The sequence below is a fragment of the Dendropsophus ebraccatus genome, chromosome 14 (genome assembly GCF_027789765.1).
Source record: "Dendropsophus ebraccatus isolate aDenEbr1 chromosome 14, aDenEbr1.pat, whole genome shotgun sequence".
Lineage (NCBI taxonomy): Eukaryota > Metazoa > Chordata > Amphibia > Anura > Hylidae > Dendropsophus > Dendropsophus ebraccatus.
In genome coordinates, this window is record NC_091467.1 from 61,435,580 (window position 1) to 61,496,292 (window position 60,713).

The 60,713-nt window shown below is 43.5% G+C and overlaps 2 protein-coding genes and 1 long non-coding RNA gene across 7 annotated transcripts; 1 reads left to right on the plus strand and 2 right to left on the minus strand.

Moving 5' to 3' along the window:
- Window positions 1-12,107: 12,107 nt before the first annotated feature.
- On the minus strand, window positions 12,108-15,909 carry SCO1 (synthesis of cytochrome C oxidase 1). 2 transcript variants are annotated; one of them, XM_069952247.1, is made up of 7 exons: window positions 15,783-15,909; window positions 14,472-14,582; window positions 14,215-14,305; window positions 12,946-13,143; window positions 12,683-12,775; window positions 12,499-12,614; window positions 12,108-12,412 (listed from the first exon to the last, which is right to left on the minus strand). In XM_069952247.1, the coding sequence occupies exons 1-7, from the start codon at window positions 15,858-15,860 to the stop codon at window positions 12,278-12,280; spliced, it is 822 nt and encodes a 273-aa protein (XP_069808348.1). In that variant the 5' UTR covers window positions 15,861-15,909; the 3' UTR covers window positions 12,108-12,277. The 2 variants fall into 2 exon arrangements, with proteins under 2 accessions (XP_069808348.1, XP_069808349.1); XM_069952248.1 differs by lacking the exon at window positions 15,783-15,909 and having other exon boundaries at window positions 14,215-14,308; window positions 14,472-14,563.
- Window positions 15,886-47,638, plus strand: LOC138772106 (uncharacterized). 2 transcript variants are annotated; one of them, XR_011359712.1, is made up of 5 exons: window positions 15,886-16,076; window positions 19,237-19,337; window positions 40,818-40,892; window positions 43,124-43,232; window positions 46,602-47,638. It is a non-coding gene; the product is annotated as an uncharacterized lncRNA (long non-coding RNA). The 2 variants fall into 2 exon arrangements; XR_011359711.1 differs by lacking the exon at window positions 46,602-47,638 and having other exon boundaries at window positions 15,887-16,076; window positions 43,124-43,651.
- LOC138772104 (ATP-binding cassette sub-family A member 9-like) lies at window positions 18,783-55,805 on the minus strand. Of its 3 annotated transcripts, XM_069952244.1 has the most exons (40): window positions 55,597-55,789; window positions 53,792-53,896; window positions 53,496-53,703; window positions 51,493-51,639; window positions 51,225-51,322; window positions 50,470-50,693; window positions 49,774-49,912; window positions 48,993-49,178; window positions 47,183-47,330; window positions 46,617-46,782; window positions 46,302-46,357; window positions 44,779-44,889; window positions 44,209-44,384; window positions 43,982-44,101; window positions 43,527-43,665; window positions 43,089-43,179; window positions 41,185-41,324; window positions 40,787-40,906; window positions 37,670-37,868; window positions 37,413-37,573; window positions 37,119-37,246; window positions 36,395-36,532; window positions 35,196-35,306; window positions 31,391-31,561; window positions 31,174-31,290; window positions 30,228-30,341; window positions 29,883-29,945; window positions 28,393-28,484; window positions 27,722-27,842; window positions 27,053-27,173; window positions 25,811-25,902; window positions 25,571-25,725; window positions 24,161-24,236; window positions 23,493-23,587; window positions 23,057-23,176; window positions 22,617-22,757; window positions 22,463-22,542; window positions 21,685-21,740; window positions 20,927-21,023; window positions 18,783-19,313 (listed from the first exon to the last, which is right to left on the minus strand). In XM_069952244.1, the coding sequence occupies exons 2-39, from the start codon at window positions 53,894-53,896 to the stop codon at window positions 20,934-20,936; spliced, it is 4,815 nt and encodes a 1,604-aa protein (XP_069808345.1). In that variant the 5' UTR covers window positions 55,597-55,789; the 3' UTR covers window positions 18,783-19,313; window positions 20,927-20,933. The 3 variants fall into 3 exon arrangements, with proteins under 3 accessions (XP_069808345.1, XP_069808346.1, XP_069808347.1); XM_069952245.1 differs by lacking the exons at window positions 53,792-53,896; window positions 55,597-55,789 and having other exon boundaries at window positions 53,422-53,507; XM_069952246.1 differs by lacking the exons at window positions 18,783-19,313; window positions 20,927-21,023; window positions 21,685-21,740; ... (2 more) ...; window positions 23,057-23,176; window positions 23,493-23,587 and adding an exon at window positions 23,686-23,890 and having other exon boundaries at window positions 55,597-55,805.
- Between the last annotated feature and the right edge of the window lie 4,908 nt (window positions 55,806-60,713).

Here is a 60,713-nt window from a genome sequence, read left to right on the forward strand (position 1 = left end):
CCCACTAGATTTGGCCGAACCATGCTAGAGTATGACACAGGCCCCAGAACTTGTTACCTGGGATGAGAGGAATGCTGAGGGTTCCCTGCTGACAGCCGCACTGCGAGATAGAGTTCCTAGGCTTTGCACAACTTTGCTCTATCTGGATAAGTTCCTAGCTTTTATGGCTTTTGTGGATACTGCCCTGCTTTGTGACTCCCAGTCCACAGAGTGGGTTGAGGTTGTCTCTGACTTTTCCCTTTCTTGAAAGGGGTCTAACACTGCATAGTGTTGTGCAGCGTTACTGAGAAGAAAAACTGTGTGTTGTCTTGCCTCCTATCCATACGAGGTTCTGACTGAGACTGACTTAGGTAGGGGACCTGGCAGAGGGTCAGGGCCCAGAAAGGACCACTGTAGAGAGCTGTCTAGCTTGTGTCCTTCCTCTACAATGTTCAACACGAAAAGCATGCACACTTCCTGTACCCATGTGACTTCCTTCCCCAGAGCATCTAAAATGCGCTGTGAGTGGGTGAAGAGTGCAAATAGAAGAAGTAAAGAGAGAGGTGATAGGAGAGAAGAACAGATTCCCATTGGTTTGCAGATCCATGTGACATACAAAGAAACAATAACCCTTTACACACTTCAGCCATGCAGCATCTGAACACTCATATCTAACACAGCGACATCTAGTGACGAAACTTTATCACTACTTTCATCACCACTTCTATACAATAAGTACAGACTTTTCTGAAGGGTGTATATAATAGCAATACCCGTGGTAGGATACCACACAGCCAGAAGACCCCCATAACAGCAACTGCTGGGGGTCCCCCTCAACAGCTCTAGCCAGAGGACCACCATAACAGCTCCTGCCAGAGAATCCCCATAGCAGCTACAGATATAGGACCTCAATAAGTGCTACAGACAGGAGATCCGCATAACAGCTCCAGCCAGAGGACCCCCATAACATCTAAAGCCAGAGGGTCCCCATAACAGCTATAGGCAGAGGACCCTCATAACAGCTACAACTAGAGGACTACCATAGCAGCTCAAGCTAGAGGACCCCATTGCAGGTCAGAGAGTCCCCATAGCAGCTAAAGGCAAAGGCTCCCATAGCAGCTCCAGGCAGAGAACTCCCATAGAAGCTACAGACAGAGGACCCCTATAACAACTACAGGCAAATGACGACCATAACAACTACAACCAGGACCCCTATAACAGCTCCAGTCACAGGACCACTATAACAGCTACAGACAGGGGAATCCCGTGTCAGCTACAGCTGGAGGCCCCCATAACAGCTAGAGGCAGAGCACCCCATAGCAACTCCCATAGAAGCTACAGACAGAGGACTCCTGTAACAACTACAGTCAAATGACGACCATAACAACTACAACCATAGGACCCCCATAACAGCTCCAGCCTCAGGACCCCCATGACAGCTTCAGGCAGAGGACCCCCATGACAGCTTCAGGCAGAGGACCCCCATAACAGCTCCAGCCAGATAATCCCCATAACAGGCCAGAAAAGCCCTATGACAGCTACTGCTGGAGGACCCCCTTAACAGCTACAGCCATAGAACCCACATAACAGCTAGAGACGAAAGACCCCCATAAAAGCTCCAGCCAAAGGACCCCCAAAACAGCTACAGGCAGAGGCTTCGAATAGCAGCTACAAACAGAAGACCACCATAACAGCTACGGCCAGAGGACCCAAGAGGATGGATACAGCAGTATCAGGAACAGTATTTGGAACTGTGAAGGACTTCAGAGGCGGTCAGTATGGGGGAGCCCTACACGGACCTGGAGGATTGACATGAGTGGGGCCCATCAGCAATGAGCTGACCACAGGGCCCGAATGCGTTCTGTACAGCCACGCACTAAAAGCACGTGTACAAATACAGGAGGGTGGAGATGCCCTTGAAGCAGTATCAGAGTATGGAGGATTATCATACAGGTCTCTGGCGAGGGGAGTGCAGCTACCTGGCATCTCCAATATGGAGGAACATTAGGATTTTCTGTCTGTACTGACTGCGGCATCAGAAGAAGCTGCCCGGGATAATATGTGACATCATATCGGAAAAATCACAATCCTTCAGCTATATGTGGCGCCCCCCCTCCTCCCCACCGCGTGCCGCCCTGATATAGACCTGTCTAACCCCTGCATACACTTCCTTGACATTTCTGCTTAAACCTCTTCCATCTGGTCCAAAGGCCACATGCCATCTCCATGAGGGGAGAGCGTTCCTTGTGGAGCAGATAAGAAGCCTGGAGACAATGGGTAGATGCCAGTTGCCGGCACCGGCTAAACCCTGGAAACATTATACAGGAGGCTCAGAGCCGACACAAGGAGCAAGACGATCAGCCCAGATTCTGCTGCTCCAGCTATGACAGAGGTGGGGACTGCACTGTGAGCGATCACTCTCACTAGGTCTACTCATACTCAGCTATCACTCATGTCACCAGCTCTCCACCATGTCAGCAGCTGTCCCCTGTATCCTGTCACCGCACTGTACTGCAATGGTCGTGTCCAGTCCTGTCTGATATCCAGCAGTAAATAGCTGAGGATAAGCGGGTCATAGTAACAGTGCAGCGGCTGCCAGGGGGTCAGGGGTTAACTAAGCGGCAACTAGGTGATAGGGGAAGCTGTAATCCCATACCCCCCATTACTTTTTTTTTAAATGAACTGGTGTTAGAAAGTTATACAGCTCCGTATATAGTTAATACAGTTGAAAAAAGACACATGTCCATCAAGTTCATCTAAGGAGGAGATGGATACAGGCAAGGGGGATATTTACTTCTATTTAAAAACAAAAGTTTTTCAGTGCTTATCAGCTGCTGTATGTCCTGCAGGAAGTGGTGTATTGTTTCCAGTATGACACAGTGCTCTCTGCTGCCACCTCTGTCCCTGACAGGAAGAGAGGTTTTTTTTTAAAATAGGGATTTACTATTGCACTGGACAGTTCATGTCATAGACAGAGGGGGCAGCAGAGGGCACTGTGTCATACTGGAAATAATACACCACTTCCTGCACGACATACAGCAGTTTAAAGTACTGGAGGACTTGAGATTTTTACATAAAAGTAATTTATAAGTTTATGTAACATTTTGACACCAGTTGATTTAAAAGAACTCCTTAAAACTCTTGCTTGGAGTGGTAGTATCGCAACAGCTGGAGAGCCAAAGGCTGGGAGACACCACCTTGCAGTAATGGGATCATTCACAGTCCCATTATTGTACACAGCAGGGCAGGGGCGGATTAACTTTACCATGGGCCCCAGGCTGTTCACCAATTTTGGGCCCCCCAACCCACTGTAACTATGGCGGCAGTCTGTATAGGACCTGGGGTGACATCATTGTCACCTCATAAGGTACTTCAGTATGTTCTCTAATGTTACTTTATTGTCTCCTGGCTGCAGTTTTGCCCTGATTTGTTCAAAATTGCGATAAAAAACAGCAATTTTTATGCAAATCATGGCAGAACTGTAGCCTGAAGATAATACACCACTAAAAGTATAACTCTCTGAGTAAAGGCACCCATAGACCAATACTGACATCCAGATGGTCCCACACATAATAAATTGAGGAAAGGTCTGGGAATAGGGGGCAGGTACTACTGGAAGGTTGTGGCCCTTCTCTTACAACCAGTGTTGGGCATTTCTAACCACGTGACAAGTCGCATTGTATTGCTGGAAGATACATCCCCCCAGGAGAGACAATCAGCATGTATAGGTGTACGTGATCTGCAGACATGGATTTATACCCAAATACCTATTACCCATGACAGCAGTGAGGAATATATGTACAGACTATCACACCTCCTATACATAACCACCTGTGCTAACACTCAATGCTTTGCACCATGAACAATTGATTAACATTCCCGGCCAGGAAGTGTCCGTGAAATCCATCGGCCTCCTGCGAGCAGGAACAGTGCAGCACATAATAATAAAAGTTTATATAATCTGCCATTACTATAACATTATATATGGTAATTGCTCAAAATACAATTCCCAATACAAGTATAGGGTGGGGTGTAATGGCGTGACCACCGCTACCCTCAGAGTGGCGCCAAAATACCCAAACATGGACACCCGGGTTATAACCATCTTACATTCCGCACCAGCTCCACTTTATCAACCCAGATGTCTTTAATGGTGACACAGAAAATTAAATGGCGCAGACGGCGAGAATTAGCAGCTGCTGCTGTTAACAGTCTGAGGAAGCCGCAGGCCAGATCCATCCAAGACATCTTCCTGCTCCGATGAGTCATAAGCAGCAAATAAAGGAGATGTCTCCTTCACGTTGACTTTGACACAAGAGATTTGTGGGCCTTTTATAGAAGGAAGAATCACCGCCAGAAGAATCAGAGTCGTCTCCTAAGAATGCAGCAGATGTCTCACCAGTAAGAGGATCCCCTCGCCTCGGATCCTACAAAGAATGGGCTTCAAAGGGCAGAGGATTACGGCCACATGACATTGTGCAGGCACAAGACTGGACCAGTATGAGACCGCTACACCCACATGTCTGTCTATCAATAGGCGAGAGAAAGAACTAGATAATGTAATCATGGGAGAAAAGACTCCATGGGAAGAGGAAGGAGAATCACAACAACGAGACAGTATACAGTATCCTGCCAGCATCAACACATATGGAGGCCCACCTATGTACAAGAATACAACTACTATAATCGTCCGAAGAGTTAAATCTGGCACAAGTCCAACCAGCAGTCACATGTACATGGCAATGTAGCAGTTCGCTCAATGGAGACAATGATTAAGAGGAAGACTATTGTAGCCACACTGCTAGGGGTTGCAGACCCATTAGAGACCAATGCGATATTTCAAATAAAGACAGAAGTATGCACTCACTCTAAATCCGCTGCTAAACTTAGCTTTATTTCATAGTTTTATAGCTTTCAGGGGAGGTGTAAGGTACAGGTGTGTACCTGGAATGACTGTTTCAGACAAAATGCCCATCTTCCGGCCAGGGGCAAGTTGCACCTCTTAGTAAATCAGGCTGGGAAAATGGGGGCAGGTTTTATGTACAACTGGCGTACCAGTACATCAGTCTTCATAAATGTCACTCCTAGTGATAAAAAGGGCAGAGCTACTGTTATGTCTAAAGATTATTACACAATGGAATCAAGGGCACTTTAAAAATAAATAATTATAATACACCCAAGAAGCCCATTGTCAGTTAGACAGTAGATAGGTTTACACGCTACTAAAGATAGTCCCAGGGCCGATCCTAGCTTCTCTGCTGCCTGAGGCAAAAACTGAAATAGCGCCCCCCCCTTCCGAAAATCAAAGTATGGTGGTTTTACATGCAGAAAGTCACCATACATATTACCATACAGCTACAGAACAGAGCCCACTAAATACTATATATAAAAGAATATAACTAATATAATGTACAACTAAAGACAATTGGGACCGACACCACACTCGCAACTCAATCCCATGAACCAGCTGATTGGAACCACGTGGTAGAAAATGCAGATCCAGTACAGCTGTGGGGTGTGCCTTAGGATAAAGCAATTATGGAAATCGCAACATTAGAAATTGTAAAGCGCACTCACCGCACTGGCTGAAAAGGTGATCCTTTATTTCATGAAACTCCACGTACACATAGGGAGGGAGATGCAGGTCGGTGTCCAAACAGCGAACAACCGTTTTTGCCTCACATGACGCTTCATGTGACGCGAAAACAGTCGTTCACTGTTGGGATGCCGACCTGCATCTCCCTCCCTATGTGTACGTGGACTTTCATTAAATAAAGGATCACCTTTTCAGCCAGTGCGGTGAGTGCGCTTTACTATTTCTATTGCGGTTTCCATAACTACTATAATACTGCCCCCTATGTACAAGAATAGACCAACCCTAGATACAACTAAACAGCAGGATAATTAATGAGTATTTGGGGGCTACCCTATCCTCTTCAAGACGGTCAACTAACCAAACACAGTTCCTGCAGTATGGTGCCCACTGATTGTTATGATGTGACTGTGGCTGTATTTTATGTAGATGCTGTGAGCTTTTATGTCAAGGTCATGGCTGTAAGGATCATCAAATTTTTATTTTATTACTTGTCGAGGGTCACAGTTTGTCACAAATTAAACTCATGCTGGTAGGGGGTCCTGGTGATGGCTAGGGGCTGGTATATATCTGCCTTGTTACTGTGGTATAGTACTACTGGTGTGCACATGCTATGTTCGGCTAGTGTATTTGCTATGCCTTGCGGTGTAATCCCAGGTACATTTATTCACTATCACCTAGGTCCTACCAAGGATCCTCTATAGGCTGGAGCACTCGTTGTATTACAGAGTCAAGTAACTCACTCTGTAGGTTCCAGTATATGCATGGTCTTTGGGAAGATGACGCCGGGTACGCCATTTCTGGTTTGCAGTTCCAGTAGGTCACATCTTCCGATAATTTCCAGTTCTGGTGTTTTGACGTTTGGAGGTCCCGATGCAGAGGTATGCACTGCAATTTTATGCAAATATTTTTTAATTGTGCCAGACAGACAAATTTCTGGCCCTTTAAGGTACGGACAGAGGCTGTGTGTGCATCTTAAGATTATATCAAATGCAATGCCCGTCACTCACCATATAATTGTATTTGGTTCCATAACCATAACAGTGTGAACAGCAGTTTTAACGCGTTTCAGCCATATGCCTTTGTCAACTGCCTAATACATAGTGAAACTAACAGGTTTAAATAACAAACATAAGTCCGTATCTGCTTGCGGTTGAGGTGTGTTCCGGTGATGTCATCTCCACACCAGGAATAATTAAGTCCATTAACTCTCTCATTACTAGTCCATTCTCAAAACCGCAGCACATCATACTTAAATATGAACAGACACTATAACAAATGCAAAAATACAAAATTAAAAACAATACATATCCAATTTAGCTATAAATACTTATCAATAGTACTGGGGACCATGAATAGATGTAAAAAATATATACACAAGAGACCTATATACATGTAAACAAGCCTACCGTAACCAACTTTTTTTGGGAAGACTAAAAATGTGCTGTTCACACTGTTATGGTAATGGAACCAAATAAAATTATGAGATAAATATGGTGAGTGCCGGGAATTCCATTTGATATATTGCTTTGGGACTACGCTCCTTTCCTCGTGCACCATCAGCCTACACGGAGTGCCGCTCTGATCCTTCTCCATCTTAAGATTATGACATCACTTTAAATTTATGGTCCGTTTGCTCTTGTTTACTGATGTCGAGCCACTCAAGATCTAGAAAGAGGAAAAGCAAACAGATCAGGACGGCACAGTTTGTTCTACTTCCCTAAAAAGTATTCCAGAGCGTTACCAGGACACCATTATGGATATAGAATGTAAGAAGCCTGACAAGTGCCCAGATCTAGGTTCTAGATTCATAGCTGTTTTTAAACACTTTGAGAGGCTTGGTAAGGTCTTAAAGTCGATCCAGCTTCCCCTTGAGGCCGACCTATGAAAGGAAGTCCTGGGAATGACACCCCATTTATCTGTAGGGGAGCAGCACCGTTTATCCCAATTGTATCTTGTACACGCAGTATACAAAACCCCTGCGTTCTTATTTAAAGTGGGAATCCGTCCCAACGCCTTGTGTCCCAGGTGCCGGAGAGACGAGGGAGGGGTCCTGCATATGTTTTGGCTTTGCCCCAAACTGACAAGGTACTGGCAGGATGTCGCCTCCACTGTCCAGAAAGTGTTCCCCATTCAATTAGAGCAATCCCCTTAAGGCGGATTCAGACTACGTAATTCTCGCGGGTTCAGACTACGGAATTCCGTCGCCTGTACACGCTCACTGCCGCGCGCCTTTCCGCCGGCTTCATAAACACCATTCTATGGGTCGGCTGATTCCACATTCCTCCGAAAGAATTGTCACGTCAATTCTTTCGCCCTTAGTCTGTATTCTGGTTTATGTGGAGGACATAGACCTGACTAATCCTGAAGAACTTGCTTTTGCCCGGATTCTATATATGGCCAGGAAATTGATAGCACAATCCTGGCTTGACCAGAACCCCCCAACGCTCTCTGCCCTGATCACTAAAATTAACTTGCTTATAGCTAATGATAAAATATGCCTATGAGAAGCGGCAGACAATGAAAAAATTTGAACTCGTTGGCTGAACACTCCGGGCCTGGCACCTTTGTCACTTACAATTGGCAGGGCCGCTCCCTCCATGGTTACCTAAATTATGTGAAGGACACTGAGTTTAGTGGCTTTTCTTGTTGGTCGACCTTCCTATGTTTACTATATTCCCATGTTACAACAGAAGACACAGAGACTCTCCTTTTGATAAAGAATTTATTGTGATATGCTTTCCTTTCAAGTTGGACCTTCCATACAGTATACTGGACATTGCCAAAACTTTTTCATAGTTTGTTCTTGTTTTTTCTTTTCACGGGGATTGGACTTAAGTGTGTTGTCCTTCCCTGTTGTATATTTTTTATGAAAAATCTTAATAAAAATTACTTTGAATAAGAAAAGTTGATCCAGCTAAAGCAAAACTCTAAAAAATAATTTTCCCTGCTGACAATTCAGCCCTGCTTAAAGACCGTAAGATCGACACATTTCTAAAAAGGGTCTCATGTCAATATGGCTTCCCTGAGAAAAGCGTCCTTGTTGTCTGGTCCAGTTGCCGAAACACTATTCTGTGTCAAGACCTGGCTTAGCAGATGTCTACTCTCATTTATATTATTATGAGTATTTATGCGATTTCTGCCTAGACATTTTGAAAAGCGCATCCAAGAACATGGCAAATTCTACCAGATAATTTGGCTAAAACTCTGGTCCGGTGAAACTGCTTCAAAAACATCTGTGCCTTAAAGAGGATGTGCCATCTGGTACACTCTCTTTAAAATTACACATGAATCGAACGCCGCCAGCACGTGGAAGCCGGTTCCCGCGTACGGCGCCATTCTATTCATGGTTACCGGGAAGCACTAGAGGTGGCCCAGCCCACCGTCAGTGGGAGGACACTCCCACCCCTCTATGATTCTAATGGAGCTGCATCATGGAGGGGCGGATGTTTCCTCCCACTGGGGGGTGGGCCAGCCCGCCTTCAGTGTAAAAATATATGCAATCAGCTGAGGAGCTGAAAAACACTCGCTCGTTGGCGAATTGCATTTACAAAATTTATCGGCCTCAGATCTCCCTGTATAAACTACGTAAAACTGATCAGGTTAAGCCAAGGTTGGGGATCTCATCTGAACATAAGGTGAACACAAGGGCCCAATTGCTTGAATAGAAATTTGTGTAAATTTTCCCACCAGTTCAAAAATCTGGAGAACAAGAACTACAGCAATTGTCATAATACCATTGTGGCCCCAAAGGGCTTGGTTGCTAGCATTGTGTTATCTCTCGAGAGGCATCTACAGGAGGCTCCCCCTGTATCTGAATCTTTTTCAAAAGGGATTCTTGTATCTGAAACCGAACAGACTGCATGGTTTTTCTGACAAAGTTATTACAGTGGTACCTTGGTTAAAGAGTAACTTGGTTTAAGAGCATTTTGGTTTAAGAGTTCACAGTTTTTCAAAATTGTGACTTGGTTTAAGAGCTCCCTGTACTGGGTGGGAGCACGAGTGGAGGAGGGGCATGGTTATTCAGAATAATAAATCATTATTTTTGGGGTGTGGAACCAATTGTCTGCATTTCTATGATTTCTTATAGGAAAATTTGCTTTGGTTTAAGAGTGGATTTGGATTACAAGCACGGCCCCGGCACAAATTATGCTCGTAATCCAAGGCACCACTGTATTTCTCTAATCTCTTCCTTCAATCCCTTGACTAATTTTCTCTAAGGAAGAAATTCTCACCCTAGCTGCTTTACTCCAAGCAAGTGCTCAGTATCTTGTATTCTACAGCTTGTTGGGGAGGGATTCCTAAAAGGGTTGAAGTCAAATACCTTAAGGGTTCACATGCCAGCCATTAATGCTCTGACTGACGAAAAATTTGATAACCATCTTCTCATTACTAGATTCTTCAAGGCGTTAAAAAATCTTAGACCTCCAGTATGTCGATATGCTGCCTCTTGGGACATGCTATTAGTTTTGAATAGACTTCTTTCTCTTCTGCTTGAGCCTCTCGCAGAGGTTGATCTAAAGTGGCTCTCAATATTAGTTGCTGCTTTTGCTCGCAGTCACATCTAATAAATAAGTGGGAGAGATTTATGCCTGAAGTTCATGTCTGATGGTGTCCGTTTCAGAACAATGCCTTCTTTCATTCCAAAAGTACCTCCTCATCAGAATTCCTTCCTTATTTCAGTTCTATAAACAGCAATTTCACCTTCTGTATGTTAAGAGATTGCTTTGCGTAAGTGTTGCCTGGCTTGAGTTCACGACTTCCGCAAAGATAAGCACATATACTATGTATTGTTTGGAGGGCCCAGGAAAGGTCTAAAAACATCTAAGGACTCTTTAGCTCGTTAAATTAATGCCACCATCATGGAGGCCTATGCTTTGGAAGATAAAAAAGGCACATTCAACCTGTTCAGTTTTTACCTCCTGGGTTGAGAGAAAACAAGTTAGGCTTCTGGACACCTGCAATGCAGCCTCGTAGACGTCTTCTTCTACCTTAATCAGATATTACATGCTCGACACTTAGGCCAGTAACCTGGCTTTCGACACAGGAGTATTGTGTGCAGTCCAGAGAGCATATCTTTAGGCGGATAGCGGAATACGCCGGCCCATAGAATGGTATCTATGGTGCCGGCAGAAAGGCGCGCGCCCGTGCGCACGTACATACTGCGGAATTCCGCTGAGTTTATCCGCGAGATTTCCGTAGTGTGAACCCACCCTAATGGGGCAATTGTCATCTGCCTCATAGGGTTTTTTGGCCTTCCCCTGGATTAACACAGTAGGGTTTCTTCTTTCAACCTTATTAACCATGTTACTATGTTCATTCACTGACTGCAGAAATTCCTGTAGGGTTTGGAAGTGATCCACAAGCCGTGAAACTTATCTCCGGTCCCTCTCAGTTAGGATCCTTTTTAGACAACAATTCTGATGTTGTGTTTCATGGCCATGTGTATTACACCACTGCTTGGAATTACGTTGAACAGTCCACTGTAAAAAAAGTAACAAATCCAGCAACTTCACTCATCAAATGGCCATGGAAACGGTCAAACACAGTTGCACCTTTTTGCCACACTGTCACATCCTTACATTTACCCATGTTTACATACAATAATCGCTTAAAAAACCCAACTGCTCACATGGAGTCAGTGCGTGCGCAGTTGAGCAAACGACTTAACCGCTGCCCCATCTGCACAGGCTTAACGATTCATCTGTTCTTGCACACTAGGGTGACTAATTTTTTAAGAAGCAGGAGCTTATATTTAAATATAACTACCATAATACTGCCCCCTATGTATAACAATACAACTACTTGTGTTGCTTGGTGGTCGCTTTCTCCGCCGGCAGTGCCTGCAGGGTGAAGTGAAGTTGCAGGGCCATTCTGAGGCCCCCCCTCCCCTGTTGTCGCTTGCTTTGCGGGGTTGGCGGTCGCTGACCGACACAGTGTTAGTTTAGTGTAGGGACTCATGTGGGTCAGAAGACCTGCACGCGGTACATGAGGCAATATGGTTTGATCGAATTATATACCAACATTCTGGCGTTGGTCTTTAAATGTAGCCGAGAGGCATTAGTGTCAGCCATACAGGTGTGAGGTGCAGCAGCTCTTTTTCTCTAGTTTGGTATAACTAGTATAATACTGCCTGCTATGCTACCTGACCGGAAAAAGAATCCTGCACTCAACTTTTCCCCCCCTGATTTGGACTAAGAAATAAATGGCAACTTGTTGTAGAATACTATGAGTGCTTACTACTTTTCCCTTTGCACTTTATACTATAACTACTATATACAGGAATATAACTACTATAATACTGCCTCCTATATACAAGAATATAACTACTATAATACTGCTCCTATATACAAGAATATAACTACTATAATACGGCCTCCTATATACAAGAATATAACTACTATAATACTGCTCCTATATATAAGAATATAACTACTATAACACTGCTCCTATATACAAGAATATAACTACTATAATACTGGCCCCTATGCCCAGATTAGCAGTAATAATATAAAGTAATATACTACCCAGGATGTCATTTGTACAAAATGATCCTCTGGCTCATCCGCATTTATTCACTTATAATTTACAGTCACCACTAATAACAGTGGATAATATACATAATAAAAATCAATAACAACATTGTAAACAAGCAGCTGCCACTGTGGAAGTAGAAGACGTAGTTGGGAGTAAAAGATGGCAGAGCTATGTTCCCTGCAGGAACCGCTTCATATGAAGAGCTATAGATGCTGTGATTTCTGAACTCGTCTTATTCTGCCCATAATAGTCTACAAAACTGCCGTCTGGTCCCACCAGGTACATGACAATGGTATGGTCCACCTGCAGAGGAGGAGGAGGAGATCAAGTCACATGATAATTACAGCAGTAATGTTGGTATGAGCAGCAGACATGGCAGCCTCACTTACTATGTAGTCGCTGTCATCATCCTTGGGTCCGGGGCTGAAGTACACCCTGTAAGCCTTAGCCACTTCCTCGATCTGCTTTGAGGTGCCGGTCAGACCCACCAGTTTGGGGGAAAATTCTACACAGAGGACAAGGTGTTATTGGAGTCGGGTTTTGAGGTGTAAGACCCCATTAGCTCTATTGTACCTTTAATATACTTGGCGACTGCATCTTTATCATCCCGCTCAGGGTCCACGGTGATGAACACAGGAACGAGGTCGGGAACTTCCTTAAGGGCACCTGCAAAAATGACACGGGGCGTGACATTAAAAGTACTTGAGTATTATCCTGCTGTATGGAGAGACAATATGGCTGCTGGTAGAGCTTTCCCGTAATCCTGACTGGCATATATTATGCAGTCATACATCCCCTGCCATTCAGGAGTCCAGGAGAGCGGCGTGACGACTCACCGATCTGCTCCACAACTTGTATCATCTTCTCGATCTCTTCAGGGCAGATGTCGGGGCAGTGGGTGAAACCGAAGTACAGCAGGACCCACTGGCCTAGGAAATGCTGATCCGTCTTGGGGAGCCCATTGTGATCAATTAAGGAGAAGGGTCCGCCCAGTAATGGCTTCCCCAGTGATCGGGTCTTCTCCTTCTCAATCTCTGTGTGAGAAGAGTAAATAAAATATTAAAAGTGATTAAACATGGAAAGCCGACCCTTGGGACAAATCATCAACGTCAAATTGACGGGAGACGACATACGGCAGCCAGCGCCTCCTTCTGTCAAGACAAATGACAGCTAGGATTTACCTAAATGGGCAATGTCACGCCCACAGCAGGGGAGGTAAGACACTACATATTTGCAGTTTACTTCATTTATTTTTTTGCCTGTTTTCAATATAAAATACATTGCTATAAAGACAGGCACTAGGTGTCTAACTTACTGGAAAACTGCACTTCAGTCACTAATGTCATTTGGTCTTTAGTAACAGCAAAAGACGACCAAATGCAGGAAGTGATGTTAGTTGCTACAAGCAGTGCTTGAAAGGCTAAACGGCTGCCTTATGTCTTCTGTAGTGACTTTAGCTGCTGAAACCAAGCCTTTTATTTCAGCAGAAAGCCGGGAACTGGTCATCTGGGCTGTGAGTAGTCATGGCGCCTGTCCGTGCGCTCTGAAGGATGATTGACAGGAAAAGTGGCAAGTTAAAAGCCCACTGCCACAGTATATACCGTGGCAGTGCAGCAGGTCTATATACAGCACCAGGTCTGGCAGTGTACATGAACAAGACTGCCACGGTATATGCAGTCTCTGCATACACTATGGCAGTGCAACAAGGTTAGACACTGCACTACCCCAGTATATAATCTTTATATACTGGGGTCGCCTTCATGTAGACTGTGCCGGACCTGGTGCTGTATCTAGACCTGCCACAGTAAATGTAAAGGTATACCATAAGTACCCTGCAGGCTGGCAGCTGCTAATAGGGGTGCCAGCGGCCTGGAGAGTTGTACCCCGAATCCCGGCAGGCGGTGCCCCTGTGACCATAGGGAGACATGGCAGATGGAGAATGCCTGGTGAATGTCTCAGGAAGGGGTTAGGGGCCGGTTCATCTTCACTACAAGGGTGGAGACCTCCTCTGCACATTGATCAGGCAGTGCACCCCAAAATCCAGGAAAAAGAGTGGGCGACATTAGGACCCCCATTTCCTCAGGAACCCCCCACAGTAAACTTACTTTCCTCTTTTTCCTTCTTTACATATTTCATGCCCGCCATCAGAGCTCCGCCCACCGCCACAGTGACCGCCAAAGACTTCCAGGACACCGGCTACTGGGACGGGAGGAAGAGAGGGTTAGATTGCGGTGACACATTACCTATAGATACCATCAACAGCAGTGAAGAGGGGAGGAAGAAGACACGTCCTAAGAAGTAGCCGCGCTGCCTCATCTAAGGAACATGAGAGAACAAGATGTCCGCCCTGTTTTATTCTTACCCCTGGCTTAGACGCCTTCTGCCTGTATCCTGGTGGGGGCGGGGGAAGGGAGCTCAGGAACCGACCGGAAAACAGAGTGCCGCGCCATGTGTCACCCGGAACCTCAAGAACCTGCAGGAGGCAAAAAGTCATCAACCAGGGGGAGGGGCACATATGATGGGGGTTGTGGTGTCAGGTGTAGGATATACTGGGGGTGACAGATGATGGGGGTTGTAGTGTCAGGTGTAGGACATAGTGGGCGTGAGAGATGATGGGGTTGTAGTGTCAGGTATATCCTACACCTATAGGATATACTGGGGGTGTGGTGGCGGATGGTGCGGGTTGTATTGTCAGGTGTAGGATATACTGGGGGTGAGAGATGATTGGGGTTGTAGTGTCAGGTGTAGGATATACTGGGGGTGACTGATGATGGGGGTTGTAGTGTCAGGTGTAGGATATACTGTGGTGAAAGGTGATAGGGGTTGTAGTGTCAGGTGTAGGATGTACTGGGGGTGACTGATGATGGGGGTTGTGTGTCAGGTGTAGGATATACGGGGGGGGGGGGTGACTGATGATGGGGGTTGTAGTGTCAGGTGTAGGATATACTGTGGTGAGAGATGATGGGGGTTGTAGTGTCAGGTGTAGCATATACAGGGGGTGACTGATGATGGGGGTTGTAGTGTCAGGTGTAGGATATACTGGGGGTGACAGATGATGGGGGTTGTAGTGTCAGGTGTAGGATATACGGGGGGGTGACTTATGATGGGGTTGTAGTGTCAGGTGTAGGATGTACTGGGGGTGACAGATGATGGGGGTTGTAGTGTCAGGTGTAGGATATACTGGGGGTGACTGATGATGGTGTTGTAGTGTCAGGTGTAGGATATACTGTGGTGAGAGATGATAGGGGCTGTAGTGTCAGGTGTAGGATATACTGGGGGTGACAGATGATGGGGGTTGTAGTGTCAGGTGTAGGATATACTGGGGGTGACTGATGATGGTGTTGTAGTGTCAGGTGTAGGATATACTGTGGTGAGATGTGATAGGGGTTGTGGTGTCAGGTGTAGGATGTACTGGGGGTGACAGATGATGGGGGTTGTGGTGTCAGGTGTAGGATATACTGGGGGTGACAGATGATGGGGGTTGTGGTGTCAGGTGTAGGATATACGGGGGGGGGGTGACTGATGATGGGGGTTGTGGTGTCAGGTGTAGGATATACTGGGGGTGACAGATGATGGGGGTTGTGGTGTCAGATGTAGGATATACTGGGGGTGACAGATGATGGGGGTTGTAGCATATACAGAGAGTGTAGTGGCGGATAATGGTCGCACTCACCCCACAGTAATTTGTAGTCCTCCGGTATATTCCTCTCGGGATCACCCGGAGACAGAGCGTGACACACCGCGCGGCCATGACACTGACCTCCAGCCTCACATGACATACACTTCCGGTGTGCTCCGCTCACACCACCGCCGGAAACAGTTGAAGTCACTATGGTTCCGGGCACACAAGTGTCGGGAGGGACATGTTAGAGTGTAGTAACGGGAGCAGAACCCTCCTGATACCTCCATAGACTTGGGGTAGTAAGTGGAGTGCCCTTCATAGATGATGGGTCTTGGGTAATATGAGGTAAATACCCCTAATAGACAATGTATATATATGTACTAAGTGTACGTGAGGTATCTAGGGGTTCATGAGGTAAATACAAATCATAGTTCTGGTATCTGGGGGTAGTATGTGAGATAAATACCCCTTACAGATCAGGTATCTGTAGAACATGAGGTAAATACCCCTCATAGATCAGGTATCCGGAGGTATGTGGGGTAAATACCCTTCAAAGATCAAGTGTCCGGAGGGACATGGGGTAAATACCCCTCATAGATCAGGTGTCTGGGGGTTTGTGAGATAAACACCCCTCATGTATGATGTATGTGGAGGTACGTAAGGTAAATACCCCTCATAGATCGGGTATCTGGAAGTATGTGGGTAAATACCCCTCGAAGATCAGGTGTCCGGAGGGACATGGGGTAAATACCCCTCATAGATCAGGTGTCTGGGGGTTTGTGAGATAAACACCCCTCATGTATGATGTATGTGGAGGTACGTAAGGTAAATACCCCTCATAGATCGGGTATCTGGAAGTATGTGAGGTAAATACTCCTGATAGATAAGGTGTGTGGAGATACATGAGGTAAGTAATGCTTATAGATTAGGTATCTAGAGGTACATGAAGTTAATACCCCTCATAGGTCAGGTGTCTGGGGGTTTGTTAGATAAACACCCCTCATATACAGTGCTGGCCAAAAGTATTGGCACCCCTGCAATTCTGTCAGATAATACTCAATTTTTTCCAGAAAATGATTGCAATCACAAATGCTTTGGTATTAATCTCTTCATTTAATTTGTCTTCAACGGAATACCGCAAAAAATAATTGTCAAAAAGCCGAAGTGGATATAGTTCCACACCAAACATAAAAAGGGGGTGGACAAAAGTATTGGCACCCTTAGAAAAATCCTGTGATGCTTCTCTAATTTGTCTAATTAACAGCACCTGTTACTTACCTCTGACACATAACAGGTGGTGGCAATAACTAAATCACACTTGCAGCCAGTTGAAATGGAGTAAAGTTGACCTGTGTCCTTGTGTGACCACATTGAGCATGGAGAAAAGAAAGAAGACCAAAGAACTGTCTGAGCACTTTAGAAGCCAAATTGTAAGGAAGCATGAGCAATCTCCAGGCTACAAGTCCATCTCCAAAGACCTGAATGTTCCTGTGTCTACCATGCGCAGTGTCATCAAGAAGTGTAAAGCCCATAACACTGTGGCTAACCTCCCTAGATGTGGACGAAATAGAAAAATTGACGAGCGATTTCAACGAAAGATTGTGCGGATGGTGGCTAAAGAACCTCAACTAACATCCTAACAAGTTCTAGCTGCCCTGCAGTCTGAGGGTACAACAGTGTCAACCCGTACTATCCATCGGCGTCTGAATGAAAAGGGACTCTATGGTAGGATACCCAGGAAGACCCCACTTCTGTCTCAGAGACATAAAAAAGCCAGGCTGGAGTTTGCCAAAACGAACCTGAGAAAACGAAAAACTTTTTGAAAGAATGTTCTCTGGTCAGATGAGGCAAAAGTAGCGCTTTTTAGGAAAAGGCATCAACATAGGGGAAACATTTTACAGGGGGAAAAAAAGAGGCCTTCAAAGAAAAGAACACTATCCCTACAGTCAAACATGGCGGAGGTTCCCTGATTTTTTGGGGTTGCTTTGCTGCCTCTGGCACTGGACTGCTTGACCGTGTGCATGGCATTATGAAGTATGAAGACTACCAACAAATTTTGCAGCATTATGTAGGGCCCAGTGTGAGAAACCTGGGTCTCCCTCAGAGGTCATGGGTCTTCTAGCAGGACAATGACCCAAAACACACTTAAAAAAGCACTAGAAAATGGTTGGAGAGATAGCACTGGAGACTTCTAAAGTGGCCAGCAATGAGTCCAGCCCTGAATCCCATAGAACACCTGTGGAGAAATCTCAAAATGCCAGTTTGGAGGTGACACCCTTTAAATCTCAGGGATCTGTAGCAAGTTGCCAAAGAAGAATTGTCTAAAATTCCAGCAGAGCCTTGTAAGAAACTCAGTGATGGTTACCGGAAGCGGTTCGCAGTTATTTTGTCTAAAGGTTGTGCTACCAAGTATTAGGCTGAGGGTGCCAATACTTTTGTCCTGCCCATTTTTGCAGTTTTGTGTAAAATGATCAATGATTTCACTTTTTTTTCATTCTCTTTTGTGTTTTTTCATTGCAAGCAAAATAAATGAATATATTATTACCAAAGAATTTGTGATTGCACTTATTTTCTGCAAGAAATTGAGTATTATCTAACAGAATTGCAGGGGTGCCAATACTTTTGGCCAACACTGTATGATGCATCTGGGAGTACGTAAGGTAAATACTCCTCATAGATCAGGTATCTGGAGATACCCCTTATAGGTATCTGGAAGTTTGTGAGGAATCGGGAACCAGTAGGACATCAGGAGAGCTGTGTTTTGTTGGTTTGGTTGCCACGGAGGGGCAACTTAGTGGATGTGGTCCAGGTCTTATGGTCACTTGGCTTCAGGATTCAGCCATGTGCTTATTCTATGACTCATTGATGGTGACTGTATCCATTGTGTAGTCACAGATCGGTGTCTGTATTTACTTACTCATCTGGTTATTACATTGACACCTCAGATCCCACATCCATTATGTGTATGCCATAGAGAATTAAAGATTTATTAAAAAAGATAACAAAACTCCAGTATCAGCATGAAAAACTCCACCACTTTATTACATAGAGTTGTGTAAGGACGTGGCAGAGCTCAGAAAGATAGAATAGTATAGTGGAGCAGGTGTAAAACTTCAGGTCTCAGTACGACAGTACTACTCTTTCTAAAATACTTTCGTTTCAATTCTTCACCATGTTACAGGCCTCAGCTTGCTGTCAGTAAATGGTAACCCTATTGATATATAAACATAAAGCTGTCCTTGCCCCTGGGTTCACGGTTGTTGCCTGCATCAGTATATAGCAACAATCCCATCAGCTCTGTAAGCAGGACTCATGTAAACGCCATTCACAGCAAAAAGCAGAGGTAGAAACACATCATCTATGTGCAAAACAATAGGACCCCATCTTAGGCACTTCTCTGGGTCCTTTGCATTTGTCATTCACAGGCAAGTGTATGCTCAGCATGGTATACGCAGATGGGACGTTTCCCTTTATGTTTCTCACACGTCTTATCTACACATTGCAGGACGGGAGAACATCAGCTTCATCTTCTCTTGACTACTGGCTGCCACAGTGAGGCGACAACTCTATCCTGAGAGAGTCCTGAAACACAGACATAACCACACTGTGAGTATATAGAGAACACAACAGAGACATCTGTATTCTTATCCCACTTTATAGATGTCTACAGACATGGGACATTTATCAAGACTGGCGTACCTGTATGCTCCAGGTATGCTTCCAGGTGTAAACTTTGATAAATGAGGTGCTGGTGAAGGTTACACCATTAGGTAAGCGGAAGTTACGGCAGGCGTACGCCACGGATAAGGCCACAATCTGTGCCTTCTCCGTTGCATATACCAGGAGAGCATCTTTAGTAAATGTGCCCCATAATGTTTTTAATACATGTGTATTACATATGGATGTGTGAATAGCTTTATAGAGTAACATACAAAACCTTATATTTAAAAGAAGCGAAATACCGGATCAACCAAGTGAAGGTTGGTCGGGGGGGGGGCGCTGTGCCGATCGGACAATGGCACCTCAGGTGATGCACTTGCCATATATTACATAAATAATTTTGTTCAAAAAGTGTCTTATAGGTGGCGCTATAGCAGTAAATTGAGGCTCTCACAGACGCACACTGTGTTTTTTCTCACAAGCACGGCCTTCTCGCTCACCCAATCTCACCCAGTGTGACTTCTGGTTATGGAGTTTCTTAAAGGACCTATGTCTAGGGTAATAGAATAGGATCGGTATCCGGTCTATAGGACATTTATCGGCTGGTTGTGGGAATGGAGATCTTTGTTGGAAACATAGAGGGACATATTTAACATTTGTAGCCCAATTTGTATAGCTACAGTGCCGCCTATTGGCACTAAAATTATTTCTTTAAAGGGGTACTTCCATCTTGCCCTATCCACAAGAGTTTCTATCTAGATGTTCCAGGTGCCTCCAGAGGATAGAACAGCTGGGATGCAATCCCGGCTACTGCCAGTGGATGTGTCACTAGTCTATAAAGTCGTATCCTAGGGCAGCATGCACCAGTGACCTTGTTTCCAGCTCTCAGATAATAGAGCATAAACCTGATAATGGTTTCCTGTAACAAGTAATGGACCCTGTGTGTCTGGGTGACAGAAACAGCAAACCAAGCATCTAGTGGAAAATGATGGTGTTGCTGTGTTTACAGTCTATGCCAATAGTATCGGCCACTATTCCCTGCATACTGGTGAGTGCCGACATCCTGATTTACATAGAATTATTGGTAATTTGGACATTTGTGAGATATTTCTTGCTTTCTAATCATTATACATTGTGGTTCACGCTTATCCACAGGCTTACATTATCATTTGGGCTGATGGTTCACGCTTATCCACAGGCTTACATTATCATTGTTGCATTCTATACAATTTATATATCACAGGATTTTCATGTTTATCTGGTGATGATGTAATCTTTTCATTAGATGATGTCACAGCTAGACCGTTCTATATATACTTGCTCTTGCACTTTCTATAGATCCTGTTGTGGGATTGAACTGTTTCTGTATCGTCTGCCTCACGGGTGTCTCTAGTCTCTATCATTCTTCACTGGATTCCAGTAGTGCCACCCCCACCTCGGTTATTTGTAGACCCCCAGCTGTAGGTGCTAACCTTGTGAGACCTTCATCAGACTCCTTGTGGATTCTGCTAAGTATAGATTCATTGATTTATTACCGGGCTGTCAGACGATCTCTGCTCTCGGGGAACTCCGTGCAGTCTCAGCGTCCTGACCCCAGTCTTCCTTCTGCTCTTTGGCCAAGTCGAGAAAAACCTGTGCAAAGAGTCCATTGTAATCAGTAAAAAATAGCAAAGTGACATCAGCCATTATCTACTTTAACCCCTTCACTTAAGGCCCTATTACATGGAGCGATTTTCTATCGATTTTAGCAAATATCACTCTGTATAATAAAGACAACGATCAGCTGAAGAGCTGATCATCGGCTGATCGTTGTCTTTCAGGATGTTTAACAATCATTGTCTGCTGACAGTGCATCCCTCCCTGTAATAGTGATCCACAGCTGATGATAGTGTAAAGAAAATAATAAAGATGTAGTTATATGTCCAGTCTCCTCCAGTGTCCTGCTGACTTTTCGCTGCGTTCCCTGCTCACCACAGCCGCCGATGACACTCTTGGCTCCATCACTTGCCATGGACAGTGATTGGCTGAGTGGCCCATCAATGAAGAGACGGGTTTAGAAGTTTCAGCGGTGGCTACGGTGAGTGGAGAAACGGCAGCAGGACAACGGGGGAGCATGGGTATGAATGAGTATACATTTTTATTATTTTCTATGGAAAGAAAGGGCTAACAATATCAGTGTAGCCCTCATGCACGATTATCAAGCTGTGTATAGACTCAGTAAGAAAGAGCAGATCTAGCAGGAATTGGTAATATAGCTTCTATAGATATGATATATCTGGTGTACAGTCAGTACCTGCACCAGGGTGGGCTGGGAGAAGCTGTACTCCTCAATGTCATAGGCTCGCTTAGCTGCAAAATGAAGAAGAGATGGTGATTGGTAAGCATCCACTATAAGCATGAAGGCCCAGAGCTCTTATTTCTAGCAAGCCTCCAGCGGTTTGAGTGGGTCAGGATCCGGTCAATTCAGCTGGACTGGCTGCAAGATGTCTTCGTGATTCTCCTCAGACAGTGGACATATTGGATTTCAACCAGTTCCTTTTACTGTCTGGCAGCGGCCTACCTCCCTCAGTTCAGCACACATGCATGCTCAGCAGAGTAAAATGTGCATGTGTATGGAAGCTCAGGGCAACACAACGTTACATATATGTCTAGCCTGAAGGGGTTTTCCAAGGTTTGAAGTTGTTATATATCCACAAGATAGGAGATAACTAGCTGATGGTTGGGGGAGGGCGACTTCTTGGTGCCCATGATCTTGAGAATGGAGCGCCTTGCCCCCCAAGTGATTGACACATGCTCGGCCTCCAATAGCCAAGTACCACATGCTGCCGAAGGGACAATATAGCAACATTCTCTCCTGATCACCAGAAGATAATGGGCAGTATAATGGATTCAGGGCCACCTCTCTCTTGAAGTAAAAGCATCCCACCATGTTCATTTAGGAAGATATAGAGACATGCATTGGGTGCCCAGCTGCATCACTGCAATCATCAGATTGCTCATATGGTCATCACAGTCACAGATCCTTATAGTAGAGTGCAGGCCTGGAGCCATGGGACAGAAGAGCCTCTTACCCTCCTCCAGCTGAGAGAAGGCCTGAGATAAGGACTGGACGTTCTCCATAGGGATCTTATAGAGCAGCAGTGAGGAGAACCTGTGGAGCAGAAATACACTTTATCCTCCTCCAATGGGACACAAGAGGAAGATGTGTGACTGTCCTGCCCTTACCTGTCCTGTCTGTCTGCCTGCGGGAAGATCCGGCTGATCTCCTGGTGAATCTCATCCACCCGCCAGGGATCCTTCACCTTCATCTCCAGGAGGTAACCTTTACCAAACTTACTCTTCAGCTGCTGGATGGAGCCGATGCATCTTGAGACAAAGCACAGGGCGGGGGTCACACAGCGGTGTAAGGGATGGGGGTCCTTCTAGTTGTCATGTTACCTCCATCTCTGTTACCTCCATCTCTGTATCCTGTCACCTGTACTGGATATACTCATATACACATACAGGTGTGATGTATAGGAAGCTGTAGAGGATCCTTATAAAGTGGAGATGTGTACATGACCCTGGACCAACCATGTTGGCTGGAAAGAGATCCCCATGCTTTACACTGCAGGCTGCATGTCTAAGTAGTGATGGGATGTGACCCCGATATAAGCCCCCGCTACCTGAGGTTCCCAGACACCATAATGGCGACACGGTCACACACGGCCTCTGCCTCCTCCATGTAGTGTGTGGTGAGGATGGCGCCTCGCTCCTTGTTCCGGAAGGCTGCTCGGATGGCTCTCCTGCAATACATAAGAACCGATCACTACACCACACCAGACTGTTCTGGTTGTGTTGTGCAAAAACAATAACATCTATTGGTCTATTAGAAGATATATAATGCAGGTGCTGGACTATAGGAGTCTTCCTTCTCCACAATATAGACATGTTCAGGCACCAGCCATCCACCCAATACCATATCCCCTGAAGACCCCAATGACATTTCTGAGGATCTGATTGGTACAAATCTGCCCCATATTCCACATAGTAGTGACCCCTAGATATGAAGACGCATCCACAAGGATCTAATATCTATGGCCGCTGTAGGATGGGACTCACCACAGTCTCTGCTGCCCTTTGGGATCCAGACCGGTGGAAGGTTCATCAAGGAGAGCGACGGTCGGGTTACCCAGCATGCTGATGGCGAAGCAAACCTATAGGAGAGATACAGAATGTAACCGAACCTGCCCACAGGATACAAGGCCCGGGGACAACCGTTTATTGAAACTTATTTATAGGACTTTTTCATACATTAATGTTTTTTTCACCAGGATCTCTGCATACCCAGACTGCAGGCAGGGGGAACCTGTGGCCCTCCAGATGTTGCAGAACTACAGCCCTAGCTTTGCTTTCCAGGTATGATAGGATTTATAGTTTTGTGACAGCTGGAGAGAAAATCCCCATCTGTAAGAAGTTTTGGGGAATTTCAGCTTCTAGATAATGGATGTTCCTAGTGACTAACAACAAGCAGAGATGTTGAAAAAAGAGACAACATGAAACACAACTTTTTTTCACACATTGCATCAAAAAAGTGAAGTAAAAAATACGTTTTAATTCTGCTACTTCTTTAAAGGGTGGCCACTAGGGGGCCTTATTGTGCCTATAAATAGCTGGGTACAGGAATCTGGTCAAGAGGTAGGAGAAGATGTCTCCACAAGTGGCCCGCTATGGAAAAGCAGATTATAAAGTTATCACATTGTTTAACGCTGCTAACAGAGGGAACTTACTTTTCTGGACACCCCAACAGACAAGTTCTTGGCATGTTTGCTGAGATGCTCATTGAGTTCCAGAGCTTCTGACACCCTTAGAGAAGAGACAGAATATTACAACCACATAAATGTGTCTATAGCGCTTAAGCTTGTGCAGTGTCCCAGTACTCATATATTAGATACTAAAGGTGTCAAGTTGTCGTGTGGCTGAGAAATCTCTATTAAAGTGTCTTAATCTGTGTTTGCCCAGCGCTCTTAAAACGTGTTACCTGTGGATAATTTATTATTAAACTTCAGCTATTAATCCTATGGCCGGCGTGGAGGTGATTTCCTTTTTTTCCTCTGGACATTGTGTGATTATCCGTACCCTTGTGGATTGTGGTGGACGACCTCCTGCAGCGGTCCTCATACAGATTTACTCCTTTTGATGTGGTATATAGTGGTTGTGACTGTTCACAACCACATCAGGTGAGCCAAAACCTGAACATTCATTATACACAAATACGATTATACTGAGTCACCCTATGAGGCGCTCTGCCTGTTTTTCTTTCTTTATCCATTAATCTGTGTCTTGGTATTGTGAGGTAACTTGCATACACTGTCCTTTTGCTTGTCACATTACTAAACACAACTAGAATTGCATACACTGAAATATTATGGTTGTTTAAGGGTTAACATTGCTCTGTTTTGCCTCTTATATCAGAAGTATTTATCTGAGGGAGAAGTATCCTTGATTCACAAATTCTCTAGGTTAGGACCAATCACAACAAAGCCTCTCCCCAGAGGTCTGGAACATACCATTCAGTGGTGGCTAGATCCTGGCAGTGATTAAATCTACTCCTCCTCTGCTAGGGAAAGCCTTAGGCCTAGTCAGCTTCCATTTCCTATTAACATCTGCTTGTAAATAACCAAAGACCTGTATGCTACAAGGCCTTTTTCCAGTGTTATCTTCACCTAAGACAGATTTGGGTTGAGATTGTGATGATGGTGGCACTATGCGGAAACCAGGAGGTTTTATCTAAGACTTTGTCCAGAGAGGGCAAAGCAACTCTAAAGATCCTTTTCCCAATATGACAAAAAAAGATTGTCAAGACAGAAGAGGAAGAAGCTGAACAAGGACTCTTGTACATCTCTTAACACTTTGTGGGCTTCTAGCCAGCCACAAAACCACACGAAACGTTATCTAAGGGACTACTACCTAACTGCTCCACTTGTCATCTCTGTGGTACCACACTTGCCACACTAATAGTCCACACTGCTCCAGGTGTGGTGACATCCCTGCATGTAGAATCTGTATGTACTGTAAGTAGTGAGATGCTGATCCCTTATGTAGCATTCAGGAAGGGGTGACAGTCCTTAGCTGTGACAACCTTTACAGAAATCTTTGATTTGCTTTTGTTGCCCCCTACATTGCAGCAGTCTGTGTACCTTTTTATTGCTTGATTGGTGTCATCTTTTTTTATTCCGTTTATGGCAGCATAAATCTCCAAGTGTTCGAGCACGGTGAGGCTGGGCCACAGAGGACTGGATTGTGGACAGTACCCCAAGAGAGAAGAGTGGTTGTCAGCACTACACAAGACTACCTGTAGGGGGCATATTGTGAATATCAGTACATATATAACATACATTCTACGGTCTTTCAGACTAAGCAGCGCCTTCTCCTGTTACCTCCCCAGCTGTTGGTTCCAGTTCACCCGCCATCATCAGTATACATGTAGTTTTTCCAGCTCCATTGGGTCCCAGCAATCCAAGAACTTCACCTGATCATGAAAAGTAATAGCCACAAATTCCCCTGTTTATTCTTTTATAAAGGAGGCAGTATTATAGTAGTTATATTCTTGTATATAGGAGCAGTATTATAGTAGTTATATTCTTGTATATAGGAGGCAGTATTATAGTAGTTTTATTCTTGTATATAGGAGCAAAATTATAGTAGTTATATTCTTGTATATAGGAGCAGTATTATAGTAGTTATATTCTTGTATATAAGAGCAAAATTATAGTAGTTATATTCTTGTATATAGGAGCAGTATTATAGTAGTTATATTCTTGTATATAGGAGCAGTATTATAGTAGTTATATTCCTGTATATAGGAGGCAGTATTATAGTAGTTTTATTCTTGTATATAGGAGCAAAATTATAGTAGTTATATTCTTGTATATAGGAGCAGTATTATAGTAGTTATATTCTTGTATATAAGAGCAAAATTATAGTAGTTATATTCTTGTATATAGAAGCAGTATTATAGTAGTTATATTCTTGTATATAGGAGAAGTATTATAGTAGTTATATTCTTGTATATAGGGGAGCAGTATTATAGTAGTTATATTCTTGTATATAGGAGAAGTATTATAGTAGTTATATTCTTGTATATAGGGGCAGTATTATAGTAGTTATATTCTTGTATATAGGAGTAGTATTATAGTAGTTATATTCTTGTATATAGGAGCAGTATTATAGTAGTTATATTCTTGTTTATAGGAAGCAGTATTATAGTAGTTATTTTCCTGTATATAGGAGCAGTATTATAGTAGTTATATTCTTGTATATAGGAGCAGTATTATAGTAGTTATATTCTTGTATATAGGAGCAGTATTATAGTAGTTATATTCTTGTATACGGGAGCAGTATTATAGTAGTTATATTCCTGTATATAGGGGCAGTATTATAGTAGTATATTCCTGTATATAGGAGCAGTATTATAGTAGTTATATTCCTGTATATAGGAGCAGTATTATAGTAGTTATATTCTTGTATATAGGAGGCAGTATTACAGTAGTTATATTCTTGTATATAGGAGCAGTATTATAGTAGTTATATTCTTTACGTAGGGAGCAGTATTATAGTAGTTATATTCTTTACGTAGGGAGCAGTATTATAGTAGGCTGTCCATATTAAGAATAACACACCTTTTTTTACATAGAATGAGACGTGTCGGGTTCCTCCTTTTTTTATAGTTTTCCTATTAAACACATTTCCAGTTTTCACTTCAAACTCTTTGCGTAGACTGTCAACTAGGATGACCGGTTTCTAGAAAAGTAAACGTAGAAATATTATGTAGTCATCAGACATGAATATGGGATACTAATGTCCTCTGTTACTAATTTACTAATGTAAATTCTATAAAGTAAATGTACTTGTCTCCATGCAGACATTCAGTGATATCCAGCAGTAATCTCAGTTACTCGAATCCAGCATCGTAGAGACAACCTACATTTTTGCATGATGGAGATGCTAACCTGCTGTTATACTGTACATTGACATAATACTGATACTGTTCTCTCACTCTCTCTCTATATATATAAATATATGCTTTGTTGATGCTGATATCCTAGATATGCTAGTACTGAGCTTAGCTTCCCTGGTATGATGGCCTCAGCACTACATTTACATTCTGATACTGGCGGCTACATGTCGACTCACACATTCCTGCTTTGTAGACCCTAATGGTCCCTGGGACCTGTCACCACTGCTGGATTATCATATGTCATATTCACACCCCTCTGGCATAGGAGTCTTTGAGGGATGTTGGATATACTGTACCATCACTTTGCAGTATCACATCATTTCATGCTCACTTCTTCGGTGTTTGTTGATGTCTTCATATTCTTAACCCTTTCTTTCTCGGCCATGACATCTACATCAGCGTTTCTCAGCTCCTCCGGATTCTTTCTAACTGGATATTTCCTTTCAGCATATCTGAAGAAACAGAATAGTAATTGATCATTTGTGTGGTTGTGTATAAACTACTTGGTTCAATGCCGTACAGTGGGACAATATGTGGATATTCCGCTCAAAGAGAATGTTACATGCCCTGGGTGCTGGGTATATGTCCTATGGAGGTGCTTATATGCCACTATCCCTTAACCATAGCATTTAACCAAAGGGCCAAGAAAACAAACTGAACCCCTGCCCCAGGCCTTCTGTTGAACAATCCCTTAGGCTAGGTTCACACTGCGTTTTCAGCATCCATTTAACGGATCCGTTTTTTTAAAAAAACGGATTGCAAAAAACGGATGCATTTGTGTGCATCCGTTTTTGATCCGTTTTTCCATTGACCTCCATTATAAAAAAAAGGATCAAAACGGATGCGTTTTTTTTTGTAACGCACAATACTGTTGACTACTACTACTACTTTTTTGACCGTTAAAAAAAACGGATCCGTTAAACGAATGCTGAAAACGCTGTGTGAACCTAGCCTTAACAGCAGTAAAAGAATTCAGATTTTTTTGTTTTGTAAAAACCTTACTTGAATATTGGATCTGTTTTCAGGCATCCTTTTCCATATTTTTTCTCCAAATGATAGAGAAGAAGCCAGAATATGACAATATGAAGGTATGGCTGCAACAAAGAACAACTAAGTCAATTGAATTGCAATGATATTTTTTATTCCCCCTGAGGGGGCACTGTAGGTCTTGTTCCCTTTAATCGTTGTAATTTATTGTCCACAATGGGCTTGTTTCAGGCCCATACGCAGCTTTAATTTATTGTGTGTCTTCTACCAAAAGTGCACTTTAGTTTCAAGCTTCTGCCATAGTCCCCTATGCTGCCCATCCTGTAGTCATTGGGGGACATTTATGAAGTCAGGCTCAGGGGATTTATGTAGAGGCGCATTGCCTCTACATAAATCCTGATCGCATGAAGCCCGTCCGTGCGAAAATTTTGAAACCTACGCTAGCTCAGAGCTGCTGCAGCCACCCACCCCCCCCCCCCCACACACACACACACACACAGCGCCCCCTCTCCGCCCAACTGGCAAAGGTGGCGCAGTTGGGGCCGATGCAAAAAAATATTTGCAAAAATACCATTTGTGAATATTTTCACGCCAATTTGCCCTATCTGCGCCTAAAAAAGGCATTTACCCATTTTCATACATGTCCCCCATTTTCTCTTTTACAAGTTATACTGTTGTCATAGTCCCTTTTACATCTTATACTGTAGTTATTGTCCCTTTTACAAGTCATCCTGTCGTCAATGTCTCTTATACAAGCCATCCTGTAGTCATTGTCCCCTATACAAGTCATCCTGTAGTCATTGTCCTTTATCCAAGCCATCCTATAGTCATTGTCCCTTAGACAATATATGAGGCTTATGTCACTAGCCCTTATATCAGAACCCTTAGGTCTCTATATGACAAGTTCTGTAGTCTTCGGCCACTATAGGAGGAGTTTTTAGTCTCTGGCCTCTGTATGGCAAGTTCTGTAGTTCCTGCCCTATATAAACCATTCTGTAGTCTGTGGCCTCTATATGAACTATTTTGCAGTCCACTGCCCTTATATGAATTATTTTGTAGTCCATGACCTCTATATGAATCATTCTGTAGTCCATGACCCTTATATGAATCATTCTGTAGTCCATGGCCTCTATATGAATCATTCTGTAGTCCATGACCCTTATATGAATCATTCTGTAGTCCATGACCCTTATATGAATCATTCTGTAGTCCATGGCCTCTATATGAATCATTCTGTAGTCCATGACCCTTATATGAATCATTCTGTAGTCCATGGCTTCTATAGCAATTATTTTGTAGTCCATGGCCTATATATGAATCATTCTGTAGTCCTTGGCCTATCTATAAATCATTCTGTAGTCCTTGGCCCTTATGTGAATCATTATGTTATCCATTGCTCATATGTAAACAGTTCTGCAGTCTCTGGTCAGTATTGGAGTCTGACTAGACAAGGAAATTAATTCGATTCCTATTTATATTAATTGGCTATACTGAAGAATACTTACTATTGCCACATTCATGTAGATGCTTGTTCTCGGCTTATAGTCAAAGATGTAGTTGGGCTTACTCTGCAAAAAGAAGACCGAATGATCATTGGAATTATCCATATTCCATACATGGGTTATACTATTGAAAATATACTACCCCCTACTGGACGCCTGTGCCTATAAGGAACCTTATAAACCTTTTACTTCACTTCATGTTATTCCCAAAAAATTACTTCCAGTTGTCTGTGGTCAATTGTAAGAACCATCATTACTACTCCCAATAGTGCAACATGCATTATTCTGATCAGCATCCAGGGTGGCAGATTCTTCCATAAACTTTCCCCTCAGGATTTCTGTTCTTACCAGATGCACAAGGAAGGCTAACAAGTTACTGGGAGGAATTAAAACCAAGATAATGACATATGTCATAATGGAGCCAGTGAAGTAGACTTCAGCCAGGAAGGGAAGTATGGAAATCTGCAAGAACATAGATATAGTCATTCGAGGTCTTGTCATTTGTTGTAACATTATATCATACTACCCTGGGCATTCTAGCAGATGCAGTAGTCATTTGACTTAAAAGGTTTATCCAGGATTAGAAAAAAACACAGCTACTCTCTTGCTATGTGCCTACAGTGGGAAAATGACATACATCTTTGTGGGCAGCCACCATTTTAGCTCCAATAGATTTTTGGGGCTAAAATCACAGCCATCCGGAAAGGTGGCCATCATCTCCCCATATTTTTTTTTCTAATCTGATTCTGTTACTATTTTCTTATTGTAATTTGGTCAACCATCTTGCCTGATTTGTTTTTAACAGCATTTAGACATATGCTCCACAGCAAGCCCCATGAACGCATGCAACAATAGGCAGAAGTTGTCCCATTGTCATGAATGGGGTATATTACTGAGCATACTCTATGACCTTTGCAGAGGTCATTTCACAGGAAAGGGGGGGGGGGGCTGAGCTATGAATTTCTTATTTTTTCTTCTTTATCCACTGATGTCACCTGTCACTGTAATGCTGTACAGATAACTGTCCAGCAGCTTCCTCTTTATCATCACAGGAAGTCTTAGGCGTAGTGGTCAGAATGGAAACTGCAAGATTTTATTATTTTTAAAATATATAATAGAAAAATTAAAAAAAAATCACTAAAAATTCTTAACAGATATGTTTAACATAAAACTTAATTTGTAAAATATATTATTTTCTGATGACACATTCACTGTGATCAAGCATCAACGTCCATTTTTTGGTTTAAGCTTATTCTACCAAATATTAGTGGTGGACGCCACCTTATATACCTACCAGGACAAAGATGAAAGACAAATAATCACAATTTGCTTTTGCTTGTCCATGAGAAAGAAAAGTGATAACATAGACGAAAATGACCATGGAGGCTCCAAAACCAAGGATGTCTAATATCTACAAGAAAACGGTATACTGTAAAATCGAGTGATATTGGGAGGGGATATCTGTCTATATGAAAAAGTAGACATAATGGTGTATTGTCAAAAGCTCCTACCAGCAACACAGTGTTCTCAAGGGACAGAGCAATCGAAGAGTTGAAAGCGAACAATATGACTACCATCAGGAAGAGCATTAGCCAGTAGAGGGCAGTGTCCACCAAGGCTTGTCCGCACCAGTACGCAGAAGGGAAGAGGCCGGAAATCCGCAGCTGAGAACGAGCCTTGATCTGGCGATATTGAGATACAAATGGTTTAGTAACACAGTAGTGTGCACGGGTTTTATATATATCGTGATCTGAAGATTTTTCTCTAATAAGGGCATAGAATGAAGAACATTCTGCAGCTTTGTAGTGTACTTTGTGTAGCATTTCCTCTATATGTGAAAGGGCAGTAGCATGATAGAAATGGAATAAGACACTTCCTAGGGGAACTTGTAATCTCTTGTCCCTTTACTATAAAATACAAAGCAATACTAATGCATTGCAGTACAATGTTATTTTGCAGATTTCCTATTACACCAATTTAATAGGAGGCTTCCCCCTAAAGGTGGCAATACGCCTTCAATAGCGGATGGCCAAACAATTGTCTGGCCGTCAATTATGTCTCACGCCTGCTTCCTGTCCTCCCCACACACCGGAACGTTCAACATGGCTGAGCTCTTCTGTGTTCTCTATTGGGCGGGTAAGTCACAGCAAGGGAGCTCTTGCTATGGCTTATCTCTCTCTAAACAAAGGGGTAGTTGTGATTTTCCATCACAGCCAACCCCTATCACCACCGACATCATCTGTCAGTGATTGTTCTAGATGGCCCCATACACCTTAGAGCAGCGGCTTTGGCTGTCTAAAGTCTAATGTGTGGGGACCTTTACACATGACAACCCAATGTCTAACCACTTAGATGCAGTGGTTGCTATTAACTGCAGCATCTAGGGAGTTAAAAGGCATGGAGGGGTTATGGAGTTAAACATTGCCATCTTTATCAAAATAGTCTAAGCATATATTGGAAAATAGTATTATTTTGTACCACACAGTTCATAAGTTCGGGTTCAGCCAAGTTTTTCCAAAACTGAGCTCTCAGCATTTGACTACTGACATCTGGAGAAGTTGATTGCAACCAACTTCTCCAGATGCTGGTAGTCAAATGCCAAGTGCTTAGGTTTGGACAAAAGTGGCTGATTCCGAACTTTCAAACTATTTGCTCATGACTATACCATACACTTTATGTTAATGGTGGAGTTTGAACTGTATTTTCTAATTTTCATTTAGTGGTCTTTGGGGTTGAATGAGTAGTTCTTTTTCTTTTTTTTTTATGTAATTTTTATTAACATTTTTTATATGAACAATACAGACAAGGGGTAAATAGCATCATAAAAGGAGCAGACATAACCCGACAATAAGTAGCAAGATCAGTCGGCGGCAGGTGTAGTAGCACAATCAAGTGTATGACATACATAACTAAGGTAAACACTGTGCCAACAACCAATGTCTATGAATGCGAAGGGTTGAATAAAACAGAACACAACCCCACACAAAAAGAAGTAGAACAAATCACAGGGACACACAGGAGAATAGAAACAAGAGGGTAGAGTGGGGAGAGGGATAATAAGGACAGATCAGCGATCTAAGGCCACAAAACAGTCAAACAGGTAGACCAGTGCGCAGACAGTATGCCTCCCAGAGGGCCCAAATCGAGTCAAACAAAGAAATCTGGTTATTTAGTGAGGCAGTAAGTCGCTCTAGTCCTCTAACATGCTTCACCCTTGCCAGCAAGTCCTCGAAGGACAGAAGGGAGGTCCGCTTCCAGTTTCGAGGAATGAGCGACTTGGCTGCTGTCAGTATCTGAAGCGTTAGTTTGGTGGACTTCTTCCCTAACCGTTTAGGTGTAATGTTAAACAGCGTCTCAAAGGCTCAACAGGAACCGGAACATCCAGGACAGAAGTGAGCAACGTAGCCACCTGCTACCAATATCCTGTAATAAGAGGGCATTCCCAGAAAATATGGAGCAGGGTGCCCACAGAGCTATTGCATCTCCAACACACCTGAGGGATATTGCTATTCAGTTTATGAAGAAGTTCGGGTGTGTGATACCAACACATCATGAACTTATAGTGAGACTCTTTGTAATTCATACAAATAGATGAAGTAGCCGCCCTGCTCAATATCACCTGCTACAACTCAGAAGGGATCGCCCTGCCCAGAGAGGCCTCCAATCTGTCCATGTATTTATGCTGAACCGATGAGTCCCCCATAGGCGAGTTCAGGATTTGATAGATAGCTGAAATTAAGCCTCTAGTGGATCCACCCGCCCGAATCAGCTGCTCAAAAGACTTTGGTTTAGAAACTGTGAGGGGACCAAAGGCTGACTGCATAAAGTGTCTGATACCTAGATAAGAGAGGTATTCCGACCTAGGTAAATCATGTTTGTCCCTTAATCTCTTAAATGACAAGAGGGTCCGCGTAAGAGGATCAACTATATCATCAAATTGGAATAGCTTCTTACCAATCCAGTGGCTCGCCATCAAAGGGCACATGCCTATTGTAAGAGAGGGCGTTAGTAGAAATGATACTAGGGGAGAGTCGCAGGAGTAAAGACCAAATTTTGATGCACACGTGGACCAAATGTGCCTAGTAAAAAGGATCAGGCCAAGCATGGGGGGGGGGGTGTAGCAGTCCACAAAAAAAGAGTTCGGGTGGATATGGGCTAGCCACATCTTTTCTATGACTGCCCACAGCTTAAGGCTATGTTCACACTGCGTATGAGTCCGTCCGTAATGCGAACCGCGAATATATGCACGTCCACAAAAAAAGAGTTCGGGTGGATATGGGCTAGCCACATCTTTTCTATGACTGCCCACAGCTTAAGGCTATGTTCACACTGCGTATGAGTCCGTCCGTAATGCGAACCGCGAATATATGCACGTAGTTTTAAGGTTGATGCGTTCGCTTGAAAGTATACGATATACGCCCGCACAATGCACACTACGTATGAGCTTACGGCCGGATCGTATGCGGCGCCGTGAAAAATGAACAAGACCATTGTTTGAGGACGGAAATGTTCCAACTCACGGCCGTGGATTTCCTTGCGGTCCTGTACGGAGTACTTATTTCAGCGAAATTGAACTTGACTTTTCAATCCAAAAGGTTCTGTGAGTTTTATTGAGCTGAGCGAAGATTTCCAAGTAAATGATCTGTTTCAGATCGCTTCAAATCAAGCTAGGGAAGCATAACTGTAATACGGGCGTATGTTCGCGGTTCGTACGCATCCGGCCGCATGTCGATTTTTCCCACGCCCGTAGTTTCAGAAGCATATGTACGGCGGCGTACGAACTACGGCCAGACTCATACGCAGTGTGAACATAGCCTAAACGTAGAGGATGAGGCCCAGCCCCAAATCTGGCGTAGGTGAGTAGCCCAGTAATAGTGGAGGATGTTAGGGGTGATAGGCCTCCCTGGGCCTTGCTACACATCATCACCGATTTCGAAATCCTATGGCGCTTATTAGCCCATATAAAGTGGAAGACTGCACCTCGGAGGGCCCGCAGCTGACTCGGGGACTCGAACCGGGAGAGTTTCAAAGTAATAAAGGAGTTTTGGAAGAATAGTAATTTTCACCGATGCAATGGGACCCAGGAGAGAGATATATTGGGAAGGCCATTTTCCCAGGAGGACTCTAATTTCCTTAAACAAATGTGGAAAATTAGCAGCATATAAGGTGTCATATGAGGGGGTAAGTTTAATGCCCAAGTATTTAAGGATTGTGAGCGACCATTTGTATTTAAAAATAGATTGTATAAATTACTATTTCTATTAGTGTAGACATTTATACTGGTTATACAGTGATTATTGATGGTACTCTACTCACCTCATGGTCCTGAACACTACTCGTTGCAAAGTAGGGGACAATACCGCATCCAAGTGCCATATAAAGTAAGCTCAGAACAAACAGAGTGTATCTAAAGCGTTCAGAAAGTTCCTGGTGAAAAAAAAGAAAAGTTTAGTTCACCATCTCTTCATACAGAGAATGGTTCAACAGAACGAAAACATCTAGAGAAATGAGTCAGAGGAGGATGTTAGCAATTGCTGTGATAGAAGGGCACAGTCAGAAAACTACAGCCAAATACAACGCAGGAGGCCAACTGACAAGTCACAACTCGTTGCTCCTTAGCATGGATGAAATAGAAAGGTAAGACTCCAGGGGACAAAAGAGTAAACATTGTTTCAATGAGCAGTGGAAAAACCTTGGGATCCGGATCTCTGCGGAGAAACATGGCTGGTCAGATGACTTCAGATCTCTGTGGAGAAACATGAGCTGGTCAAATGGATCCAGATCTCTGTGGAGAAACATGAGCTGGTCAAATGGATCCAGATCTCTGTGGAGAAACACGACCTGGTGAGATGGATCCTAATCTCTGTGGCATCATACTTACGGAAGGGTTAATTTTTAGCACAAGCAGCATTAATTGAAGACCCCTTCCTATCGGGTGTGAAAAGTTCAGGCAGGTGGAAGAGGCCTAATGGGGGGGGGGGGGGGGGGGGGGGGGGGGGGAATGTTTTCTTGGTGCACCCTGGCTCCTTTGGTACCTGGGGCCAGATTTATGGGCAGTAAAGCTTATTTAAGCATTGTGCCTGACCAGTTTCATTTCTTCATGGCAGTGCACCATCCGTAAGGGTCATATAGTCATGGATTGGCTTCAGGAACTTGAAATCAGTTCTACTTGCTTCTTGGACCTTCACAGTCTTCAGGTCTTAATCCTATAGACATCCAAATTCTATAGCATTAAGATTTCCAAATTCTTCTAATAAAACCAAGTTTAAAAAAAAAAATGTACCATTCAGTGTACAGAATTAGACTCATCTGTATGGTACCACTTATTAGTCCACCCGTCAACTTTAAATCAAGACAACAGTGCCAGCCACCACCATCAAGTCAGCTGTTCAACAAGAGGTAGAGATTGGTAGAGCCATTGAAAGGCTGTTTACGAACAAGACTTAGGGCAGCTCTTGCCATATGAGACCAGTTTTATCCTAGTATACACAATCTAGCTACTTTTTTATACTCACAGGATAGAGCGGCTTATTCCAAATTTCGATCTTCTCTGTAGATCCTAAGCTCTTCAGGAAGGAGTTACTGATGATATTCACTAGGACGGGCAGTCCATTTTGTACTCTGGGATTACCAATTATTTTGAAGCTGTAACTCTGAAACATAAGACAAACATAACATTATAGTGTTACTTTAAAATCTCAGCCTCTATCCGCAGATGGTTCACATACAAGCTTTCACAGCATTTTTTTTAACCTGATGTCGGAATACCCTTTCAACCACACACGCAGCCACAATCAGGTTGTTTCCAGGGGGCCTTCGATTTAAATAGCAGTCAGGATGTTTTATGGGAGAACAAAGGGGTATGGTTTCTCCATGAGAAGATCATCATAAAAACGTATGGAGACAATTTTCAAGGTAGCCTTCTCTTAAAGTCAGTTTTTTACAAAATTCAGAGTCTTGGAACATGACTAGGAATATTTATTAGAGATATCTCTAGAAGAAGAGATCAACCATCTGTAGACAACCTTTTCAGGGTCTTTGCCCCTTATCAGTACAGAGCAGGGGGCTGGCTGACTAGTGAGAGGTCTATTATCTTTTGACCAAAGCGGTAAGGTTTCTCTGCATCATTGTAGAACGATTTTGTTAAATAGAAAGTGTCACTGGAGCAAAGGTTAACCTTTCAAAGTAGCCAATCAGTATGGTTATGTTACTGAAATCACAGTGTTACCAATATATCACCTTATTCTGCAGTGACAGCTCGATGGCTCCATTGTAGCTTGTGGTGTTCATGTTGTACGGGCCATCGATAACTGTTACAGCAACATCTTGTGCCTTTATGCCATTGACAAATTCTTCAATTGATGCACCTGTTATAAATAATACAGAAGATTATAGATGTGTTACCATGTTTTCTACAGAAAGTGAACATATTGACATGACAATGTATCATGGTTTTAGTTTGAGGTTTTCTTCTATATGAAGATCTGATATTTCTTAATTCATATAATAATCATCCTAATTTACATTTCTTACCTGTGTTGTTATTGACCAGAAGACTGGTGTAATACTTATGTGGCCTGTGTCCCGGTTCTTGGAAATAAAGGTCCGGGGTGACTTTCCAGATATACCACTGATCTGAAGTGGTGAGAGTAAAAAAGATGATGGATATCTTAAACGCTAGCAGAAGGACCACTCTGGGAAAACATACAGAGAAGATTCCAGCAATATGTTATATGACATTACATTACAGGACTGTACTATACAGGAATAGCTGTATATTAAAGACTCACATGGACCGAATGCTTTTCACAGCGTGCCTTAACTTCAGGAAGCGGATCCGTCCCATTGTCACCACCTGCTGACTCCATAGGGCCAGTCCTTGAAGGGTGTCACTGGAAGATTCTGGCATCAGCAAAACAGACTCCTCCACCTCAGAGGACATGTCTCTGCCTTCATTTTCAGCTTGCTCACGAGCAAAAACACCATAATCTGATCATAAAAAAAAAAAGAATTGTTGGTCATAATGTGGTGATAACAGAGGTGACACTTATCATCCCAAAGGACACATGATTTTATGCTGTTCCCTTAACCTGCATGATATCCACATATCATCATAAACTGACCTCCTAAGTTATATGTGGAGATCCGGTGACCAGAACCAAAGACATACAGGCAGAGAGTGCACTGTCTGTTCACTTAGAGGACCATTTAGCATGGCCTAAAACTCCTTCATATGCCTAAACTCTCTAGCTCTTGTGCAGCCATGGATCATGTTCATCCTTCTTCCACAGACAACTGAAACCTGGAGAGGCATTAGCCCCCTCCATAAGGGCGTTATTACACGAAGCGATAATCTACCGAATCAGGGCAATTCAGCAGATCATTTCTCGGTGTAATAAAGACAACGGTCAGCCGATGAGAAAAATCATCGGCCACCAGGTGCGTGGTGAAGTCCTACCCAAATCTATCACGTTATGGATAGAGTGGGGAAGAAATCAGGAAATCTGTTTGATATCCTGGAGTCAGGTAATCTGACAGAATGGGAATTTAGCGTGTTCACTTTTTTACGTATGTACAGTGTGATGAGGTTTGGAAAGCTATTAAAATATGTACTCCCCTATAAATATATTAAAACTATATTAAACATATTTATCCTCTTATAGGAGAATAGGAATTATAGGAGAATAGGAGAATTTCAAAAAGAGGATATTTCACAAATTTGGGAGTACACCCAGCAAATGTTTAGGGAAGGAGAATTGATTTCCTTTGAGGAAACACAGAAAAAATGTAGATTAGCAATAGTGAAAAACTATCGTTCATACGATTTATAGTATGAATATAAAACCACAGGGTGAAAGATAGATTTTGCGTATCTAATCATAAGGTGATTGAGTGTTTTAGGGAAATCGGGGAAAGTAGAGAATTGCTATGTAACATTTATAATAATATTGTTGGGTGAAAGAACATGCCAACAAAAGAAAATTAGCAAATGGTGGGAAAGTGTTTTTGGTGATATTCATTACATTTTTTGGGAAGTAATTATTGGTAATATGAAGAGTAGCTCAGTTAACTCTTCTCATAGAATCATTCATTTTAAGATACTTTACTGGTTGTACTGTACCTCCAGTCTGCTCTCTAAATTCAGTAAAGATAAGGACAGTAGAAGCCACCTCTAACCAAATTAAGGAATTCCTGTCATCTGTTACTCTTTCTACTCTGGCTGATGATGTAAGAGAATCTTTGGATTCCCCGCTGACATTAGAGGAGCTGGAGGTTGCAGCCTTTTCCATAACTAATAACAGAGTGCCAGGGTTGGATGGGATGCCTGGGGAATTGTTTAAGAAGGTGGGGGATGTGTTATTGGCCAAACTACTGGAGGTATGGCAGGCCTCTGTGGACTCGGGTTCCCTGCATGAGACAACGAGGGAGGCAGTGATAATAGTCCTACCCAAACCTGACTGGGATGCATCCTTACCGGGATCCTATAGACCCATATCTTTATTGTCCACTGACATCAAGATATTGGCTAAGGCTAATGCAAATAGGCTCTCCCTACACATGTGAACCCTGATTCACCCCAATCAAACAGGGTTCATACAGGTCAACGGCAATGAATATCTGTCATTTGTTTGTTAATCTCCAATTGCCCTCTGAGAATCCGGGGAGTAGGGCGGTGTGCTTGCTCGATGCTGTCAAAGCTTTTGACAGCATCGAGTGGCCCCTATTGTGGGCTGTGTTGGAGGGAATGCGATTTGGGCCTCAATTTATTTCTTGGGTTTAGTTATTGTACTCCTCACCTTGTGCCCGTTTAAAAATTATTAGTGGCTTATCTACCCAGTTCAGTTTGCAGCAGGGAACAAGACAGGGTTGCCCCCTATCACCGCTGCTATTTGCGCTTGCAATAGAGCTGCTTTCTGCCTTAAAGGATACCTGTCACCCCCCGTGCCGGGGTGACAGGCTCCCGACCCCCCGTTAGAGCCCCCTATACTTACCTAATCGCGCCGGGTCCCGCTTCCTGATGCGGTCGGGTCACAGAGATATCAGCTCCCGAAGCCCGGCGCGCGCTCACAGGAGAGTCCGATGCCCATAGAGAATGACGGAGCATCGGACTCCCCATTCATTCTCTATGGGCGTCGGACCCTGCTGTGTGCGCGCGCTGGGCTTCGGGAGCTGAAATCTCCGTGACCCGACCGCATCAGGAAGCGGGAACCGGCGCGATTAGGTGAGTATAGGGGGATCTAGCAGGGGGTCAGGAGCCTGTCACCCCGGCACGGAGGGGGGCCAGGTCCTCTTTAATCTGAGACCGGGTGTTTATGGGTTCAAGAGAGGTTCCCAAGAGGAAAAAAAATTGCATTATATGCGGACAATTTATTATTGCACTTAAATGACACTGACGTATCTCTCACAACGGCCATAACACTTTTATAAGCAACTATGGTAGGTTTTCAGGCTTGTCTATCGGTTGGCACAAGTCGGTGCTGCTGCCGATTGATACAGATTCTTTACAACTACCTGACCCTTCCATTCCACTTAAAATTGTTGCAGAGTTCAAATACCTCGGAATTATGACATTAAAGACATTAGGGCATATGAAAGACTTAACCTTACTCCAATCCTCTCCAAATTTCAGGCCAAGCTAGGGGTGTCATCACTCTCTACACTCTGAGCTGTTGTGTGCAACCCTCTCCCTTCCGCTATCTCTCACACCGAGATCTGATGGATCTGGCAGCCTTATCTTTCTCTAAGCATCAGAAAAATGGTTGGGAATATTTATTAATGATTATTTTCAAAGCTGTTTCATTTTCCATTTAGCAAGCAAATGATTAATAAAATGCAATGTATAGGCGACTACCAGAATGTACTCTAAATACGGTAATAAAGTTGACCTGCATTGAATCGTCACTTACCGCCCTTATCTATCTCCTCCACTCCCTCCAGTTTCATGAAGACGTCGACCAGCGTTGTGATGGACACCCCGTAACTCATGATGTCCTGCCCAACACGTTCATCCAGGTGAGAGAACAGAGCTAGACAAATCGATTATTAACAAAATTAAAATATAGTTTTAGTATTTTACAGATTTCACAATCATGCTTGTTATTCAGCTCTACACAGACCAGGAACATTAAATAAATGAGTTACATTCTCTCCCATACTGCTCTGCATGTGTGTGCCAGCCTCCACTGTAGCTATTTCATTCAGGATTTACTAAGCTGTAGGTCATTAAGCTCAGGAAGCCTCAAATGAAACCTGTGATTATCAGTGTCAATGTCAAAGGTGTGTCTGCGATTGAGATCTAATATACCTGGAAATGAGTCCATCTGGTCAAAGGGCAGGGTAAATGAGAGGTCCTCCACGTTCCGATTAGTGAGTTTTGCACTAGAGACGTGCTCCTGTACTAGTGAGGTTATGGTATCTGGATTACAAGATGGAGACACCTGCATCCTGCCCACACGGGAAGACAAAAACAGGGGTTTCACTTGGCATTCAGTGACTGAACCACCCAACATGGACTGTTCTCATTGTTGCCTGTGTGGGGTCACTGTCTGACAATAACAAAGGTAGTTCTGTCACTCCTGATATACAGTGGGGAAAAAAAGTATTTAGTCAGTCACCAATAGTGCAAGTTCTCCCACTTAAAAAGATGAGAGGCATCTGTAATTTACATCATAGGTAGACCTCAACTATGGGAGACAAAATGAGAAAACAAATCCAGAAAATCACATTGTCTGATTTTGTAATAATTTATTAGCAAATTATGGTGGAAAATAAGTATTTGGTTACCTACAAACAATCAAGATTTCTGGCTCTCACAGACCTGTAACTTCTTAAGAGTCTCCTCTTTCCTCCACTCATTACCTGTAGTAATGGCACCTGTTTAAACTTGTTATCAGTATAAAAAGACACCTGTGCACACCCTCAAACAGTCAGACTCCAAACTCCACTATGGTGAAGGCCAAAGAGCTGTCAAAGGACACCAGAAACAAAATTGTAGCCCTGCACCAGGCTGGGAAGACTGAATCTGCAATAGGCAACCAGCTTGGAGTGAAGAAATCAACTGTGGGAGCAATAATTAGAAAATGGAAGACATACAAGACCTCTGATAATCTCCCTCGATCTGGGGCTCCACGCAAAATCTCACCCCGCGGGGTCAAAATGATCGCAAGAACGGTGAGCAAAAATCCCAGAACCACGTGGGGGGACCTAGTGAATGAACTGCAGAGAGCTGGGACCAATGTAACAAAGCCTACCATCAGTAACACACTACACCGCCAGGGACTCAGATCCTGCAGTGCCAGGCGTGTCCCACTGCTTAAGCCAGTACATGTCCGGGCCCGTCTGAAGTTTGCTAGAGAGCATTTGGATGATCCAGAAGAGTATTGGGAGAATGTCCTATGGTCTGATGAAACCAAAGTGGAACTGTTTGGTAGAAACACAACTTGTCGTGTTTGGAGTAAAAAGAATACTGAGTTGCATCCATCAAACACCATACCTACTGTAAAGCATGGGGGTGGAAACATCATGCTTTGTGGCTGTTTCTCTGCAAAGGGGCCAGGACGACTGATCCGGGTACATGAAAGAATGAATGGGGCCATGTATCGTGAGATTTTGAGTGCAAACCTCCTTTCATCAGCAAGGGCATTGAAGATGAAACGTGGCTGGGTCTTTCAACATGACAATGATCCAAAGCACATCGCCAGGGCAAGGAAGGAGTGGCTTGGTAAGAAGCATTTCAAGGTCCTGGAGTGGCCTAGCCAGTCTCCAGATCTCAACACTATAGAAAACCTTTGGAGGGAGTTGAAAGTCCGTGTTGCCAAGCGACAGCCCCAAAACATCACTGCTCTAGAGGAGATCTGCATGGAGGAATGGGCCAACATACCAACAACAGTGTGTGCCAACCTTGTGAAGACTTACAGAAAACATTTGACTTCTGTCATTGCCAACAAAGGATATATAACAAAGTATTGAGATGAAATTTGGTTACTGACCAAATACTTATTTTCCACCATAATTTGCAAATAAATTCTTACAAAATTAGACAATGTGATTTTCTGGATTTGTTTTCTTATTTTGTCTCCCATAGTTGAGGTCTCCATATGGTGTCAATTACAGACGCCTCTCTCATCTTTTTAAGTGGTGGAACTTGCACTATTGGTGACTGACTAAATACTTTTTTCACCACTGTATGTTCCTACCTATAGTTCTTACCTTAAGTGGTAGCCAATTCCCCATTTTCTTTTCAGAAACAAGGAGGATCCCACACATTTCAACATCCCATTGGAGAGGACAGCCTTGCGATCTGTAGGCAAAATCAGACACATAAAAACCTTTCACTGCATACAGGAAAATAAGGTGATTGTAATTATTTATAAATGTCCAGGCTTCTCCTAACATTTCACCTCAGACAAGCTGCTGTAAGAGCTGCTATCAAGTGAAATGCTGTAAGGTGAGCTGCCATGAGACTGAGTTCAAGTAAAATGCAGTGAAAGTACTGTCAACAGAACTGCAGCAGTTTCCCAGAAATTGCCATCAGGCGAGCCAAAGTTAAATTGCCATTAGACAATCTTGTGAGATTGCTGTTAATTAAACTGGAGTAAGTTCATTGTCCTGCCCCAGTTTACCTGTATAAAACATGTAATACTCTACCAGCAAGGATATCTGCCTCGTCCATGAATTGTGTGCTGAACAGAGTGACCCGATTGGCTTTACGCTCTTGTAAGATGGACCAAACCTGCTGTCTGGAAATTGGGTCAAGGCCAGCAGTGGGTTCATCAAGTAGAAGAACCTAAGAAGGAGACATTGATGTAGAAATGTGACTTTTGAGATGAGTGTTTACATACTGGTATATTAGACCACTTAGAGAGTGGGGGCTACAGAAAATAACCATATGAGAGTGGTAATCACCGTTGTATGTCACTGTGACATGATAACGTGTCTCCAGCACAGCTGCCCCCATGATCAGCTATACAGCACTCAGCTCTATGACATAGATCTTAGGATATATTTACATAAGTCACCTGATCCCTGTCACAATTATACTTAGTAAAATCTGGGTCATTTAGTATTGTTATCTCAAAAGTAAACCATCTTAGCCTTGATACCTCAGGATTTCCCAATAGTGCAACTGCAAGGGTTAACTTCCGTCTTTGGCCTCCACTAAGTTTGTTGGCTTCCATGCCCTCAATCCTTTTCATATCGAGATCAGAGATGACCTTTTCAACCTATAAAATGGAAGATATTACCTTCTGTTAGCAAGAAGACCTGCAAATAGAGTGTTGCCTTTCCTCTCTATATACACCTACATCCCCTATATATATATAGACTCTACCTCCGACATCACTTCTCCAGGAGTAATTCCCTTAATCCTGGAGAACACTTCAAGGTTTTCTTTCACGGTTAAATAATCAAATTTCACATCAAACTGAGGGCAAAACCCAGTTCTCTCCTGAATCTCCTGAACATCCTGAGTGTTTGAGAGCTGATAGTTAAAAATGGAGGCCGATCCTGTGTAACAGAAGAAATAAAGTCAGTGGCAACCAAACCTTCCTAAGGTGCATAGAAGGAAGTCTCTCTTCTACCAAGTGCATATCATGCCATCTTTCCAGCTGCTATTGATTATTTCTTTATATTCTCCTATGGGTGTATTTTTTCATCTAGTGGTCCAAGAAAGTTAGGTGACAACCCCCATAATAACAGAAATAAAGCATTTCTTACAGTAGTTATTACCAAAATCCCTGAATGTGGATGAGAAATTGCTTCACCATAGTAATACACAGAATATTTTGTAAGTAGCTTGGTTATAAAAAGTATTGCTCTTACGCTTAAGAATCCTTCCTGTGAATCCCTTCAAGTTTCCCCTGGGTGTGCTTAGACAAGCGTAAAGAGCAGCATATCTCACCCTCAGATGCTTTGCTCATCCCACTCAGTATATTCAGCAATGTCGTCTTCCCTGCTCCATTGTGACCAAGTAGTGCTGTAATTTGTCCTTCATATACATCCAAATATAGATCTGGGGACAAGATCAGGGAAAAAACTTTCTGGTACCAGTAGGTAAAGGGCTCTGCACCTCCAGTACTAGTTATAAAGATCAGGATCCTTTCATGTGACATCCATTGTGTCTGCTCTGTCATAGCAGTGGTAGGATCAACGGCCATCTGTGCATGCATTCCCTGTCATCAATTTTAAGAATATGCTCTTGTGAAGTAAGTCACAAGATTGTTTGACACATGAAAAAGCATGCATGGGACAATTGGTTTAACAGGAAGTCCATGTACGGGAAAGTCAGTCTGACAGGAAGTCCATGCTCAGGAGTGTCAGTCTGACAGGAAGTCCGTGATCGGGTGAGTCAGTCTGACAGGAAGTCCATGCTTGGGTGAGTCAGTTTGACAGGAAGTCCATGCTCAGGAGTGTCAGTCTGACAGGAAGTCCATGCTCGGGTGATTCAGTCTGACAGGAAGTCCATGCTCAGGAGTGTCAGTCTGACAGGAAGTCCATACTCGGGTGAGTCAGTCTGACAGGAAGTCCATGCTCAAGAGAGTCAGTCTGACAGGAAGTCTATGCCCAGGAGAGTCAGTCTGACAGGAAGTTTATGCTCAAGAGAGTCAGTCTGACAGGAAGTTCATGCTTGGCAGATTCAGCCTAACAGGAAGTCCATGCTCAGGAGTGTCAGTCTGACAGGAAGTCCATGCTCGGGTGATTCAGTCTGACAGGAAGTCCATGCTCAGGAGTGTCAGTCTGACAGGAAGTCCATACTCGGGTGAGTCAGTCTGACAGGAAGTCCATGCTCAAGAGAGTCAGTCTGACAGGAAGTCTATGCCCAGGAGAGTCAGTCTGACAGGAAGTTTATGCTCAAGAGAGTCAGTCTGACAGGAAGTTCATGCTTGGCAGATTCAGCCTAACAGGAAGTCCATGCTCAGGAGAGTCAGTCTGACAGGGAGTCCAAGCACTGAAGAGTCAGTCTGACAGGATGTTCATGCTCGGGAGAGTCAATCTGACAGGTCCATGTCCATGCTTGGAAGAGTCAGTCAGACAGGATGTCAATGCACTAGAGAGTCAGTTTGACAGGAAGTCAATGCTCGGGATAGTCTGTCTGACAGGAAGTCCATGCTAAGGAGAGTTAGTCTGACAGGAAGTCCATGCTTGGGAGAGTCAGTCTGACAGGATGTCCATGCACTGGAGAGTCAGTCTGACAGGATGTTCATGCTCGGGAGAGTCAGTCTGAATGGAAGTCAATGCTCAGGAGAGTCAATTTGACAGGAAGTTCATGATCAGGAGAGTCAGCCTAACAGGAAGTCCATGTGCAAAAGAGTCAGTCTTTGTATGCTGTCAGGGCAACCCCACAGCAAGCGCTATGGAGGTCAAATGAGCAAAACAAAATTAATAGGTAGTTTAATAAAAGCTGCTGCTTGAAAAGCCTCTTACCTCTTAAAGCTTCCGTCTTGTCTTTGCCCCCATAGATTTTCTTAATTTTATTAAGCCTACAAAAAATAACAAAGAGACAATGAGCAGTATATTGTTAGGCATGGTTATTAGTATCAGTGCATTTGCCTACTTTTAATCGGCATCCGCCCTAGGCCCTATTCACTTCTCGTTTTTGGTCTTCAGTGCCAGTATATGTGGGGATACCAAAAGAGAGGCATGCCATAATATGCTGTTTGTTTCTATAATCTGAATGATGCTTATTCCTCCGTATTTAGTAGATTTGTCTCTTGTACATACTAGGAATATGGAAGATACCTGATGGCCTCTTTTCCTATCAGTTCGGACGGAACTCTCTCGACATACTCTTCAGCGCCTGCTCCTTCTCTTTCTAAAGAGGCCATTGGAATTGGGGTCATTTTCCTTTTTGACCAGTAAGAGGGGCGCAGAAAGAAGAATGGCTCGAGATTCATGCCGTATTTATCTGGCGGGACAAGAAATATCTGTTTTATATCACAAGAGTTTAGCTCAAGCTATAGTGGCTGCAACGAGACCACCAAGGTTTAAAGAGAGAGTATCCTTTCTATATAACCTACAATAAAGAGCATGGCAGAACCTGTGTGATGGGCACACTCCATCTTGAAGGAAAATGTAATTATTCCAGATTTACATAGATTTAAATAATCCTACGCTTATGAAGAAACAAGATGCCAGAATACAGGACTTTCTAGCGTGTTGGATCTATTAATGATGAGTACAGAGGCCGTGACAGGCCATCTCCTACTGCCACATGTGGACAATAAAAACATCAGGGCCTTTCCTTTGGGGCTGTTGCTCTCAGATGCCAGATTAACAGAAATTTCCAGTGTTGAGAACAAATTTACCTGCTAGAATCTTATCAAAGTACAATGTAAGGAGGAGGTAGAGGATAGAGTCCAGTAGGAGGCTGATGAAGCTTGTCAGGACATGGCAGGAGTCTCCAGCAATATCTGAGAAAAAGACGCCCTGGAGGTCCATCTCCATATGTATGCTCTGGAAACAGAAAGAAGCCAAGGGTACGGCACTGTCTATAAAAACTCTACATGCAGTGGGCCTAGCAGCTCCATTAATGGGTTTTTATACATATTCCCTGCCCTCAGATACTCACCACATACCCACAACAGTGCCAGCTAGAGGGCATCCTAACCCAGTCCTAGATACACTGCCCCTATGATTAGGGCCAGCCACAGTGTCCCCATGTATTGATGGCAAACCTATGACACACGTGTGAGCACGCAGAGCCATTTTCAGTTACACGTGGCTGCAAGCCGAGAAGAACTTTTCATCCTCTGTTCCTGCACGGCCAGGAGCAGTAGCCAAAGATAAAACATTAAATCAGTCCAACAGAGAATACCACTGCACTCACCGAATCAGGAAGATAATTACAACATATGCAGGTGCGTTCCACAGAAAGGAGCTCCTTTCTGTGGAACGCACCTGCATATGTTGTAATTATCTTCCTGGAATAAAGCATCTATTTCGCTGATTCGGTGAGTGCAGTGGTATTCTCTGTTGGACTGATTTACCATTATTGCACTTGTTGCCTCACCCACGAGCACCACTCCAGCGAGCCAGTTGTCATCGGTGCTGTGTCTGCGGGGCCTGATAAGCCGTAGTGCCTGCTCTTTCTTTCTCTCTGCTGATTTATCCAAAGATAAAACATTTGCTGTAGTGTAGCGTTGTAGAGTCTCTGTGCCAGAGTTCTGTTTTGGCCTAAAGACCTCCGGCACAGAGCGTCTACTACAGTACACTACAGCAAATGTTTTATCCTCGGTTCCTGCTCCTGGCCGGGCAGGAACCGAGGATGAAACGTCCAAGCTGGGTCTTCCAGTTAGGCTGGGGATCTTTGACCTCACCTCCACCCAGTGCAGCAGGGAACAGTGGAATACGCTTCTCTGAGGGCTTTGTGATCGCCATTACCAGCAACCACATAGCAGTCAGAATCACAGCAGCCATCATCCAATCTACTGTTTTGGGTGTCATGGATTTTTAATTCACCAAAAGTGCTGAGATAAATCAGGGGGAGGCTGGTAGAGGTGAGGGCCTGTGCTATGTTCTTATTTAAACTATAAATATCGCAAAATTAGGGGTTTTTTTTATTCTAGAAGTGACACACCATCTGAGTTATGCTCAGTTTTTTTTTAGAGAATTTTGACACACCAAGCTAGAGTGAGCTCACTAATGGGAGCAGTTAGACTACCATTATATATAGTTATATAGTGAACTCACTAATGGGAGCAGCTACACTACTGTTATATATATAGTGAACTCTAATGGGAGCAGCTACACTACGTTATATATATAGTGAACTCACAAATAGGAGCAGCTATACTACTGTTATATATATAGTGAACTTACTTATAGGAGCAGCTAGACTATCATGTACCGTAACAGGTGGTTACCTCACTAATCATTTCAGCCAGACTAGCCTGACTATAGTACCATGTACAGTGATCTATAATGCTTCCATTGCCATTATGAATAGTTCTGTTATAGTTGTTTTTGGTGGTGTCTGGTCTGGAAAAAGTCCAGGGCCTCCATTACAGCTCTTACTAGGCATTTCCAGAATAATGAGTGCCAGGTTTTGAAGATATACAGGACTATCGCGAAACTGGAAGACTATGTGAAAAGGGTGATCAGCCTAATTGTAGTTACCTCGGTGATACCAAGGGAGAAGGCGAATGGAGGAAGGATGCACAGAAAGAGTTCCAGAGGCTTGGGCAGGACATTCATCAGTGGCAGGAGGCTCAGAATACACAGGATGAGTGCGGCAAAGAAGTCAATGGTGACTGTGCAACCTGGGGTCCGGAGCAGGGCACACAACATGAAAGTGAAGCTAATCTGCAAAAAAGATAAAAGTTATAGTAAAGATTACCTCTATATGATGTGTTTTTTTTTACAGTAGTTTATCTCTCGCTGCTGCAGCCATTGCATTTAGTGGCTTTGTTCAAGGGAAAAGTTATGGGAAGCCGTGACATATAAATATAATGTGATCTCTAGCAGCTGAGAATGCTGCATGTCTCCTGGCCAGATAATCCCGGCTGTAGATACTATGACCCTGTGCTGGAGAAACCTGCGCTGGATATTTCCTTAAAATATGTACATCACATGATTCACTTTCTGCGATTGTACCTTTACCCATTGTGTCCCTAGTTAGAAAAATCCTCTCTCTGCTCTCTGTAGGGACACAGAACTGACACACAACTTAGAAGCCACATGCCGGTCATGTTCTGGTGCTAATCACTTGTCATTGCAGCCATAAATGGTGTTGATAAAAACTATAGATCACAGTACACAAAAAAGAGTCCCCAGTATTTTTTCCTTCTGTTGGGTTTATAGATGCCAGACATCTATGCATCTTTAACAGACGACACAATGGATTGATAAGATTGTTCCCAGATGGATTGTACAGAAATAACAATGTAAGGAATCCTACCATTGATATCCCATAGAGGAAGAACAGAAGCAGGATAACACCATAGGAACTTCTCACAAACACAGTTGTGCCGATAAGAGGAGTTATTATATGTGCAATAATCAAGATGTAAAGAGTGTACAGTAATCCCCACGATAACCTGAAAAGAAGGTGAGAAAATCGCTTTGAAATTAGATCGACACACTCTTCTCCTGACATCCTCTGTGCTGCTGGGACCCTGCTCCTTCCTCCATATAACTCTCATCCTGTAACCTCCCCTATAAGATCAGCACACTCCTCACCTGACATCCTCTGTGATGCTGGGACCCTGCTCCCTTCACTATGTAGCTCTTAGGCTATATTCACACATCCGTAGTGCAGCTCGTGACCGCGGCCCGCACTACGAATGTGCACCTGTGGTGCTCCGTGCTTCACAGAACACTACGTTGACGCTTCATTAGTGTAGCGATCCATGCCGCAAAACGCGGTCCGCATTACAACATGTCCTTTTTTTTGCAGCACGGATCGCAACTGCATACACATGTACGGACGTGTGAACAGGGCCATTGAATACCATTGGTTCTATGTTCTGTCTGCAATTGCGGACAGAACAACGGACGTGTGAATGTAGCCTTAGTGCCCATACACTGGATCTATGCCCTCTGCTCTACCAGTTGCCACACTACACTTGAGTCTTGGATGGTGGAGTTTCCTCACCAGTAAGCAGAGTCTCGTAGCCCCATCATCCTCATGATTTCTCTCAGCTCTTTTCTCTCCTTGGTGATGTTCATCATCAAAATGTATAAGAGTGTGGCGTAACTGAGGCACATGGCCAGTATCATGGATCCCATGTCCAGAAGTCGTCTTCTTACATTGACGGATCTCATCAGTGCAGCCACGGTGGAGAGCATACTGTCCCATACTGAATGAGTAGTGGTCACCTGCAGGCAAAAAAACAAAACCCTGTGTAAGGTCCCTATCACATACAAAGATTATTGTGCAAAAAATCAGTCAAATTTAAGCGATAATCTTTTTGTGTGTATGCAGGCAACAATCAAACAAGGATTGAAAATTTGTTTGTTTGTATGTAAGGTGTATGTTCACATCATTTGTTTGTAATTAAAGTTTGAAGACTAGAGTATACAATGATCGAAAATTGCAGTTGTAACTAATGACTATCGTTCCGTGTATAATGGTGAATGAATTCAGGTCATTACCCGAAACATTTGTTTGCGATTGTTTATCGTTAATTGGTGGAAACGAAAAATCGCTTCATCTAATAGGACCCTACGTGGTTCTGGCAGTGGCCTCTGTACTCTATGCATGATACTGTATTCCTGCTCTAAATATATGTTATATAGCCTTCAGCTCCTCTCTCCAATGTGGCCACCATTGCAGAAACCTTAGCAGAGCCGTAATGAAAGCACCAGTCCCCAAGATACATAAATCTGTATAGACTTCTCCTGATTTACCTCCACAATGGCAGCATCAATACTCGCTTGCAGTAGTAAAAATCCATTGGTCCAGTATGATGCTGGAAAGCATTCCCTGTAGTCGTCTTCACAGGTTCCTAAAGAGACATATACTGGATTGGGATATTGGAGGGGATAGTGATAGTGACCATAAGGTCTGATTACCATCATGTTTGACCCGACCCACTATGTAATATCTGTTGCTTAGCCTGGTGGTCATGTTGTGCCAGACAAGATCATGTCACCTGGATGAGATGCTTACTCGTACCTGTGTCATCACTTGGGCTTGGAGCATCATCCACTTTGAACCTGATGGAGTATCTGAATCTGTCACTGAATTTTACTCCAACTACCATCACCTCTGTGGAGTTTTGCAGCATCTCCTCTTCTGTGCCAAATTCCTGAACTGTTAGCCCTGTAAGAGGAAATTGATGTTAGGGTTCTCTATAAAGAGTGATCAGTTCTTTAAGCTCAGATAAGCCAGGTCTTTTCTTGATTTAGAGTGATTCATCTACATAGATCCTGTTCTAGAGGTTCCACTGCCTGCTTCTATCCTGTTTTAGAAGTATCAGTATCTTACTCTATCATGTTCTAGAGATGTCTTAGTCTGTCTTAGGTCCTGTTCTTCGTGTGTCTTTTGCCTGCCTCTGATATGTTCTAGATGTGTCATTGCCTGCCTCTCTCCAGTTTTAGACATGTTATTTCCTGCCTTTGTCTTATTTTATGTGTGTCTTTGCCTGTCGCTCTCCTGTTCTAGAGGTGTTATTACCTACCTCATAACTGTTCTAGAGCAGTCATTGCCTGGCTTTATGCGGTTCTAGATGTGTCATTACATACCACTTGTCATGTTCTAGAGGCATCAATGTCTGTCTCCATCCTGCTCTAGAAGCATCAGCCCCTATCTCCATATAGTTCTAAAGGTATCATGACCTTTCTCTGCCCTGGTCCAGTAGTATCAGTACCTTGCACTGTCCTGCTCTAGAGTCAACATTGCTGCCTTCCACCTTAGTCTAGAAGCATCGGTGTCTTGTCTTTTTTTGCAGATGCATGTTTTTTTTTCCTGTGTGTTCCAGATGTGGCGCCCTCTTTTTTTTCTAAGTTACCCTGTCCCTTTCTATAGGTGGCCTGGCTTTCTTTGTCCTGTTTTTTCCATATCAGACTGTGTCCCATTCTAGAGGATGCCATATATATTGTATTATTAGAAATGTCTTTGTCTAAGCAGTGCTCTAGATGCTCCAGATCTGTCATGGAATGTTCCCGTCTCTCGCTCTCCTGTTTTAGAGGTGATGTTGCCTGCCTTGTTTGGGCCATTCTTTCCTACTTGAAAATATCCTTTCCCTGATCAATACTAGGTCATGTCAGGCTTTGTCGTGTCGATTGAGACCTTGTTGGTACCTGTTCTAGAACAGCCTTCTAATATCTTCCTTCTGTTTAAGGGCCCTATTACACGGAGCGATAATCGGTTGATTCAGACGATTATTGCTCTGTGTAATAGAGACAACGATCAGCTGCTGAAATGATCATCGGATGATCGTTGGTTTAAGTTTGGACTTAAAATCGCCAGGCACCGAGCACGCATCACTACGCGTAATAGCGATGCGCAGGCCACTTCTGCTCTCTTGTGCTTCGCAGCTTCCCGATCCTGACAGCTGCAGCATCCTGGCCTGTGATTGGCTGAGCAGCCTATCAACTGAAAGGCCGTTCGGACACTGCTGCCGTCAATCGGGAATGGGAAGTTATGGAGCACAGTAGAGAAGACCGGGAGCAGGGGGAGGCAAGGTTTCCGGTGTTTGGGCAAGGGCAATAGCTAACGATGTCCATGCAGCCCTTATGGTTGGTTTACACAGACAGATTTATCTGACAGATCTTTGAAGCCAAAGCCAGGAATAGATTTGAAAAGAGGAGAAATCTCAATCTTTTTTTTATGACCTGTTCTGTTTGTAGTCTGTTCCTGACTTTGGCTTAAAAAATCTGTCAGATAAATCTGTGTGTAAACACACCATTACTGCCTTATTATTGGGCCATCTAATAGGTCCAGTAAACGAGCGTTGATCTAGCAGATCAGGACTCGTTTACTAAAATGACCTTCCATCTTTCTGTCCTGCTCTGTAAGAGAAAACATCAGACTATTTCCTGTTCTAGAGTTGGGTGGCCCTTGAACAGAGTTGCCCACCCGTGTGGATGTTTCTCCACTTACATGTGAATTTGGGACAGATGAGATACTTCTCCCATAAATCTTTGAGACTGATATATAGTTCTCTCTTCATTTACCTAGGGGTGAGATACTCTTATTAACTTTCTGCATTATTTCCTGCACCGCTGGTGAGGATGGGACATAGCCAACTACGAAATATTTTTTGCCAAATTGATCCAATCGCCCAAGGTCCTCGGCTTCCCTGAGACCCGTTTTGCTTGATTTACTGTATACGAAGGTGATGGCGAACAAAAGCAGCACGAACAGCAGGTGATACAGCCACTCCTGAAAAAAAACAAAAAACTAGTAACTTATCGTCAGCTGGAGCAGAAGACACAAACTCAGTGACAATATAGTCATGTAGTGGACTTGCCAGGAGAGTGTGCCACTTTCTCCTCCATAACAGCAGGAGATTCTTCCGTAGAAGAGCTGCAGTCTGCAGCCATAGGCTGGGGTCTCTCTGCTTCTCCCTGCTCATCTGTAACATAACACAGCAAAGAATAATTCCACACATAATATTGACAACCAGCCAGTATATCATGTAAGAGAGGTAGTCAGCCCCGCCCCCAGTATGACATCACTGATATAATGACATGTGATCAGACATGAGCCCCACACACCTTATACTGATATAAAAGTAATATACAGTGGTGCCTTGGATTACGAGCATAATTCGTTCTGGGACTGTGTTTGTAATTCAAATCACTCTTAAACCAAAGCAAATTTTTCCATAAGAAATCATTGAAATGCAGACAATTGGTTCCTTACCCCAAAAATAATGATTTTTTTTTATTCTGACTAACATGTAAAACAAATGAAACATTCAGAAACAGCTGAATATTTCATATTATAAGTTACTGTACAGTATAGCAATCAGCATGTGGAGTATAATGCATAGTAACTGCATAAACCTGAAAAACAGCAGCAGTTTGTAGATACAGGATGGAGCTGCAGATCCCCCATAATGCAGTAGCGTAGTACAACAGGCTACAATAGAGAAGCACTGCTGCTGTCAGAGGTCTGTGTGGTAACATGACAGCAATGGGGTGTCATGCTCAGGTGTGTGCTCAGCATGGACCAATCAGGAAGTGAGAATCCCAGAGCTGTGCAGGAGGACAGAGACAGAAACTTTTCTATACAACAGTGTGACTGGCTGAGTGTGAGTCCAGGCACATTATAGCAGCAGTGTGTATAGCTGAGTGTAAGTGCAGGCACATTATAGCAGCAGTGTGTATAGCTGAGTGTAAGTGCAGGCACATTATAGCAGCAGTGTGTATAGCTGAGTGTAAGTGCAGGTACAGTATAGCAGGAATGGAAAGGATGGGAAACACCAGGACTGACAGAGACTGCAGGGAGCATGAAGGAATGAGCAGGGCAGATGTGGGTTCAGTATAGCAGCATTTTCTGTCCAGGGAGAGATGGGTTACAGCTATGAGGAGATTACCTCCAGTCCTGTTTCCTGATGCCCCAGCCTGAAGTGGATCTGCTATGATTTGGAAGGTGATATTCATCTATTACTGCTGACAGCCAGCCTGTATATCATATGTGAGTGGTAGTCAACTCCCCCCCCCCCCCCCCGCCTTCCCCCCGTATGATATCACTGACCAGGGAGACATCACATCTAGTTCCAGAAGTGTCTCACAAGCACTACTCCAGATCTGTCTAAGCATTAAAGGAGTTATCCAGCGTTACAAAAACATGGTCACATCACCACTCTTGTCTCCAGTTAAGGTGCGATTTGCAATTAAGCTCCATTCACTTCAATGTAACTGAGCTTCAAAACCCCGCCCAAACTGGAGACAAGAGTGATGCTGCCTCTGGAAGAAAGTGGCCATATTTTTGTAGTGCTGGATAACTCTTTAAACCTAATGTTGCCCTGCAGTAATAGGGCCCATGTGCTCAATTCATATCAACTGCTCCGATCAGTCCTGCCTGTCCATAATGTATCCTGTCATCTGTGAATGTGGCTTTCTCAAGAGATCATAAATAGTTCTGGAACTTTCTAGTAGACCTTACATTTTGGTCCCTTTGTGCTTTCTAGATCAGAACAGGTCCAGGTTCTGACTGTAAACAAGAATGCTTCAATTCACTGACAGCAAGCCTGCTGGAAACTACAGTGCTGAGGCTTCATCTTTAGGAGACAGGATTGCAAGAATACAGAGAAACAGATATACAGACCTGGAGATGATCCCTAGAGTCAGGGCTACGGCACCTGTAAGACGTGTGAAGAAATCCGAGAGTGGAAGGCGCTGTCTGTGATCACTGAGATGACGATGGTCTGCTCTGGGTGTGGTCGGCAGGCCCTGATTTACTATCATACCCATTAGCATATCAGATCACATCACCCCTCCTCTTACTCCTTTATTTATATGCCAGCTCTGCCCATTGCTCCGTCCAATCACTTAGTGCCGACACAGCACATGCCCCCTCCTTCACCAGTCACAGCAACCAGTCCTGTAGGCACCATGCAGCACTTAGGATGACTGATGAAATCAGATGCCACTGATAAACCACTTGTAAGATGGAAAAGAGCCAGCGTTCATTTACTTCTCCACCCCCACTCCCGTTTCTATCCTGCATCCTCTCCCTCCAGTGCACAACACTTAACGTAATAATAGGATTTATACAAGTCCTTTTCTGACAACACCTGGGGTTGTAGTTGACAAAATAACATAAAAGATATATCATCAGGAAGGTACAACTTATCTATTAATGAAAAGATACAGTGTAATGGGATGACACAATGCATAGAGGTATAGAGTAATGAGAAGATACAATGTATACGGCACTGTACTAGGACGATACAACGTATGGAGTAATAAGCAGATACAAAAGTATACGGCACTGTACTAGGACGATACAACGTACTGTATGGAATAATGAGAAGATACAAAGTATACGGCACTGTACTAGGACGATACAACGTATGGAGTAATGAGAAGATACAAAGTATACGGCACTGTACTAGGATAATACAACGTATGGAGTAATGAGAAGATACAAAGTATACGGCACTGTACTAGGATAATACAACGTATGGAGTAATGAGAAGATACAAAGTATACGGCACTGTACTAGGATGATACAACGTATGGAGTAATGAGAAGATACGAAGTATACGGCACTGTACTAGGATGATACAATGTGTAGAGTAATGAGAAGATACAAAGTATACGGCACTGTACTAGGATAATACAATGTATGGAGTAATGAGAAGATACAAAGTATACGGCACTGTACTAGGATGATACAATGTGTAGAGTAATGAGAAGATACAAAGTATACGGCACTGTACTAGGATGATACAATGTGTAGAGTAATGAGAAGATACAAAGTATACGGCACTGTACTAGGATGATACAATGTATGGAGTAATGAGAAGATACAATGTATACAGAACTGTACTAGGATTATACAATGTATAGAATAATGAGAAGATACAAAGTATACGGCACTGTACTAGGATGATACAACGTATGGAGTAATGAGAAGATACGAAGTATACGGCACTGTACTAGGATGATACAATGTATGGAGTAATGAGAAGATACAATGTATTCTGCACTGTACTGGGATGATACAATGTATACAGTACTGTACTAGATTGATACTGTCGAGGTGCCTTCCCAAAGAAGGCCTACTGTTGTTGGCTGTTTCCTAATTGAGTTGGAGAATGGGTCCGGATCCCCTCTCCCACACCATGCACTTAGAATGAGGACACAGACAACGTATCTTGCAAACAAGTCTGGTGTGTTCTGCTATCTCTGAGAACCCACCTTTATTTATACAGGAAAAAACCAATGGATATGAATGTAAAATGCAAAGTCATACACTATGCAAGTCATCAACTTCAAAAGAACGAATAACTACAGATATGTTTTGACAGATATGGATATACAATAAGATTAAATGTTCAATTAAAAATTGTTTACATAAGGATGTTGATACATGAACATTTGTTATCTGCTTACAAAAATGTGAATAATAAAATAACATTTATTATCTGCTGGAAACAGATGGTGAAACAGCTGTATGTCCTTGAAGGTCAGTCATGTAGGAAAGTTCATTTAGAAAAGAATTTATTTTTCTTCTTATTTCTTTGGATGGATTAACTCATTCCTCTCAGTGTAATGTATAGAATAATGGGAAGATACAAAGTATATGGCACTGTACTAGAATGATACAGTGTATGGAGTAATGAGAAGATACAATCAATGTATACAGTACTGTACAAGGATGATGCAATGTACTATATATAGTACTCTACTAGGATGATACTATGTATAGAGCAAGGAGAAGATACAATTTATACAGTACTGTACGGGGATACATTTTTACACTGGCAGCATAGTATCCAGGCAGGGTTTCCTGTACCAGGATCATGGGAGCTGTATGACAGCTGTGCTCCCCCACTAACTGCTAGGACCAAAGACACCTCACTATTGATCTCTCTTACCTCATTGGCAGCCTGTCGACACAATCGCCAGGTGCCGCTGGGCTTTCATGGTAGCGGGCCTGCAATGTATATGCTTGCATACAGCCATGCCAGAGGTATAATGCTGACTACAATGATAGTGCAGTGTGTTATGTTAGTGATCAGAGGATAGCCCATTAGGGGCTAGACAAAGAGGCACTGTCGTTAAGAAAAAAAAAAAGTCGAATCAATTGCCCTCAGTTCATATACAACTTGCATGATGAAATGATAAACTTTTCATCATGCAGGTTGTATATGACTTCCTGTGTTTGGTCTCTTTTTTTGAACAGACCAAATATCGGCATGGACCACAATTTGGCCGTATGTGTATGTGTCACAGAGCGACCTAGCCTCGCTGGACCGCGCACTTCACGGACCGCCACCTGGTCCTGCCTGTGATCATCTGTTACACAGAGTCCTAGATAAAGGTGTCACCACGGAAACGTCCGATACTCTGTCTGTGATTACCCTTGTTCCTAATAAATTATGCACAAGAGCACCTGCATTGAAAATTCTAGATCATCTTGTCTTTATTCTCTAATGTATATGTGGGTGGGGCCTCGCGGCAAATGTGCCACATCACTCTGCCCCTAGCGCCACTTAGCCCCGCCCCATCAGTGACATCATCACACAGGCCCCGCCCCTCAGCAGCCATTGGTGTGGGACAATCTAGGGGGTGGGGCCTAGAGCTTTAGGCTGGCCCTTCCAATGGCTGCTGAGGGGGCGGGCCTATTTGGTGATGACGTCACAAATGGGGCAGGTCTAAGTTGTGCTAGGCCTATAGGCCTATATATACCATTTCACAAGTGATAAAAACAACTTTTTACCAGAACAAGCACCATGAGGTGTGATATAAAATAAGTAATGAAAGCTGTAACATTTACCCTTTATACCTGTGGAGAGCAGTCAAAATGCAAATAGGGGGTGACAGTGTCACTTTTAGTGAAAAACTCAATAATGCCATAGTGCCGGAACACGCGTCGCAGCTGTGACAACTTGTTTTGTAAACAAGCCCTCATATGTTGATAAAAAAAAATAAAACAAGTTATAGTTCTTGGGACGCTCTAGAAAATAAAGAAAACTGCTTGGGCAGTGAAGCCCAAATTGACTTGATCACTAAGAGGTTAAAGGGGTATTCCAGTATCATAAAATTATGTCTAAATATCACCCCCAAGGCATATACTTTACTATTATGACATTATCACTAATAGTCCTTGCTTCAGCAGGGTTTTACTTGATTCATCCCTGACAGGAAGCTGTGTAGTCCTTTAATTTTCAGTGTAGTGTTGTCTCAGCAATTCTCTGAGATTACATTTTTTCTCTGTTTTCTTCAGGAGCCTTGGCTGTGTCTTGTCTCTGAGCTCACATGAGTGATGTCACCACCTCTGACCAGCCGCTACAGATTACATCACTGCTTCTGACCATCCCACACAGTCATGCTATATTGTGGGGACAAATTAAACCTTTGGGAGGAATGTGGTGTTTTTTTTTCAGCATGTTGCCTTGTGCTTAACTGTGCTTCGAGCAGATGAGTATACAGGGAGATAGGTAATAAATATAGCAGCTGCTGACTGACTGTATAAGGCTGGGTTCACACTATGTATATTTCAGTCAGTATTGTGGTCCTCATATTGCAACCAAAACCAGGAGTGGATTAAAAACACAGAAAGGATCTGTTCACACAATGCTGAAATTGAGTGGATGGCCGCCATTTAATGGCAAATATTTGCTGTTATTTTAAAACAACGGCTGTTATATTGAAATAATGGCCGTCATTTACTGTTATATGGCGGCCATCCACTCAATTTCAACATTGTGTGGACAGATCCTTTCTGTGTTTTTAATCCACTCCTGGTTTTGGTTGCATTATGAGGACCACAATACTGACTGAAATATACGTAGTGTGAACCCAGCTCAAGGGTGCATTCACACTTAGTAGTTTTGCTGCAGGAGGTCTGGAAACTGTGGCATTGAGCACTTGCTCCACCAGGAAATAAGGCCGGGTTTACATTTGTCCGGCGGTGCGGCGGTGTTTCCCTCCGGCGCATGAGAAAAGCACCGGAGGGAAACGCATTATTGAACTGATCCCATTGTTTTCAATGGGATCGGTCAATATATGCGGCGTGTAAATAGTGACGCCGGACCGACCGCACGGGAGAACGCAGCATGCAGCGTCCTCCTGTGCGGCCCGCAAGGCTGTGCGGCGCCGCATCCACTAAAGTGAATAGAGCGCCGGATGCCTCGCCGGGCAGGACGCATGCCGTTCGGCTCTGGCATCCGGCGTTCAGGCAAAAATAGACATATATCTCCCCCTGTGTGCTCTCCCCCTCCCCTATAGCCCTCCGTTGCTCCCCCAGAAGTATATAGCCCCCCCTGTTGCTCTTCCAGTAGTATATAGCCCCCCTGTTGCCCCCCCAGTAGTATTTAGCTTGCCTGTGCGCTCTCCCCCACTAGTATATAGCCCCCCATGTGCGCTCTCTCCCTCCCAAATAGCCCCCCTGTACGCTCTCCCCTTCCCATATAGCCCCCCTGTGCGCTCTCCCCTTGTAGTATATAGCCCCCTGTGAGCTCCCCCAATTAGTATATAGCCCCCCTGTGCGCTCCCCCGCAAATCCCATTGAAAATGACAGGAAAACATAATGGGAAAAAAAATGTCAACTGATGAGAGCAACTTGTGACAACTGATGACAACTGATGGAAACTGATGGTTTTTATTGAAAAGAAGGATAGAAAAACTGATGGCAACTGATGCATTTTTGGCATCAGTTGTGACATCAGTTGTGGTCAGTTTTTAGACAAAAAACGCAACTGATGCAAACGT

Bases quoted from the DNA above. Each gene is read 5' to 3' on its own strand.
- SCO1 (XM_069952247.1), bottom strand. From the start codon at position 15,860: ATGGCCGCGCGGTGTGTCACGCTCTGTCTCCGGGTGATCCCGAGAGGA. The intron at 12,615-12,682 runs GTACAATAGAGC...TCCTCTGTGTAG, and splicing joins AGTCGCCAAGTATATTAAAG to AATTTTCCCCCAAACTGGTG. The intron at 12,413-12,498 runs GTAAGTGAGGCT...CCTCCTCTGCAG, and splicing joins ATGATGACAGCGACTACATA to GTGGACCATACCATTGTCAT.
- LOC138772104 (XM_069952244.1), bottom strand. From the start codon at position 53,896: ATGAGCAGGGAGAAGCAGAGAGACCCCAGCCTATGGCTGCAGACTGCA. The intron at 36,533-37,118 runs GTGATATATTGG...CTTATGTTTCAG, and splicing joins AGCTGTCACTGCAGAATAAG to AGTTACAGCTTCAAAATAAT. The intron at 21,741-22,462 runs GTAAGAGGCTCT...TTCATTTTGCAG, and splicing joins CTTCTCTCAGCTGGAGGAGG to CTAAGCGAGCCTATGACATT.